The sequence below is a fragment of the Rosa rugosa genome, chromosome 2, assembly GCF_958449725.1.
Source record: "Rosa rugosa chromosome 2, drRosRugo1.1, whole genome shotgun sequence".
Lineage (NCBI taxonomy): Eukaryota > Viridiplantae > Streptophyta > Magnoliopsida > Rosales > Rosaceae > Rosa > Rosa rugosa.
The window spans coordinates 10510585-10565325 of NC_084821.1; the positions used below are offsets into that span (position 1 = coordinate 10510585).

At 41.0% G+C, this 54741-nt stretch overlaps 2 protein-coding genes and 3 long non-coding RNA genes across 6 annotated transcripts in view; 1 reads left to right on the top strand and 4 right to left on the bottom strand.

Annotated features, from left to right (window-relative positions):
- Nucleotides 1-11345: 11345 nt before the first annotated feature.
- LOC133727822 (phytyl ester synthase 1, chloroplastic-like) lies at nucleotides 11346-19354 on the top strand. The gene is made up of 14 exons (XM_062155223.1): nucleotides 11346-11682; nucleotides 11797-11848; nucleotides 12042-12097; nucleotides 12287-12445; nucleotides 12560-12667; nucleotides 15203-15282; nucleotides 17174-17295; nucleotides 17470-17578; nucleotides 17769-17899; nucleotides 17998-18367; nucleotides 18498-18611; nucleotides 18842-18927; nucleotides 19041-19150; nucleotides 19274-19354. Exons 1-14 carry the CDS (start codon nucleotides 11367-11369, stop codon nucleotides 19333-19335), a joined length of 1875 nt encoding a protein of 624 aa, XP_062011207.1. The 5' UTR covers nucleotides 11346-11366; the 3' UTR covers nucleotides 19336-19354.
- Nucleotides 19355-19373: 19 nt separating this feature from the next.
- Nucleotides 19374-21871, bottom strand: LOC133727824 (uncharacterized). Its single transcript, XR_009855372.1, has 3 exons — nucleotides 21288-21871; nucleotides 20537-20612; nucleotides 19374-19602 (listed from the first exon to the last, which is right to left on the bottom strand). It is a non-coding gene; the product is annotated as an uncharacterized LOC133727824 (long non-coding RNA).
- Nucleotides 21872-26563: 4692 nt separating this feature from the next.
- LOC133727823 (uncharacterized) lies at nucleotides 26564-29061 on the bottom strand. The gene is made up of 3 exons (XR_009855371.1): nucleotides 28478-29061; nucleotides 27727-27802; nucleotides 26564-26792 (listed from the first exon to the last, which is right to left on the bottom strand). It is a non-coding gene; the product is annotated as an uncharacterized LOC133727823 (long non-coding RNA).
- Nucleotides 29062-32117: 3056 nt separating this feature from the next.
- Nucleotides 32118-54741, bottom strand: part of LOC133730324 (uncharacterized) — a 35163-nt gene continuing 12539 nt past the window's right edge. Inside the window, exons 3-4 of the mRNA XM_062157940.1 lie at nucleotides 41514-41528; nucleotides 32118-32302 (exon numbers count right to left, since the gene is read on the bottom strand). Coding sequence (XP_062013924.1) covers nucleotides 32118-32302; nucleotides 41514-41528 — 200 coding nt within the window. The remainder of the gene's footprint in view (nucleotides 32303-41513; nucleotides 41529-54741) is intronic.
- On the bottom strand, nucleotides 45339-48262 carry LOC133729646 (uncharacterized). Of its 2 annotated transcripts, none has more exons than XR_009856442.1 (6): nucleotides 47948-48262; nucleotides 47370-47432; nucleotides 46652-46727; nucleotides 46522-46553; nucleotides 46040-46082; nucleotides 45339-45689 (listed from the first exon to the last, which is right to left on the bottom strand). It is a non-coding gene; the product is annotated as an uncharacterized LOC133729646 (long non-coding RNA). The 2 variants fall into 2 exon arrangements; XR_009856441.1 differs by having other exon boundaries at nucleotides 45990-46082.

The window sequence follows — 54741 nt, forward strand, 5'->3', positions numbered from 1 at the left end:
GTGGCAAACCTCCGCATCATATTCGCCATTCTCTTGACCTACGGTATGCGCCTTAACCCAGAAAAGTGTTTTTTTGGCGTCACCGCTAGCAAATTTCTAGGCTACATCGTCAGTGAGCGAGGCATAGAGGCTAACCCTGACAAAGTGCAAGTCATCCTTAACATGAAGTCTCCGGTGTGGAAGGTCCACATTCAAAGCCCTTTCTCAGTTCATCTCCAGGCTCACCGACAGATGCCTCCCATTTTTCAAGGTTCTGAAGATGACCCACAAGAAAGTAATTGACTGGACCCCAGACTGTGAAGCGGCGTTCCAGAGCTTGAAGGAATACTTGGCGGCAGTCCCACTTCTCTCTATTCCTGTACAGGGTGAGATACTTTATATCTACCTAGCGATATCCCCATCAGCGGTAAGCTACGCCATTGTACGGCAAGAAGGATAGGACGAGCTCCCAGTATTCTACGCCGGCAGAGGCATGAACGGGGCGGAGACAAGGTATACCCCCTTGGAGCAGCTCGCTCTCGCACTAATTGTCGCAGCTGGACGCCTCCGCCAGTACTTCCAGGCCCACACAATTCATGTCTTGACAAATCAACCGCTGAAGCAGGTAATGCAGAACCCTGAGCACTCCGGGCGCCTCAGCAAATGGGCCATCAAGCTCAGCGAGTTCGACATTGACTACAAGCCACGAACCGCTATGAAGGGCCAGGATGTGGCCAACTTCATTGCTGAGCTCACGGGGCAACAAGATGGGCCCATCCCAGAGCCAGCGGAGGGCGACACGGCCATGACAACCGCTAAGGAACCAGCACCCAAGCAACAGTCGGACTGGAACCTACATGTGGATGGCTCCGCCTGCGCCAAGGCATGTGGCGTCGGCGTTATTTTGACAGGACCTGGGGGACTGAACGTGGAATACGCATTGAAGTTCAATTTCACGGCCTCAAATAACATGGCGGAGTATGAAGCGCTCATTACGGGCTTACTCCTCGCCATCGACTCTGGTGCTGACAGCGTCAACATATTCAGTGATTCCCAGCTAGTCGTCAACCAAGTCAACGACAGTTTCCAAGCCAAAGACAAATAGTTAGCGGCATACTTGGGATACGTCAAGACACTCCTCAAAAAATTCAAGTTCCACACCATCACACAGATCCCCAAAGAAAAAAATGCCAAGGCTGATTCATTGGCAAGATTAGCATCCGCCCAACCACACCAGAGTCCAGCGAACACAAGGGTAGAATGCCTTGACAAACCAAGCATCACCAAAACCCTAGCGGAGATTTTCAACATTGAAGTCAATCCCAGTTGGATAGGTGAGATCATCGAATATAAGCTCAATGGAACGCTGCCAACAGACAAGGTCGAAGCGCGGCAACTCAAGCGGAGAGCAACCCGCTATAATATCCAGAATGGCAAACTTTACCGCCAAGGGTTCACCCATCCCAACCTCCGGTGTCTGACCCCAGAGGAGGGACAGGTCGTTCTAGCAATGATACACGCCGGGGAATGCGGAAACCACTCCGGCGCCAGATCTCTGGCCAATATCACAATGCGATAAGACTACTTCTGGCCCACGCTCGGCGACGACGCCATGAAGGTTTCCAGATCTTGCCACAAATGTCAGCAATACGCTGACCTCCCCCATGCCCCGGTGGAACCCCTGTCAATCATCATTGACCCATGGATTCACTCCACTTGGGGCCTGGATTGGGGCCTAGACCTACTTGGCAGGTTCCCAAACGCTAGGGGTCAGTTCAAATACATCGTTGTCGCCATCGACTATAACAGAAAATGGATAGAGGCGGAGCCGCTGCAGCAATAACTACAGCCAAGGTAACTCACTTCCTCTGGAAGAACATCTATTGCCGTTACGGTGTTCCCATACCATCATCACAGACAACGGAACATAGTTCAACAACAAAGAGCTCATATCTTTCACCGCTAACCTGGGCACCAGGATGAGCTTCGCATCTGTCGCTCACCCCCAAACCAACGGCCAGGTCGAAGCGGCAAACAAGATAATCAAGAAGCTGCTAAAAAAGAAGCTCGATGCAGCCAAGGGCTTGTGGGCGGAGAAGCTTCCGGAAGTTCTTTGGGCCATCCGGACAACCCCAACATCCGCTACAGGAGAAACACAGTTTTGCATGATGTTTGGGACTGAGGCCGTATTGCCCATTAATGTCACCCAACCTACCGCTAGGGTCGAGGGCTACTGCTCCGAGACCAACGGCGAGGGCATCAACCTCGACAAGGATCTCCTCGAGGAAAAACGCCACAAGGCTCATTTGCACAACTTGCAAAACAAACAACGGGTATCGCGTTTCTACAACGCTAGAGTAAAAGCCCGAAACCTCCAACTGGGGGACTGGGTCATGAAGGAAGTCATTCCACCGCCAACGGCACTCCGTCCCACTTGGGAAGGACCATACAAAATAGTGGAGGTCATCAGCCCCGGTACCTTCTACTTAATGGATGAGGATGGCGTCACAATGACCCACCCTTGGAATCCCGAACACCTTCGGTATTATTACAAATAGTTATGCCGCTACCCAAGAGCATCTTGACTTAGCTAAATTTTTGTTCAATATTTAGCTAAGGGAAGCTACCCAACGGGTACAACCCCTCTTTTGTAAACGCTGATCTCCCAGCTATCAATGAAACGAGGAATTATTCAAACCATTGTTCTCCATAGCACAAGTTAACTGGCAACGCCAACAACAGTCAGCGGACAACGTCCGCCACATCGTGCACAGAACAATTTTAATTCCTTTAATGTGTCATTGATTAACAAAAGCCTAAGTCAAAGTGCTAGCGGTATACAAACATCCAAACAACGCCAAAGTCTCATCAGCGACAATCCAACACTTAGGCAAAATGCCAGAAGGAAATAGAGTCATTTCATTCAAGGCTAATAATTATGTTACAACTTATAAAAACGCCTCAGCGGCCATACAAGATCAAAAGCCGAAGTCTCCTGAGACTCTCCTTGCGGGGCGGCAACGCTGTCGCCGTCCACCTGCGTTGGTTGCGCAATAGAGCGGCTCGTCTGATCAGATCCACGAGCGGTAGGACTTGGCGTAATTATCGTCTCGTCATCACGGGTATTGGCTGCCATGAATTGGACATGAGAGGCATCAGAGGCCGTTGGCATTGGTGTTTGCTGGGGTTCTTCGCTTGACCGATGGAAGGACTCGCCACTCCCAGACCGCGCGCCTTCAGGCCGCGACGACTCAGGACCACCTTCAGCGCCCCGCGGCTAACTCTCCTCCCCTTGCATCTGGGCAGCCTTCTCCCAGTCAATCACCCCTTTGGCATTAAGCTTCTCGAAGTTGGCGATGGCACCCGCTATGCCAGCTTGCGTCAGCGCATCCTTGTACTCATTCGACCGCTTGAAAGCCTTGACAGTGACAACAGCCAACTCCCCCTTCTCCGCCTCCCAGCCCTCAGCCCGGCGTTGTAGGCGCTTTACCTCTTCCGAGCGAGCGGCGGACTCCCGCTGAACGTTGTCCAGCCTCTTCGTCTTGGCCGACAACTACTCCTGGACGCGAGAAATCTCTTCCTGCAGCTTCGCCACCTCAGTATTGTGCTGAACTTCCTAGCTAACGACAACATCCAGCTTCTACCGGGCATCCACCAAATCCACCTCCGCTTTCGAGAGTTGTTGCTCGCATTCTTGAAGTCGCTTCTTCACAGTCTCCAACTCCTACTTCAAACTGTCAACCTCGGTGCGGAGCTCTTGCTCAACGGTGGATGGTTTGGAGACCGCCAGGAATAGCTCATTCCGTCCAACAGCAAGATGGCCAAAGGCCGAGCTGAACGGTGACCGTTGCAGTGGAGTGTCCCTCACGGTGCCATCCATGCCACCGAATCCTAACCGCTCGCATATGCCGAAGAGCAGTTTTCGCTCATTGCTGGTAAGGAATTCCGCGTACGAGGAGAAGGAGTCCAGATCATCGGTTGGCACCTCCCCGCCGGCATTGGCACCCACACCCTTCCCGTCTTTCCGCGCCCTCTTTTGCTGTTAGCGCTGGGTAAGCGGCATGTTGTCCACTGCCTCCTCTTCCTCCTCAGCGTCATGATACGCCCAAATTAGACGCTCAACTTAACCCTGCAAGAATGTCAATTGTCAGTATAGAATAAGTAGGGATCGTTCTAGCCGGGGATTGAGAGTAACTTTATAATTCACACAAAAGAAAACAAAACTAAACTAACTAAAGCACAAAACAAATAACAAAACTAAGAAAAAGAAAAATGTCAAAGAGGAAAAAGAAAAGATGGCAGGACAAGATGGGGATAGAAGGGTGCGTACGTTGCAATCCTAAATTAAACAGATTTGGGGTTTTTAAGTTTCTACGAAAATAAAAGGAAAATAAGAAAGCAAAAACAATTTTAGAGTTTGAAAAAAAATATGGAGAAGACGTTAGAGACTCGAAAATCCACCACCAATTACTTTCGAACAATGTTAAGTTAACCTAGTTTCAATTACTAAGGTGTGAACAGAAACCAACCAAGAAACAAGTCGGAGCAGATCATGTCCCTTATTAATGTTTCCCTAATTACTTAGTCTACGTGAACGCACAATAGCTAAGCCTATCAAACATGCAATCAAGGTATAGAACGCTATCCTATCAACAACACATATAGTGTCAACATATTTGAAGCATTAAGATCTCATGGAAACTATTGGTTATAGAGTTGCATCCTAGTGTGGAACGCCTACCTAGCACGCTCTTCTAGTTGTTTAAAACATCAGCTTTTGTCCAAAGCCTTGCATACTTGTGGATTAGAAAACAAGACGATTAGGTGAATTATTTTCTAAACCTAGCTCCAATTACATGCATAAATCCTATGTTCGCGACCATAAAACATACACATGCAAAAGTTTTCAATCAAGCAGAAATAAACAACCAATTCACACCAAAGAACAAGGAACTAGACTAAACAAAAGATATGTTCTACATAATTGGGGCTTCAAACCTTGCCCCTAACAAAAAGAATGTTAGTTACACATTGTTTTGAAAACCAAAATAAAACAAATAGAGAAAAAGAAGAAAAAGATGATGGCGGATGAATAAGAAAGAGAGATAGAAGAGAAGGTGAAAGGCATGGTTCTTTTTCACGTTTGCAGAAGCTTTATATTTATGAGGAGCACAGCCCAAGTTTCCTTCTCCAACTCTGCTTTGAAAGCCTCCCCTAGTTGCTTGAGGATTCCTTTAATTGGTGCACAATTAAATGATTTTCAAGCCTTGGTAATCTTGCCATAATCTTATGGAATTTTTCTAGGACTCTCCTTGATACTTGAAGCATCAATAACCTTCCAAAAATGCACCCAAAATCCGTCCATAGAAGATTTCTGTCAAACTGTCCTCTTTTGACTAGGATTCAAATTCTGTCTCTGAAGCTTATTTAGGAACGACTTCGTCTTGACACGTTTCTGGATGGTTCTTGACTCCCACGTGCTCAATGACATCATATCTTCTAGAATGATCAATAATCTTCTGGAAAAAACTCCAAGAAAGTCACCGAAAAAGATCTTCCAAAAAGCTTCGTGAAAAGCTGACAGTTTCTGCCTTATTGGGAAGCCTTCTTTGAGCTTGATTTCCTACTGCCTCGTTGACGATTTTTACCAGTTCTTTGGCTCTTGTTGAAGTATAACATCATTTGTTCAAGGATATCTGACCCTTTCTGCAAAGGTGCAGCTGGAAGAACGCAATAATTGCTCCTCAAAACCGTTCCCAGAAAGCTGATTCTGAAACTGCAGTTTTCTGCTTTGCAGCAACTGTTTTGCACAACTTTTTCTGTGGACTTCCCTTGTAGTTTCTAGCCAAAAGGTTGATCAATCTTGTACTACTTCACAAACTACCTAAAAATAAAAAAAAGTTAAAACTGACTTTTTAAATGAAATAGCTAAGAAAAGTGTAAAGTATTGCACATTATATTTGTCGCATTTTATGCTCCTATCACGTCATTCTGCCGCCTCTTCTTCTGCAGAGGGGCAGTTGGGACGGCGACGGCGACGGTCGCTCCCTCCAATAAATGTGGCTCCTGGCCTGCTATAGTCACGGCCTCACCACCACCAGGACCCTTCCGCGGCGCAACCTTTTCCTTCTGCGCCACACGACGCGATCCAGTAGGCCTCTCCACGGCCTTCTCGTGGCGCCAACCCTCGGCCACGGGGTGCTCGGTTTGAGCGACGGTCGGTCATGCAACTGTCTCCCCGGCAGGAGGAAGATGAGAATGGTGAGGCATCTCAAGAACGACCTCTTGGTCGGATGGCCGGACCTCCTTTGTCTTCGGGTCAACAGTGGTCATTTTCGCCTTCAACGCCGCCGCAAACATACCCTCCACATAGTTGTTCAGTCCGGCGTTGTCCATAGATTTATTGAACGCCGCTCGACTCAATTTATTTCCAGGTACCGGATCTACAAAGTCCGCATCAAGTCAATCCAACATGAAAAATAGAAAGACAGCAAAGAGTGCTCAACGATAACTACCTGGAATGCGAGTTAAGTTCAACTCCGCTAACAATTCCTAACCAGTTAGCAGTCGCAGGTCGAGAAGGTTCCAATTTTCCTAGCAACCCTTGATCCTCGCCATGCGGCACTCCTCCTCCGGCGTTAACACAAAACGCAACCCCGCTACCCACACCAAAAAGAAAAGCGTTAGGTTCAAAAAAAAAAAAAAGGGGGGGGGAGAGAAAGGCAAGGCTAACAACGTCAACCTCGGATAGGTTGAAACTTTGACTTAATCCTATGTGTCGGTCCCTCTGGGTTCAAACCCGCGTCGTTTTCCCATCCATCGTTTGCGACGCAATAGGTTGCCCGCCAGATCTGGCGGATTCTCAACCAACTGAGGAGCCCCGGTGCGCCGACTCAGGTTCACTTGACCGCTGCACCCTTTTCTTCTTACGTACGTTAACTCGTAGAAGTGCAACACCTCGGCCACGGTCGGACCTTCACAGCCAAACATCCTCCATAGCGCGTTCGACGCCATTAGCAACTTCCACATATTGGGACAGATTTGCCCAAAGGCAAGGTCGAACTCACAAAGTAGTATTTGGAAATTTGGCAACAACAGAAACCGAACCCCCTGACGGAACATGGCCTCGTGAATAGCCGCTTATCCCACTGGCAACGATGACGTGGGCTCGTTCTTTAGCGATGCCCTTAGCTTCGCTACCCCTGGAAGTTTAAATACCCGCTTTATCTTGTTGATAGTCACTTGGGACATCCGCCCAACGGCTTCGTCCACTGGAGTTCCGTCCGACAGCTTCCATGTCGACACGACGGCGTTTTCATCAGCAGCGTTGTCACCCTCCTAGTGAGAACCGATGGCCACGCCGTGACTGGCCAACCGCTCTTCCCTCCGTTGGCTAGCCGCCGTATCTTCCCCGACCGACGCAGCGGACTCCGGTCGTCCCCTAGGCATTGTCAGATATATCGTTTGTAGCGGTTCGATATCTAGCGGATCGGACAGTGAAGTTCCTGCAAGGGCAGACGGACGCAACGAGTCAATAAAAACCCTATCTGAACCGCTGAAAGACACGTAAGACACGTCAGACCCGGAATTCCCACTACTCGAGATCTCTACGACGTTAGCCATCACAAACACCCTAAAACCCAAAGCAGTTAGTCCCAAATGGATCTAGACTACACCTATGTTAGATTCTATCCAAGAACACCACTAACAAAACTTCAAAGAGAACCCAGAAAGTGCCACAATAAGAAACCACAGATACCTAACAAAACCCAGATTCGACCATCTAGAAAAATCAAAACCATCAACACTCTGCCAACAAGGCCAACACCTACCCACAAGCCTTTCTAGACCCTCAAACACGTCAGTACAACAAAGAGCAGGAACAAATTCAAATGCAAACACATCCAGAAGCCAAAAAACGGCAAACAAAGGTAAGAATCGGAACACCAACCTGAGGTATATGTCAGATGCCTGCACTCGAAGGACGCCTGCTTCTGACTCTAAGATGGAATTCTCTTTCAAAAAATCAACGCCCCAATACTGAGCAACAACACCCACTCCTTCATACTCTTACAGGCAGAGGCTCGAAGACGACTACTCAAAGTTTGAAGTTCTTGCAAAAGTGTCAAATCTCTCTAAGTTCCCCCTCTTTTATGTCAACATCAGCTAGATCCAGGCCATCCATCCGCTAAAAAACGACATCACACGACAGCTGTACACGTGCCCCACGATCGTACTTACTCTCCGGATTAACCGAGGCGTCGCCTCAGTTACAAAAACGATAATTACTCGCATTAATGACGAAGAGACGGCTATGCTAGGAAGCGTACACCCGCACGCCAACCCAATACACAATAGCCATGTGTCGAGAACTATCAGACGAAGCGTCTATCCGAAGTAACCGTCAACAAGCAGGCATACCAATCGTCGAGATAATCTCCGCTAAGCGCATCACCGCTAGCGGAACTTCTCTCTTTTCATCTTGCAAGCAAGACAGTTCCAGCTAAGCACAACACCACTAGCGGGACGATTCCCTCACCTTGTAAGCGACAGTCCCCGCTAAGCGTAACACCGCTAGTGGGACGACTCCCTCACCTTGCAAGCGAGACAATCTCTGCTAAGTGATACACTGCTAGCGGAACTTCTCTCTTTTCATCTTGCAAGCGAGACAGTCTCCGATAAACGCATCACCGCTAGCAGAACTTCTCTCTTTTCATCTTGCAAGCGAGACAGTCCCCGCTAAGCGTAACACCCCTAGCGGGACGACTCCCTCACCTTGCAAGCGAGACAGTCTCCGCTAAGTGCAACACCGCTAGCGAACCGCTCCCCCCTTCATCTTGCAAGTGAGTCCCCGCAACGCAGCATACCGCTGACCTCCAGCGGAGGGACTTCCGCCAACGGCGACTCCCGAGACAACTCCTCATAATGACAACGACCGCCACGCGAAGTTGCAGTCAAGCCATGCTCCTCCAGGGCAATTAAGGGGCACGTCAACAGTCTTCGACGGCCCTAATCAGGCACGTTGACCCCCGCCACTCAGGTATCAAAGATTGGGCTCGCTACCCAACATCCTCTGCTCTGCGCAGCTCCCCTCAACAAACAATATACCTGCCAAACGACGGTCAATCTTAGCCGAGGAGTGGGGGACTCCCTGGAGGGCCTAGCAGCGGCCCACCCGAAAGGGTATAAAGCGTTCGCTTAGAACAAATCTATGGCTGAAAACGCACTGACGCTAATGTTGACTGTGCAAGACTAGCAGAAGTAACGCTTCAATACCGCTAGGCAACTCCCCAACCAAGATTGCCCTCCTTGACTGGGGACTTGGGGGACTTGTACTTACATAAGCATTTGCCAAGCATAATTAGCTGTAATAAGCCACGCTCATGCTACCGCCAGCAGTACCAACAACCACCAACGGTGTGACCTACGGAAACACAGCCAAGCAGGCTATCCCCGGCTCATCCCCAGATCTCCGCGCCAAGATCACCTCGCTGAAGCATCAGAAGCTGGGAACTGAAGCATATCAGTCCCACATCGAAAACAAGGGAGAGGTCAGCCTCTTCCCCGACCACCTACAAAAGGTTCACTCCTCTCTTCATTAATTACGCATTTACTACTTACCTACTGTTATTCTGTCAACACAAATACATTGACTAACTTAGGCATCGGAGAAGAGAAGACCGTCAACCGCAATCTCCCTCTGACCCCCATTGTATTTCATTTGACAGATAGCGGGAGTCACAAAGAATTACAAGTAGCGGTCCGCCCATCGGACCAGCGTTAACCGAGATTTAGCTACCGCTGAATCTTAGACATTAACAGGTAGGAAAAGGGAGGTTGAAAATCCTCGAGAAAATAAAAGAATTAAATGTACTGAAAGCGGGAATTTTTATAAAAAATTTACCTTGTTTTGGGGTCGCCGGAAAATTGGCATGAAAAAGGGTCGCCAGAGGTGGTAGGAAAAATCGTCGGTGGTGTCTGATGCTTGCTAATAGAAAGGCTCACCGAGGGGTCAGTGGAGGGCTAGCGAGGGGTTGGCGAGGCTGTTGTGCGAGGGCGCTAGGGTTGGCGAGGCTAACCTGCAGGCAGATGGCGCTGGGATGTGCGAGTACGTGCGGGGGCTGTCGTTGGCAAGGCTAACTGAGGGGTCAGCGAGGGGTTTGCAGGCGAGGGCGCTCGGTGCTTGTGCGCTGGCCAGGCTAACCGAGGGTCGGGTCAGTAAGGGGTCTGCAGGCGAGGGCATGCGTGGGGTTGTGCGAGGCTGTGCAGAGGCGAGGCTAACTGAGGAGTCTGCAAAAGAGGGAGCGCGCTGGGTTGTGCGAGGCTGTGCGGGGGCGAGGCTAACATAGGGGTCAGCGAGGGACGCAGAGGAACGCGGGGAGGCAAGCACAGGGGTGTACTGGCAAGGCTATCCAAGCGAGGCTAACAGAACTAGTTCAGGTTTTCCGATGGCAAATTCGGGGTTTTTCCGGCTGGTTCCGGTGGTTCCGCCGCCGGTTCTAGACTCCTGGAATTGAGGGCTTCAAGGTGTACGGCGAAGGTAGCTAACGTTTGAAGGTTACGATTTTAGGGTTTTAGAGTTAGGGTTTTGTGCTGATAGCGTGTTTTAGGAAATCAGAAATTAAGAGAGAATAAGCTGTCTTTCATTGAGAATAGGGGTCTCTTTATATAGAGGATTACAACCAGAGAATATGAGTCTTAAATGGAAACTGAATCATACATTGAATAAGATATCTCCGAGAATATCTGTAAGACTAACTTTATTACAACTTGGACAATTAAGTAATCAGAGTTTGAGCCAAACACACAAACTAGGTGTCCTTAAACATATTTAAAGTTTTCAAACCGTCTATTTATGTTAGTGTAAGTGTACGTCGGTGTTCTAAATTCTAGATATGCCACTGATTAGAGAATAAATGACAGCTCTATGCGAGTTTTGGGCAACCTAGCTAGATACTGCAAGGAGCCGAGATGATTTGGGCAACCCCAAATAACTTGCATAGCTCGACTCCAACAAAGGGGGGCTAACTTTTTCAATTGCAAGTTCAAGGTACAATTGGATAACTAAATAGGTGGTAAACCATGTTTTAAAATTAATTATAGACAAACAGGCCCCAAGAGAGCGGCAACACGCTTTCATTACCTTGATCAAACTACTCCGCATTTCCGGAACCACCTTCCCTCTCCTCTCCTCTCCTCACTACTCATTACCAGTCGTGTTGTCGAAGTCTCCGTGTCTGAGTGACTATATTAACTTGTTCAAACTACTCTTGCTTTCTCGATCACCACCGGCAAATTAATATATATATATATATAGCTACTTTGCCTCTCACTAATTACACACCAAAAACGAAGCCAGACAAGGAGAGAGCCCAGAACACTAGTTCATGGCCTCCAACGCCCTTCCTCTCTTCCCCTGCCGCTTTCCGTCCATTCTCCGACGTAATTTGACTTCGTGTTTCTCCATTATTCCATCTAGGATGACTAGAAGGTTAGCCGTCTCCACACGCCACACCATGTCTGGCATGACCGGAACCGGGGAGAACCAGAGCCAGCCTTTGGAGGAAGAGCGTGTGAGCTTAAAGCATTTTTTTCAGCAAGCCAAGGATCTCGTCTCATCGGACATCGGACCACCTCACTGGTTCTCGCCTTTAGACTCCGGTCACCCCTTACATGATTCCCCCCTGCTTCTCTTTTTGCCGGGTACGTAACTAATAATAACTCAAACTCAATGTACTCCGCTTTTTTCTCTTCAAGTGCTGTTTGCGAAAGCTTTCAATTTTATGTAATTGTTTTATTCAACTCTAAGTTCTGCAGGAATTGATGGCACTGGACTTGGGCTTATAATGCATCATAAGAAACTTGGAAAGTACGTTTTAATTAACGTCGACTGTTCTTTACAGAATGTCTATTACATATAGTCTCTGTTTTAATTATTTTATTTTATTTTGGTCCCAGCTAACTTCTCAAGGAAATAGTTTATTGCCTCTTTCTATTATTAAGTGCTGATTGAACTACATTCTAATTAGTTGCCCAGCCTAATTTATACTTGCTGTTTGAAGGATTTTTGAGGTCTTGTGCTTGCATATTCCTCCCAAGGATCGAACACCATTTACAGGTTCTAGCTTCCTTGAGTTCCTTCTTTTTCTATGATATATGTAGCATTGGCACTCTATGTGGTGTGTTGCAATTTGGATTTGCTTCACTCGGTCATCCCATATATGTGACTGTGCTGCATGCAATGAAAATCACAATAGGAGATCAAATTATTTTGTAATTTCTCTTTTTCAAATTTCTAATGTGACAGACCTAGTGAAGCTGGTTGAGAGAAAAATTCGGTCAGAGCATCATTTCTCACCTAATAGACCAATATATCTTGTTGGAGAATCTGTTGGAGCATGCCTTGCACTATCTGTGGCATCCCTTAACCCTGATATCGACCTTGTTCTACTTTTAGCAAATCCTGGTAACATATATTTGTTCCTTCATATTAAGCCTTTTTAATGCAAGTATATAAAAAGAGGATATTAAATTGATGCAATTTCTCACTAAATTTAACACCTACGATAAACATTTGCAGCAACGTCCTTCGGCAGGTCACCACTTCAACCCATATTACCTTTACTGCAGTTCATGTCCGAGTTATTATCCAATCTTAGTCTTCCTCATGTACTGAGTTCAATGGCAGGTGTGCTGTCCTTGTTCCATAATTCCATTTACTTTTTACTTGTGTCCGGAAAGATGGGCGGAGCTAGGAATTCGTTCATACTTGTTGGTTCATTTGTGTTTGTAGACAACCGATCTAGGATGTCAATCTAGTTTATTTCCTTTATTTATTTATTTTATTTTATTTAATCATGAACTGATATGTGATTTGTGTAATCTACACTTGTTGCACTTAGTTCAAGTGAATTAATGGCTCAAAATTTCTGTGCATGTAACAGAAAGTACCTATATGTTTATTGGAAAATGATTTGTGGCCTCAATGAGGCCTAAGATTTGTGGCCTCAATCTTAGGTGCCATGTCATGTCACCTACACACATCAACTATTTGTCAAATCATGCTATGTAACTTTTGAGAAAAATACTATTTTATCCTTCCAAAATCTAATGACTATGTTATTTTGGCTTTCTAAAAAATATTTTAGTTTTTTTTTTTTTGTTGTATTTTTTCTTTTCATTACACTCATGCTTAGATTTCAATAACAATTTTTTTCTCCAATCAAGAATAGAAAATTTTCATGTAATTCAGTCAATGGATTTGCACATACATTCGATCACAATAGATTTGCTTAACACATGTATATGAATTCAACCTTTGTTGGATTCTTATAAATTTTGAAAATATATATAGTGTGAAAAATACATATTCATACGATTATATATACATTCTTTTGTTCATTTTTTCTCTTTATGTAGCTAGGGTTTAAATGTTATATTTGAGTTCCCCCCCCCCCCCCCCCCCCCATATATTTAGATTGTAGATGATAATTAATGGCTGCTACTAATATGAAATTTTTTCTTACCTCTTAATTTAGACATGTGTATTTTCCAAAATCAATTTATTAATGCTAGTTTTTTGGATGAAATTAATCAATGTTTGGAAAGAAAAGTTAATGCCTATTTCTTGACACCTAATTCAATATATTAATACTATTTGGAAAGAAAACTTATAGGAAAGAATTTAATTAAATTAAGAAAAATATTGGTCAAATAATTTGTAGACATATCTCTTAAATTAATACATAATGGGAAAAAAATACAAACAGTACCCAACCTAAGGCCCACTCCGAATTTCTATACCCAAGGTTTCGAAACTATCACAATGGTACCCCAAATACCTTGCCCGACCCAATTTTAGTACCTAAAACACTGTTGGCCGTTACAGCGTTAGTCAACTGTCAAACTTTGAGGGGTATTCTCGTCCTTTCACTAGATTTCTTCTTCTTCCTCAAGCTCTTTTCGTTTTCTTCTTCCTCCCAACTCTCCCATCATCTTCTCCAGACCATTGCCAAAAGAATGAAACCCAGAATTGGGGCAAATTAATTTCATTTCTTGGATGCGGCCTTGTTGCATCACCCATGTACGTGATCGAGGGTGGGCGCGTGTGGGAAGGTTGCAGGCTTGCTGCGCTGGGTGGGCTACGCAGGCTAGGGACGGGGGGGCTGCTGATGCGGGGGCAGCAACGCGGAGGGGTATGTGCGCGCAGAGGGGGGGGGGGGGCTTCGAATTGTTCAGGTTTAGGGTGGGGCTTCAAATTGTTCAGGTTTAAGCTTTCTTTGACCTTTGATTCAAAAACCCCATTTTTGAGGTGGGTGAAGCTTCATGGGGTCGAACCCATCTCAGTCTCTTTCTTCATCAATCCAATGGTCCATTTCGCTCACTTCGTTCCACGTCACCACTGGTTCGATCAATGGATCATCATCATCACTGTCTATAATGCAATAGAGAAAGCTCGCAGCTCTGTGAAGAAGAGAAGAGAAGGGACTCAATTGAGATTTGAGGATGGCTTCGTTCATCGAAGCCTCGTCGACGTCGTAGAGTTCAAGTCCTTGAACAATTCGAATAGAGGAGGAGGCCGGCTGTGGGGCTTCAAGGCAGGGGCTGCTGCAAGGTCGTTGATAATGGTTAAGGGAAGAGAGAGAGAGAGAGAGAGAGAGAGAGAGAGAGAGAGAGAACAGAGGTAATATATATATATATATATATATATATATATATATATATATATATATATATATATATATATATAAAATAATGAATTAAATATGAAAGGACGAAATTGTCATTCAATATATGTCACCTGTCAAACACCGTTACTGAGATAACGGCTCCAGGTACTAAAGTTGGGTCGGGGTCCGAACTTCAGGTACCAAAGTGATAGTTTCGAAACCTTGGGTATAGAAATTCGGAGTGGGCCTTAGGTTGGGTACTGTTTGTATTTTTTTCCCATACATAATTAATAGCTTATCTTTTTTTTTCGTCACCTAATTAAATTTATTATTGTAATTAATTCACCCCCTAACATCTAAAATGAAGTATAAAAGGGTAGAGTTGGTGTTGCAATAGTATGATGTGGCAAGATAGATTATGTGGAATTAAAAATAAAATTTATATTTGCTTACATGACATGACACCTAGGATTTGAGGCCACAAATCTTAGGCCTTATTGAGGCCCTATATCATTGCCCGTATATTAATCTGCACTTGTTTTGCATGCATATAGGTGCGATGATGGCTGATTTAGAGAAGGGCGTTGAAAGGCTATCGCGGGATCTTGTTGCACCATCAATAACTTACCTCTCTGTAAGACACAGCTTCGAAACATTACTCTCACCCATAAGACCACTTTATATATACTAGCCTTCTTGCACGCGCATACGCGCGTGCAGAAGGGCCGCGCTCACGCGTGCGAATTATGTTTTTAACCGTGGTATGGTTCGCATGTGCATCACATCATTCATTTCTAATAAAAGCCAAGTGCCTAGAATTGACAAAATATTCTAGCAACCTTACAATTAATCAAGATTTGATAACTTGGCCTCTTTACATTCTCTTTGGTTTTTTTCCTTCCTTTTCATGCTTCTTCAACCGTTTCTTCTCGGCTTCATTTGTTTTCTCTTCTCATCTCTTTGGTTTTCTCCTCCCCCTCTTCTTTTGTTTTTTGTTTTTTTTTTTTTTCTCTCTATTTTCTGCAATGACCCAAATGATCTCACTATGAGAGGGATTTTTTCTAAAGGAGGATCAGAACAAATGTGTGTTCAAATCAGCATTAGTTACTTAGGTAGTGTATAATCATATTAAAACAAAAGTGAAAAGACATTACAGACCTGGTTAAGTCGAAAGATTATTTGTCCAAAGAAAAAAAGTCCAGGCAGGCCATGATTATTATATATGCAGTTCATCATTATACCAATGAAGGGGCTACCAAGGCAGCAACTCCAAACCTCATAAGGCAATAACATAATTAAGGCAGAAACATAATACCTCTAACCCCTTCCCACTACATTTAATTAAGGCTTATGAACTGAAATTTCGCCATGATCTGAAAGCAGGGACACATCGCCTGGCAATCAACTTTTTTCACTTGTGGATTGCCTAGAACTATTCTGGAAATAATAAGAAGCATAATTAGGCCAAACAACATATATAAGATAAAAGAACGGAAAAAGATATGCCAAGAAGTACCTATAGGCTAACAAAGAAGAACCCATACCCTAAAATATACAGAAATACATACAAAGAAGAACCCATCAACCAATATATACACCATCTACCATTCACAGAATCAAAATCATTCAAAAACACAAAAAAAAAACCATTCATAATATCATCGGTACTTCTGAGCAAAGTAATTGCCCTCCCCTCTTGATCAAAGTATACTACCAGTCCACTCTAATTTCTCCAAAATCACAGGCTTTTGTTTATCCACATAGCATCCTTGATCCTCTTCCTAGTGGATCATTCTTGTGGACATAGCCTCCTTTATCCACGATAGCCTCCTAATTGATCCTCTCTTGCAATACAAAATTGGTTGGCAAAGATTGACGCACCTAGAGGCTAATTGCCAACCCTTTCGATACATAAAGCAAAGGCATACCTTATTGGTTGAAGTAAGGACTTCATGTGGATTGAATCGTAGAGTAACAATTATCAAACTGTCAGCCAATTTGATAATAATTTTCTCCTTTTTTTTGGGTTTGATTATGCTTTGCTCTCCTTTCTGTGTTTGTTTTTTACTTTTGCAAGAACTGTAAATTGGGAGATGGGTGAGAACTGATGTAGCCATATGTACTCCGATAAACTCCCACGTCATTTTGAGTCTTCGCCTGCGTTGAGATCGTGCCCTGGCAGTTCCCCTGAAGTCTGGAGATCGTGTGAGATTGCGGCATTTTTTATTATTTTTTTCTCTTCTCTGCCGCAGCATTCTCTTCCCGTGGTTTTTGTTTTGCCTTTGATTTTCAAAATTACCATCATATCCTTCATACAATATTTACATGTATGTGGAGTTTTAATAAACTGTGGACATTATAGGTACTTCAAAAATTTAACCATTCTGTCAGGAATTGGCTTAATTAATAAATATATATATATATATATATATATATATATATATATATATATATATATATTATGTGATTTTATTTTTCAAAAACCGAGGTAAATCTTGTGAAATAGAATTAATGGTTATTTCCAGGTTGTTGCTGATATCTTACCCATAGAAACACTTCTGTGGAAGCTACAAATAATTAATTCAGCTTCTTCGTATGCCAATTCACGCCTCCATGCTGTAAAAGCTCAAACCCTGATACTTGCCAGGTTTTCCTTAAACTTCCGTAACCACTTCTGGCAATATTTTCATGTGAGATACTGGATAATCATGCATCATTCCATTTTTATTACATGTGACAACTAACAAGAAAAATTTGCTGCATTACCCTATCATCTTTTTAGAATGATAGTGCTGATTTCACTTTTTTATCTGTTTATTAGTGGAAGAGATCCATTGCTACCTAATCAAGAAGAAGGTCTGAGACTCCAACGGCTGCTTGCAAATTGTGAGATCCGTACATTTGAAGACTCTGGCCATTTCCTCTTCTTGGTAGGATAATCTAATCATGTGCTAGTAGAAATCTGATCCTGTTCTCGAATGTGCATTAGTTTCTCCTCTACTATTAAGTTGTGACGTTTTATACAACCAGATGTTTCTGAGCATAAATTACATGTACTCACACTTGAATATTTTGTAAGTTTCACATCTATACATATATTTTTCATTGAATTTTTTGCAGGAAGATGCTTTTGATTTGGTAACTGTCATCAAGCAGGTTGGTGTCTATCGTCGTTTAAAAGAACGAGATTTTGTTCTAGATTACATACCACCATCACCTTCTGAATTAAAAGATGTACTGGACAGATACAAGTGGGTGATACTTTCCTGGCCTATATGGTATTTATGCATCCTAGCTAGGCTTTATTTTTGTTTTTCTTTTCCAATATTGATATTTAATGAATGTGTAGATGGATTAGCATAATTATGAGCCCAGTGATGCTCTCAACTTTAGCAGATGGGAAGATAGTGAGGGGCTTTGCTGGGATTCCTTCAGAGGGTCCTGTAGTGTATGTCGGTTATCACATGTTACTGGGATTTGATACCTTTCCACTGGTAAAAGGGTTGTTGGAACTAAAAGACATCCATCTGCGAGGGATAGCACATCCAATGATGTTTATGAAATTGAAACAAGAAAATTTAATTGAGTTGCCATTTTCCGATGATTTCAGACTTATGGGTGCTGTTCCTGTCTCGGGAAAATGCTTTTTCAAGCTACTCTCTGCAAAGTCTCATATCCTACTCTATCCTGGTGGAGTGCGTGTGGCTCTTCACAGGAAGGTACTGAATTCACTCTCCCTTATTGTTTCTTTAATTTGTTTTTTAACAATGCCAAGGACATAACTGGATTAAATTTCCGTGCACTTGAAAATTTAAGTCACTAATCAGTATTGTAACTTGCACTTTTCAGGGGGAAGCATATAAGCTATTTTGGCCTGAACAGTCAGAGTTTGTGAGGATGGCAGCTAGATTTGGAGCCAAAATCATACCCTTTGGTGCTGTTGGAGAAGATGACTGTGGTGACGTAAGGACACAAACCTTATTTTATCTTTTCTTTAATCTTGGGGGTTACTGTTTTATCAAAACTACACTTACTGAATTGGAGTTGTCTAAGTCTACTCTTAAATACATGTGAACTCTGCATGCCCTGCTTATGTTTCACTTACCAGTTCAAAGTTATATCTATTCTCGATTGCTTGTTAGTTGTTACCCATTATGGTCAGATAACAGTTGTGTTTGGTTTCTTCTCGTAAGGTATTATTTGATTATGAAGATCAGATGAAAGTTCCTTTCCTCAGGAAATATATAGAAGAAATATCGGATGAAGATGGAAAACTGAGGTACTAGATCTGTCAAGATATCGTTCCATTATTGATTTCCTTAGACCTTCCATAGGCATGCATTTTCTTAGAATGTATTCTCCTTGGATGTTGATGTGATATTGTGACCATAGGGCTACCATTGATGGGGAAGTAGGAAACCAAGCTGTACACTACCCAGGAATTCTACCGAAATTTCCTGGCCGGTTTTATTATTGTTTTGGGAAACCAATTGAAACAGAAGGTAAGCGTTTCAAACTATAATCAACGACGGACTTTTGGGAGAGGACTTGTTTGACACATTAATTGTATTGATACTCTAGGGTGATTATGTACATTGTCATGTCACTCATGTGAATACATGCAGGGAGGAACCAGGAATTACGAGACAGGGAGAAGGCTCAGGAATTGTCACGCCCCGAATTTTAAATACAATTAAAATCCGAAACATGAATTATACAACTTAATAGAATAAACGTCCTGAATTTTTTTCTCACAAACAACCACACTTCACACCTCTCAATATTACAATAAATCAAATCCTCAAGTTAATTATTACAACACACTCTCACCAAATCAAATTGTAAGGCTCAATGAGCTTAACTCACCTCACTATTACAAATGCTGTAAAACTATAACAAATACTCTAACCCGCTCGATCACCGCCCTGATTCTCCTGACCTGCAGGATTACCCGCTACACCGTTTGAATAGTGTACCGGGATTGCAACAATACAAACCCGGTAAGCTTTTTGCAAAGCTCGTATGAGTAAATGAAAGGATTGCACGATTTAAAGTAACCAAATCAACTCATGCATAAATTTAACTCAAGTATTTTCTTTGCATAATAATTGAAGTGTACAATGTCACTTCAAGCATCAATCAACTCACATCTCAACATGACTACTCAAAAACAAACAACTGTTTACTCAATATATACTCACAGGCTTATGATTTATTTATATAAATCATCCCATGCAGTATATTATACTTACAGGCTTATGATTAATTAGATTAATCACCCCATTCAGTATATCATACTTACAGGCTTATGATTAATTATATTAATCACCCCATTCAGTATGTCATGTCATACCCAAGGGCATATGATAACTCGTTTATCCCCCAAGCAGTATGATGGCAGACAGACTAGAGCTCTAACTGTATCGTAAAGTGTCACCTGGGCCAAGGTTCACCTTACGAATGACTGCTTTTCTCAATTCACTCGACTCCTCATTTAATTCATCTCAACGACTCAACTATCGCACTTTACTCAATTACCCATTATCATAGACAACACAACATCTAAGATAAATCACATATTCCAAAGGGTAATGCTCAAAATATAACTCAGTAAATTACACCATCCAATATATATTCCACGTAAATATATATATACGTAGTCACCCACACAAGAGTGACCACTAATACCAACTATAGTTTACATGCAATAAAATCTAGAAATTCATTTTTATAGTTTAAATACATTTTACTTACCTATGGACCGTAGTCGATCAAGTCCATATAATTTAAAACAAATATTTATTTTCATAAAACAATTTCCACAATTTCTCAATTAAATAAAATCACCGAGTTTCGGTTCGTGAATGAACCATGTGCGATTTACTCACCTCGATATTCCCGCTGCGTCTTCAATTCAACACAATACACACCGAAATCGTTCACCCAAGGGAGACCGTCAATCACCTAATCACACATGACCTTAACTTAGCCAATAGCTCAAAAACATACTCAAACGACAATCCAACGGTCGGATCGAAATTAAATGATGATCCAACGGTCGGATCCTCACGGATCGCCTTTAGGATCACCCCCCAAAAATCATCACGAAGATCCAACGGTCAGATCTTCCTGAATCGTCCTTACTAACATCTTCACAAATTTATACAAAAATCCGACGGACGGATTCTCACGAATCGCCTCCCTAATCACCGTTTTGCATTTATACGAAGATCCAACGGTCGGATCTTCGCCCATGACCACACAAAGCCACTGGGACAGTCATAAGATCATCGTATCAAAACTACAAGTCCATCTGACGGTCCTAACTTCACATATCACAAATCTAACGATCGAAATCGATCGAAACTTAAAAATTCATAACTTCATCATACGATATCCAAAAATTATGAATTATATATGCAAACGATCGTATCGACACGTAGAACACAAAAATGGACAGAAACTGTCCTTGGGGTGTCCGGAGGTCGCCGGAAACCACCATCACAGTGGCGGCACAGCCACCCATCCGAAGTCAAAATTAGACAAAACTCCCAACATCAAAGTCCTTCAACTCAACTCCAATTTCACTTTTCATAACTACACCAAAGTCAGATTATAAGCCAAAAAGTAGAATTTTACCTCGCAAGTTTTGAAACCCGAAGAACCCTAGTTTCCCAATCTTCAAAATTCGATCACCCCGGATCAAATCGCTGCAAGCCTTCTTGGGGATAGCTTCTACTTCCTCTGGGCTAGAAAAGCCCTCAAAGAACTCGAGCTATAGTGGCCGGAGCTGGGAGAACCAAGGTGGCGAAGGAAGACGATTTCCAGCTCGGCTGTGCGGCTTCTCGGTCTTCTAGCGGCCACCACGATGGTTATCTCAAGTCGATGTCTTCTGGAAAGTTGTAGAAAACTTCACGGTGAGAAAAATTGCTTTTGGAATCAGGTCGATCGGAGGCCTGTAGAGGAAGATATGGCCAGACAAAGTAGAGCCCAGAAAAAGTGGGGAAGAGCGATTTCGTCTCCGACGAGGCTCTCTTCTCGACCTTGTAGAGCCTCAAACAGCTCGTATTTCACTTCGATTTCTTCTACAAACTCGTAAAGGGGGTCGAGACCAGAAAAACCCACTTTGTTTCACATCAATCGGTGGCCGGATGAGGAAGAACGAAGGTGACGAAGGGAGGGGGTCGCGGCTGGGCTCGGGAGAGAAATGGGGAGAAATTTCTGGAGTTCCAGAAATTCTGTCCTCATTTGCAATATTCGGATTTTTTTTCATATTTATAGAAAATCCCAAATTTCAAATATTTGTAACTTATTCATACGAACTCCGAATATTACGTTCCATATGTCCACGAACTCGTATCGACGCGCTCTACAACTTTCATGAAGGAAGTTTTCCCAATTTCCCAATGTATAAAAAGTCAACTCCTTTGACCCCCCTAAAACGTTCAGTTTTCAAAATAAAATCGCTCGAACTAATTCCACACTCCTCTAAGCTTCGTACTCGTGTCCACGACCACGAAATCATTTCCAAAACGTCATCGGAAATTAACTTGAATTTTTCGGGTATTACAATCCACCCTCCTTAAAGAAATTTCGTCCCGAAATTTAAGCGCAAGTTAATTGCTCTCGATTACGGTTAACCTAACCATCGAATCTCCATCCTTTCCAAAGCTGTAGTAATCTACAAAGCCACAGCCCTTTGTATAAAAATACATTCCTAAGGCCACAAATTCTTTCATCACAAAAGTAAACTCACACAAAATCACCACATGGATCCTCACATAGATCTTCACATAGATCATCTCATAGATCATCACATAGATCTTCACATAGATCATCATCCTGTACTGGCATACAAGCACAGTAAACATTCTCACAAAGCGTTTCGCTACTCAATTAGCATCACGGTAAATCTCTATAGTAAAACTTAAACATGCACTATTCTACACAACAATAGAGATGCATCACTCAAAACAAATCATCCCCAAAAGCATGCCAATAAAATCTGACACCCAGTGATGATGACTTGGGCTTGCTCAATCCTTGGGCTAAGCATTAGGGCTGGCCAATTGGGCCGAAGAAACCGAACCATCCACATTTCGAACCGGCCCGAACCAATTTGGGTTTAACATTTGGGCCTACCATTTGGGCCGAACAATTGGGCTTAACATTTGGGCCTACCATTCGGGCCGAACAATTGGGCTTACTATTTGTGCCTACCAATCGGCCGAACAATTGGGCTTACTATTTGGGCCTACAAATCGGCCGAACAATTGGGCTTACTATTTGGGCCTACCAATCGGCCGAACCAAACGCATTTTGAATAGGCCCAACCAAATTTGGGCTTACTATTCGGGCCTACTATTCGGCCCACAACTTTTTAGCTCGGCTACGGTATGAAATTGTACATACCGTATATACGTATACATACCGTACAGACCGTATATACGTATGCATACCATACAACTGTATATACTTATGCATACCGTACAGACCGTATATACGTATGTATACCGTACATACCGTATATACGTCCGTATATCAAGCATATACGAGATCCAAAAATATTTGTAAGAGGTAAGGTTCGAACTCCCGACCTCGAACACGAAGGTTTTGCTCCCAACCACTGAAGCAAGAGCTGCCTTCATTAATATATGCTCACGTGTTATATTTATTATGTCATAAGCGAACATAATAAAAATAAACGAGAGGCAAGGTTCGAACCTCTGACCTCTTGTACAAGAGCCTTGCTCTTCAACCACTAGAGCACCAGCTGCTCTCGTTACTATCCATGCAACTTCTTTCATTTATTCTATCATAAGCGATAGAATAACAACAAACTGTCGGTACACTCCACGTGCCACGACACGTCTCTTCCGTGATTTACGGAAAGCAAATCACTTTCTGCTAAAGCTGTCTGCCACAGCGTCTCGAGGTTCGGCCTGTCCCCTTACACGCTCAACACGCGCCAACAGCTTTTCCGGGTTTCGGGGCGACTTTAATCCAACGCGTGGATTCAAATTCTGAGATCGTTCATCCAACGGTGGAGATCTGCTCACCTTGTTCTATAAATAGGTGCATTCTGGAGACGCGACTGTTCACTCCAAAGGAAAAGAAATTTTCTTCCGAGCTCAAGCCTTTCTCTCTCAACTCTTCAGCCTTTCTCTTCTCAAATCCCCAGTTTTTCACTCTCAGATCTTCAATCACCAGTTCAACAACTCCAATCCTTCTAGCAAAATCTCCCTCAAACACTAAACCATGTATTCCTCGATTTTCACATCCTCTCACTCCATGACCCAAGAGCCACGAACTCTGCAACTAATGGAGCTCCAAACCCCGCAACAAATGGAACCACAACAACAGCAACCAACAGAGGAGGGAGGAAACACCCAAGCAGCTGGAAGTAGTGCCAACATGGATTTCTGGCGAAGCCGTACCAGGTGGATTCCTACTCCAGAACAAATAAGAATCCTCAAGGATCTTTACTACGTCAAGGGATTTAAGTGCCCAACTTCAGAGCACATTCACGAGATCTGCCTCCAGCTGAACCAGTATGGACATGTTGAGGGTAAGAACATTTACTTTTGGTTCCAGAACGTCAGGGCTCGAGAGAAGCAGATGAATAGGTGTAATCAGGCTGCTCCAGTGCCCATGGGAACTAGTTCTCTTGGTACTGGTAGATCCATTGATCTCAATTTTGGGTCCACTGGTGCTGGTGGATCCATCGACATCAATTTTGGGCCAGCTGGTGGATCCATTGACATCAATTTTGGGTCCACTAGTTCTACTGATGATGGTAGATCCATTGATCTCAACTTTGGTTCCACCTATTCTACTGGTAATGAAGGATTTCTTGATTTAAATTTTGTTTCATATTCTTCCTCACACTTCAACACTAATACCAGTACAACTCTTTTGGCACAACAGGAGGACAAACATCCCTGCAACAACGAGGAGGAGATCACCAGGAGGTTCAAACTCTTCCTCTGTTCCCCGTGCACGGCGAGGACGTCTTTGGTAACCTGAAGGCTACTTCCGAGGAAGGTAGCGCTTTTGGTTACTATTCTGGTGGCTCAGGCGGTTACCACAGTGGCTCAAACGTTTCTCTTGAGCTCAGCCTCAACCCATCCGGAGCTGCTGACTAGGCTTAGTATAGCATAGTCCTCGTTTCCCTTTTTGTAATATAAAATCAATAAGATTGTGTGCATGTTTTCTTTTTCTTTTTGTTTAACCACAACAACACCAAGGATCGAACCTTGGTCACTTAATACTCTTTTCAAAACCATCGAGACTCTGCTGCACACATCTTTCAAAATGATTTATCACAAACAATCAATTAAGTTGCACAGAGGTCTAGCTAGCATCCTCTGAGTCAAACCAAACACAAACAATTTCGTCGCTAGAATTCAGGGATTAATAAAGCTAAACACTTCCCATTCAGAAACACCTATAGAGCACCAAACTTAACACCTCTTACGCTCGTGATCTTTAGAACTAGAACACTAACATATCCTTCACTGGGCAGGAAAGTACATGTCTCAAAAGAATGCTACAAATTCGCTCCAAGTCATTATCGATAATTCATATCCTTAGTACCAAATCTAATCATGGTCATGTTTCACCTTAAAGAAGGAACATAGCCACATTCTTCTTCTTTCTCAATACAGTACCCTCATGGAAAAATACTAGCTCTAATGAATCTCTACTCAAGTAAACTCTCACCTTGAACTTTCAACTCCTTAAGTTCAGTTTCATCCAATAAGGCGACATTAATATAGGTATCTAACCTGGTATCACCTCGATAACAAACTCCACCACCCTCCTTATAGATAACCTAAGTATCTCCAAATTACCTCACTACACTCAAAAATTTATATCAATCTCTTCCCAAACCACAGAGTCAAGAATCCTGTTCAATGGCTAACACCTTAACCAAGGTGAGTTCTATCAAATGGTTACATCACACAACTACCACTAAAGCACTACAAGCACTGCCATAAAAACTGTTATAAAATAAACACTACTGGCACCACCACAAGGCTGCCATATGCACAAGTCTGCTATAGACATCAGGGAAAAAACCCATACTTTTACTCATAACTTTTCCTTCTAAAAGTTCATCACGTAGTGTATATAAAATCACCACACAACCTTCTCAGTCTACACTAAGAATTCAATCTCACACAAGGTCAGCATAATTGCCTCAGAGTCACTTTAATCACGTATCACATGTCAATTACCAAAACTCCACTAAGACGTCTCTTTATAAAACAAGATATCTAATCCTTGATACGTACACCTCATCTAAACATCTGTACGTCCAACTTAAGAAGACAAAATTTATAACAATTCATACTCGTATCCACACTAGGTACGTGCATAGGTCCACACCATGTCCTCAACCAAACACTTCAACAATCAAAAGAACCTCATTTCCATAAAACAATCCTCGTTGACTTAACAGAGTTGAATCAAGAGGTTCCTATTCCTCAAGGATTGTAACTTGCGGCCACTGAACTTATTCCCATACGAACCTACAAGACAACTGTAAGGTTCTAAGTACAACCCCTTCGAATATCCATCACCTAAGGAGTATAGTATGCTTGGCTAATACTTGTATGACACTTAAAACACAGTATAAGTCAAATACAAATTCATATTAACCAAGTCAATACTATAGGGAAGGTATTCACGTTCCTAAAACGACCTAGCGGCCTAAACAACTCCCAACACTCACGCATACCCAATGACTTAGCCAATACCGAAGAGCACACGATGGGGATCCGCTGCAGCCGGGCCATCACTCGGAAGGTATTGACACATCACCAAATATGCACCTTACGCTCTGATACCAAACTGTCACGCCCCGAATTTTAAATACAATTAAAATCCGAAACATGAATTATACAACTTAATAGAATAAACGTCCTGAATTTTTTTCTCACAAACAACCACACTTCACACCTCTCAATATTACAATAAATCAAATCCTCAAGTTAATTATTACAACACACTCTCACCAAATCAAATTGTAAGGCTCAATGAGCTTAACTCACCTCACTATTACAAATGCTGTAAAACTATAACAAATACTCTAACCCGCTCGATCACCGCCCTGATTCTCCTGACCTGCAGGATTACCCGCTACACCGTTTGAATAGTGTACCGGGATTGCAACAATACAAACCCGGTAAGCTTTTTGCAAAGCTCGTATGAGTAAATGAAAGGATTGCACGATTTAAAGTAACCAAATCAACTCATGCATAAATTTAACTCAAGTATTTTCTTTGCATAATAATTGAAGTGTACAATGTCACTTCAAGCATCAATCAACTCACATCTCAACATGACTACTCAAAAACAAACAACTGTTTACTCAATATATACTCACAGGCTTATGATTTATTTATATAAATCATCCCATGCAGTATATTATACTTACAGGCTTATGATTAATTAGATTAATCACCCCATTCAGTATATCATACTTACAGGCTTATGATTAATTATATTAATCACCCCATTCAGTATGTCATGTCATACCCAAGGGCATATGATAACTCGTTTATCCCCCAAGCAGTATGATGGCAGACAGACTAGAGCTCTAACTGTATCGTAAAGTGTCACCTGGGCCAAGGTTCACCTTACGAATGACTGCTTTTCTCAATTCACTCGACTCCTCATTTAATTCATCTCAACGACTCAACTATCGCACTTTACTCAATTACCCATTATCATAGACAACACAACATCTAAGATAAATCACATATTCCAAAGGGTAATGCTCAAAATATAACTCAGTAAATTACACCATCCAATATATATTCCACGTAAATATATATATACGTAGTCACCCACACAAGAGTGACCACTAATACCAACTATAGTTTACATGCAATAAAATCTAGAAATTCATTTTTATAGTTTAAATACATTTTACTTACCTATGGACCGTAGTCGATCAAGTCCATATAATTTAAAACAAATATTTATTTTCATAAAACAATTTCCACAATTTCTCAATTAAATAAAATCACCGAGTTTCGGTTCGTGAATGAACCATGTGCGATTTACTCACCTCGATATTCCCGCTGCGTCTTCAATTCAACACAATACACACCGAAATCGTTCACCCAAGGGAGACCGTCAATCACCTAATCACACATGACCTTAACTTAGCCAATAGCTCAAAAACATACTCAAACGACAATCCAACGGTCGGATCGAAATTAAATGATGATCCAACGGTCGGATCCTCACGGATCGCCTTTAGGATCACCCCCCAAAAATCATCACGAAGATCCAACGGTCAGATCTTCCTGAATCGTCCTTACTAACATCTTCACAAATTTATACAAAAATCCGACGGACGGATTCTCACGAATCGCCTCCCTAATCACCGTTTTGCATTTATACGAAGATCCAACGGTCGGATCTTCGCCCATGACCACACAAAGCCACTGGGACAGTCATAAGATCATCGTATCAAAACTACAAGTCCATCTGACGGTCCTAACTTCACATATCACAAATCTAACGATCGAAATCGATCGAAACTTAAAAATTCATAACTTCATCATACGATATCCAAAAATTATGAATTATATATGCAAACGATCGTATCGACACGTAGAACACAAAAATGGACAGAAACTGTCCTTGGGGTGTCCGGAGGTCGCCGGAAACCACCATCACAGTGGCGGCACAGCCACCCATCCGAAGTCAAAATTAGACAAAACTCCCAACATCAAAGTCCTTCAACTCAACTCCAATTTCACTTTTCATAACTACACCAAAGTCAGATTATAAGCCAAAAAGTAGAATTTTACCTCGCAAGTTTTGAAACCCGAAGAACCCTAGTTTCCCAATCTTCAAAATTCGATCACCCCGGATCAAATCGCTGCAAGCCTTCTTGGGGATAGCTTCTACTTCCTCTGGGCTAGAAAAGCCCTCAAAGAACTCGAGCTATAGTGGCCGGAGCTGGGAGAACCAAGGTGGCGAAGGAAGACGATTTCCAGCTCGGCTGTGCGGCTTCTCGGTCTTCTAGCGGCCACCACGATGGTTATCTCAAGTCGATGTCTTCTGGAAAGTTGTAGAAAACTTCACGGTGAGAAAAATTGCTTTTGGAATCAGGTCGATCGGAGGCCTGTAGAGGAAGATATGGCCAGACAAAGTAGAGCCCAGAAAAAGTGGGGAAGAGCGATTTCGTCTCCGACGAGGCTCTCTTCTCGACCTTGTAGAGCCTCAAACAGCTCGTATTTCACTTCGATTTCTTCTACAAACTCGTAAAGGGGGTCGAGACCAGAAAAACCCACTTTGTTTCACATCAATCGGTGGCCGGATGAGGAAGAACGAAGGTGACGAAGGGAGGGGGTCGCGGCTGGGCTCGGGAGAGAAATGGGGAGAAATTTCTGGAGTTCCAGAAATTCTGTCCTCATTTGCAATATTCGGATTTTTTTTCATATTTATAGAAAATCCCAAATTTCAAATATTCGTAACTTATTCATACGAACTCCGAATATTACGTTCCATATGTCCACGAACTCGTATCGACGCGCTCTACAACTTTCATGAAGGAAGTTTTCCCAATTTCCCAATGTATAAAAAGTCAACTCCTTTGACCCCCCTAAAACGTTCAGTTTTCAAAATAAAATCGCTCGAACTAATTCCACACTCCTCTAAGCTTCGTACTCGTGTCCACGACCACGAAATCATTTCCAAAACGTCATCGGAAATTAACTTGAATTTTTCGGGTATTACAGGAATTGTATTCACAAGTGAAATCAGAGGTTGAGAACTGCATTGCTTATTTGCAGAAAAAAAGAGAGAGTGATCCTTACAGAAGCCTTGCATCTCGGCTACTCTTCCAGGCAAGACATGGCTTTACAGCTCAAGTTCCTGCATTTGACATCGATTAATGCTGTGCTCAGATACAAGGATCATGAACAAAATTGGTTTAATTTCCTTAGACATTTAAAACATGTAATACCTGCAACAAGTTAACAACTATATATACCATTTTATTTCACCAGCAAATATAATTGTTGAATGTCGGTGGACACCTAACCAACCTACCAGTAATCTGAAGGTCCACAGCCATCATCAGAGGTAAAGCTTGAGGCAATCCAAAACTACATCCTTAAAATAAAACCACCAAAACTCATTCATTCAAGCGAATCAAGCGTCAAACTGCTTGAACCTCCAAAAGCTTGAGAATGGTGGCTGCCATTAATGTATAGTGTGTGTGTGACCAGTGCAGAGACTACTTTCATTCTCTTAATCTCTCATATTCGCATTCTATGGCAGGTTAATGAGATTAGGGACCTCCGCCTATGTGCTCTGAACTCTGATGTGACCCTACACATTGTGGATTATAGTATATGACATTGCATTTATCCTTTTCTTCCCAAAGTAAAAACTTTAAGACATGAGTAAGTGATGCTGTTTCTTTCTCTCTTTAAAAGAGACTTAACAGGATACATTACTAGAAAATCCAACTTAACAACCTCAATCAGAAGAGAAAACACTAACTTAACAACCTCAAACAGAAAAGTGTAAGAAGCTCAAACGGTTATATGTGCCAATAGAAACTAGAAAGAGCTAGAGGAGATTTTATTCAACAAATTACACAGATTTTACTTATATATATGCATAATGAGGATTGAGGATTATTGTCATTGGACCTCTTTATTCAATTTCTTTTCAGAATACCTGTTTATGCAGTCTGTGGAAGTAGAAGCTCTAAGGTAAATCGCCACTGAATTTTCCCTGCCTCGGGCAATTTCAATCATGTTCAACATAGCGAAACAACCCTTTCCAAAACCCATACTTCATCTGCTCTCCTATTCAGATATCATCATCTTCTGGGAAAAGGCAACAAAGCAATAAGCATGACCTGGTATCCTCCCCTTTCAGGAAAGCATAACTTAACTCTATGCAATTGAAATCATCTCCCTCGTCACCAAGGTTGGCAGTTTGAGACATCTCTAGTGATCGAGCTGCCTCTTTCCTTTTGTCAAAATCTTTATCTCCAAGGGTTAGTGCAACTGGTAGACCAGCACATTCTATCTAGCTTATCTGCCTTGCTGATTTCTTCACTGACTTGTCTTCTTGTAACTGTACTCCAAAATAAGCATCAAATGTACTCAATTTGTTGGTTACTTTGAGGCCACATCAGAAGTAGAGATGCCGAAGTAGGTATATTGTATCAGCAATTACTGTTGTTTACATTGAACTTTTTTTTTTTTTTTTTATCTATGGAAGTGATTCTGCATGTTACCCTTTTTTTCGGAGGAGGGTGGGGTTGGTTCAATTCAACATGTAAAGAATTTCACCCTCTGCCCAAACACCTACTACCAATATTTTTTTCCCCACTGCTTAATTCACAAGTAGTCACTAGTCTTATTATTCTGCCCACTTCTTGTTGCTCAATTTAACTTTTCTGAAAGCTAACTCTTCAAGATGCCCACAAAGATCAAAATGATAAATTATGTGATGAACATCTCAAGAAAAAGATCACATGTATATAACACATACAAAAGCATCCTAACACCATGACTTAGAGCAACTTCAATAACTTCCACATAGTTGAAAGTACCACACTTAATAGCCAATTGAGGTATCTTCTTCCGGGCCATAGAAACTCTCTTTCTGTTTCTTATAAGCACATCAGTTGTCATAAAGTAGCCTCATGCATGCCTTCCCACCATGTAACACATTATCAATTTGAAGAAAACAAGTCAACAATTTAATTAGTTTCTCAGCAATGTTGACATTACCACACTCATTGATATAATTGGAAAAATTCAGCTAGCATGCAGCAGAATTGAAAAGCAGAAGCTAAACTGCAATGTGAGATCAGAGTAATAAATCATCAAGATAACATGAAAATGATCAAATAAATGATGAGTAAAGGACCCTGTTTTCAAATTCTCTTTCAAATTTACATTTTTTTTTTAGCAAATTATATATGTTATGTGCCTACTAGCACAGTAATGAACAAAAAAATCATCATGGACATTAAGGGGGGTGTATTGTATTTGGATTTATGTGGACTTTTTTTAAATGATAAATTTTTTCAAAAGTCCATGGACTCTATAAAAAGTTCATAGACTTCTATTGATTTCTTAAAACCATTGACTTTTTAGCATAGACTTTTTACTGATTTATAAAAATCTACAGACTTTATATGAATGACTTCTATAGACTTCACAATATTTACAAAAAAAAAAAAAAAAAAAGCTAGTTTATGAGTACTCAGAGAATAGAATACAATGCAGTAGCTATGTTAACTAATGTCCATTAGCGTAGAAATCAGAGAAACTCAAATAATGTTATGAAACAAATGTATAAGAAAATAAAGGAAAAACCTCCAAATGTAATCAACCAAAAGGTACCAAAAATAAGAGACGGGGGAAAAAAAAAAGTTTCATGCTAAAGAAGCAGACGTCTCTGAAACAATGATATGATTTATCCTTCTCCTTCATTTTCACTTTCTTCATTGTTATTGTTTTCATTGTTGGCATTTGGTTGGCCATCTGTCCACATATGAGTAGCAATACTCATTCTCCATTCATTAGCATTTTCTCTCTGCTGATCTTGGGTTTGAAAATCATCCCATTCAAAATTATCTTCGTGATTGTCTATCGGATCTTCTTCTGGTTAGGGAGGAAATTCATCTGAACGGCATTCCTGTCGAAGAAAATTGTGCAGTCCTGCACAAGCCAAAACTAGCTCTGCTTGTGTCTTATATGAAATGGTGGTGCTGATTTGAAGATTGTGAAACGCGACTTAAATATTCCAAATATTCTCTCAATTACATTCCTCAAGGAAGCATGACGAAGATTGAATAACTCAATTGCATTGACAGGATGGTTTCCTTCACCACCAAAATCTTTGAGATGATATCGAGTACCTCGAAATGGAGCTAAAAACCAGCGTCGATTTTGATGCAGAACAGATGGCAGCCCATTTTGAAGAACAATTGGATCGTGCTAAATGAGGAAAACGAAAAGTGACTAGTAGACGCGAAACAGCTCCTCGGAGTCCGTTTGGGACGCACCTTACCTTTCCGGAAAGGGAATCGCGCTAGAAATCAAACTCGTCGCCATGCCACGACCTGTGGCATTTTTCGGGCTTTCGGGGTCGTTTAGGGCCTCAAAACTACATTTTTCTATTTTCCGGTGTTTTGGTTTTCCTAGTTATTTTCGGGTTGTTTTTTTTTTTACCTATGGGCTTTAGGGTTTCATTGTTAGTCGCCCTAGGGTTTATTTTCTTATAAATAAGCCGCCTTAAGGCTGCAGAACGCATCTTTTATCTTATTATCAATAAAATTGAGATTATTCTCTTTTTATCTCTGGTGGACTCCAGAACCCTTTTGCTTAGGTTTATTGCTGGTAAACCTAGTTATCAATCCGTCTGCGTCAGGTGGTATCAGAGCAGGTCTTCCCTTTCTCTCCTATTTACCTTGGTAGCAATGGGTGAAGTTACAAAATCAGATATCGAAGCTCTCACAGCAGCGTTTACCGCTGCCATCAACACCATGAACAATCGGATGGACCAGCAGACCAATCGGATGGACCAGCAGATTGGAGAAATTCGTGGGTTGTTGGGAGAGAGAAACAACCACAACAACAACGGTCAGAATAGAGGCAAGGAAGGAGGCCAGCGAGTTAGGGCTCCACGTAGAGAGGTTGTTGTTCATACTTCAGAATCTGAGTCTGAAGAAGAGGTTGTGCAATATGAACCACAAGGACAAGCTGACCAAGATTACAAAGTCAAGGCCGAAATTCCTTTCTTTTCGGGCAACTTGGGTGTAGAAGATTATCTAGATTGGCAGCTTCAGGTGGACAGGTTCTTTGAGATTATGGAAGTTCCTGAACACAAGCAGGTTAAGCATGTTGCATGGAGATTGAAGAGTACTGCTGCAGTTTGGTGGGATAAATTGCAGAACACTCGAAAGAAGCAGAGGAAGCAGGGTGTTAAGACATGGCAAAGAATGAAGCAGCTGATGATGGAGAGGTTCTTGCCGGACGATTATGAGCAGATTCTGTACAGGTTGTATATTGAATGTGTCCAGGGAACTAGGACAGTGGCTGATTACACCGCTGAGTTCTTACGCTACTCAGAGCATAATGAACTAGGAGAAACTGAAGGCCAGAAGGTGGCTCACTATGTCAGTGGGCTGAAGCCTTCCATTCAGGACAAAATTGGGTTACAAACTGTTCATACTATGGCAGAAGCTTCAAACTTAGCATTGAAGGCAGAGTTGTTAGAGAAGCCTTCACGAGCTTCTTCTTTCCAGAGATATAACTACCAAAGGAGCACAGATTTAGCAAACGCCTCGACTGACAAGGGTAAAACCACACTGCAGAAAACATAAGGTGCTTTTAGGGCTTCCAATCCTCCTTTTAAAGGGGCTGGCAGTTCTAGTGGTGCTCAAAACAGGGCCCCGAACCAGAGGCTTAATAATCCTTATGCTAGGCCTACAACAGAAATTTGTTATCGATGCAACAAGCCTGGTCATAGATCTAATGTATGCCCTGAGAGGAGAACTGCCCTTATAGATGATTATGATGAGGATGAAGAAGAAGTCGGAAGAGATGGCGATTATGATGGGGCTGAGTTTGCGGAGGAGAAGTCCCCTGAAAAGGTTAATATTGTGTTGCAGCGGGTACTATTATGTCCTAAAGAGGAGGGGCATCGACGCAATATTTTCAGGTCCCTTTGTTCCATTAATAACAAAGTGTGCAATTTAATTGTGGATAATGGAAGCTGCGAAAATTTTGTAGCCAAGAAACTGGTGGAGTATTTGCAGTTACCTACGCAGCCTCATGATGCACCTTATTCCCTCGGGTGGGTCAAGAAAGGTCCACAAGTTCGAGTTGTTGAATCCTGCAAAGTACCGGTATCCATTGGTAAGCATTATAAAGATGAAGTTATGTGCGACATTATTGATATGGATGCTTGTCATATTTTGTTTGGACGACCTTGGCAATATGATGTGGATGTGACGTATAAAGGCAGGGATAATGTGATGTTGTTTATGTGGAAAAACCATAAAATTGCTATGGCTCCTGTGTGTCAATTTGAGAAATCTGGTGGAAAGAAAGGGGAGAGTTTTCTGACCTTGTCTAGCAGTGAATTTGAGATGGAGGAGGCCTTTAAAGAATCTGAGGTTTTCTGTCCAGTGGTGATTAAGGGGTTGTTGGCTGCAGAAAAGGAAAGGTGGTGATTCCTAAGGAAGTGCAGAATATGTTGGGAGAGTTTGAAGAGTTTATCTCGGATGAGTTGCCCAACGAGTTACCACCTATGAGAGACATTCAGCATCAGATTGATTTGGTGCCTGGAGCTAGCTTGCCCAATCTGCCACATTATCGAATGAGTCCCAAGGAGAATGAGATTCTGAGAGAACAGATTGAAGACTTGTTGAAGAAAGGGTTCATTCGAGAGAGTATGAGTCCTTGTGCAGTTCCAGTCCTCCTTGTTCCTAAGAAGGGCAATCAATGGCGGATGTGTGTTGATAGCAGGGTCATTAATAAGATAACTGTGAAGTACAGGTTTCCTATTCCTCGTTTGGAAGACATGCTTGATGAGCTAGAGGGTTCCAAAGTGTTTACCAAGATAGACCTTCATAGTGGATACCACCAGATTTGAATCAAGCCAGGAGATGAATGGAAGACAGCTTTTAAGAGCAAGGATGGCTTGTACGAGTGGATGGTTATGCCATTCGGGTTGTCTAATGCACCCAACACCTTTATGAGGCTTATGAACCAGGTTCTTCGTCCTTTTATTGGTTCCTTTGTAGTGGTGTATTTTGATGATATACTGATATATAGCAGGACCAAAGAAGAACATCTGGTACACTTGAAGCAGGTTTTGGGAGCTTTACAGGAGAATAAACTGTACATCAACCTGAAAAAGTGTACATTCTGCACCAGCAAGTTATTATTTCTGGGATTTGTGGTTGGAGAAGAAGGCATTCAGGTTGATGAAGAGAAGGTACGAGCTATAAGAGAATGGCCAGCTCCAAAAACAGCTTCTGAGGTGCGGAGCTTTCATGATTTAGCTACCTTCTACAGGAGGTTTGTGAAGAATTTCAGTACCATTACTGCCCCTATTACTGAATGTTTAAAGAAAGGCAAATTCCAGTGGGGAGAGGAACAAGAGAAGAGTTTTGCCTTGATCAAGGAGAAACTTTGTACTGCACCAGTTCTCGCTCTTCCTAATTTTGATAAGGTTTTTGAGGTTGAATGTGATGCTAGTGGCGTGGGAGTAGGTGCTGTATTGTCACAAGAGAAGAAACCAGTAGCATTCTTTAGTGAAAAGCTGAGTGAAGCTCGTCAGAAGTGGAGTACTTATGATCAAGAATTTTATGCAGTGTTCCGAGCATTGAGGCAATGGGAGCACTACCTGATTCAGAGAGAGTTTTTACTGTTCACGGATCATCAAGCCTTGAAGTACCTTAACAGTCAGAAAACTGTGAATAAGATGCATGCAAGGTGGGTGAGTTTTCTGCAGAAATTCCCTTTTGTGATTCAACATAAATCTGGTACTCTTAATAGGGTGGCAGATGCTTTGAGTAGGAGGGCTTCCTTGCTGGTCACTTTAGCCCAGGAGATTGTGGGGTTTGAGCTCTTGAAAGAGTTGTATGAGGAAGATACTGATTTTAAGGAGATCTGGACCAAGTGCAGTAGCAATAATGCAGTTGCAGATTTTTATGTGAATGAAGGATATTTATTCAAAGGCAATCGGCTATGTATCCCTAGTTCTTCGTTGAGAGAGAAACTTATTAGAGATCTGCATGGAGGGGGTTTGAGTGGACACTTAGGCCGAGACAAAACTATTGCTAGCCTTGAGGAGAGGTATTTCTGGCCATAGTTGAAAAAGGATGCAGGAACTATCGTGAGGAAGTGCTACACCTGCCAGGTTTCTAAGGGTCAGTCCCAAAACACAGGACTTTATCTTCCTTTACCTGTTCCTGATGATATTTGGCAGGATCTTGCTATGGATTTTGTGCTGGGATTACCCCGTACCCAAAGAGGTGTGGATTCTGTGTTTGTGGTAGTTGACAGGTTCTCTAAGATGGCGCACTTTATAGCTTGTAAGAAGACTGCTGATGCGTCCAATATAGCCAAACTGTTTTTCAGGGAGGTGGTTCGTTTGCATGGAGTGCCCAAGTCCATCACCTCTGATAGAGACACGAAATTCCTTAGTCACTTTTGGCTTACGTTGTGGAGAATGTTTGGAACAGCCTTGAACCGTAGCAGCACAGCTCATCCTCAAACGGATGGACAGACAGAGGTTACTAATCGAACTTTGGGTAACATGGTTCGGAGTGTTTGTGGAGATAGGCCCAAACAGTGGGATTATGCTTTGCCACAGGTGGAGTTTGCATATAACAGCATTGTACATAGTGCAACAGGGAAGTCCCCATTCTCATTAGTTTATACTGCTGTTCCTCGACATGTGGTGGATTTGGTAAAGCTTCCTAAAGTTCCTGGTGTTAGTGTTGCTGCTGAAAGTATGGCCAAGGATGTGCAGTTTGTTCGAGAATCAGTTAAGGCCAAGCTGGAACAAACTAATGCAAAGTATAAAGCTGCAGCTGACAAGCATCGGCGAGTTAAAGTGTTCCAGGAAGGTGATGACGTGATGGTGTTCCTGAGGAATGAGAGATTTCCTGTTGGTACCTATAACAAGCTGAAGCCCAGAAAATATGGTCCTTTTAAAGTGGTGAAGAAGATCAATGATAATGCTTATGTTGTTGCACTTCCAGATTCGATGGGCATTTCTAACACTTTCAATGTTGCTGATCTGCATGAGTTTCGTGAAGATGAGGCTCTTTATCCTGAAGAGAACTCGGGGTCGAGTTCTTCGGAGGTGGAAGAGACTGATGCAGAACAGATGGCAGCCCAATTTGAAGAACAGTTGGATCGTGCTAAAGGAGGAAAACGAAAAGTGATTAGTAGACGCGAAACAGCTCCTCGGAGTCCGTTTGGGACGCACCTTACCTTTTCGAAAGGGAATTGCGCCAGAAATCAAACTCGTCGCTATGCCATGACCTATGGCCTTTTTCGGGCTTTCGGGGTCGTTTAGGGCCTCAAAACTACATTTTTCTATTTTCCGGTGTTTTGGTTTTCCTAGTTATTTCGGGTTGTTTTTGTTTTTACCCATGGGCTTTAGGGTTTCATTGTTAGTCGCCCTAGGGTTTATTTTCTTATAAATAAACCGCCTTAAGGCTGCAGAACGCATCTTTTATCTTATTATCAATAAAATTTAGATTATTCTCTTTTTATCTCTGGTGGACTCCAGAACCCTTTTGCTTAGGTTTATTACTGGTAAACCTAGTTATCAATCCGTCTGCGTCAGATTTGGAAATCTGCAGTCCCCTAAGTAATATTTACCTAATGGTTGTAAAACAGAAAAGTTTTTGAGAGAGAGAGAGAGTTTGGACACAGAGAATAGAATGTGTGTCATATTCATCTCACCATGAGGAGCCTTATATAGGACTACATGGTGTACACAAAAGGGTAATGCTTAATTACAATCCAATCACTCCTACAATTACAACCTATCAATCACCAATCTATAGGGATAGGCACCTATTACTCAACATCTATTTACATGATTATCCACAAATATTTACAACACTCCCCCTTGGATATTCCATGTCAATAGTGTTGCATAGGCTGAGCGCTTCTACGTTGCCTCGTCAAAAACCTTGCCAAGTAATAAAAACCCTGTGGGAAAAAAACAACCTTGGTCGAAGGAGAAAAAGAGCACAACGCGCTTGAGTGTGGAGTAGCAGTATCACAGCTTTAGAGATAGGTGAAGTCTTCTTATCCGCACCATAAGTAGGTAGTATGTCTACGAGAGGGATGCATTAAAGTTGCTACACCAAAACCTTGCCCAGTAAACCCAGTGGGAGAAACCCGTGGTCGAAGGGAAAAGATGAGCAAATGCATGTATATGTCGAATCAAAGCATCTTCAGGATGTAGTATAAGTGGGGTGACCATGCTAAAGATGTGCCTCATTAAAACCTTGCCAGGTAACAAAACCCAGTAGGACAAAATAACCCTGGACGAAGGACAAAAAGAGTACACGATGGTCAAGTGGGTATGCTTCATGATACTCCCCCTGAAAATTACATTTCAGGTAATTCAGATAGTTTATGTAGACCAATACCTTGGACATGCTTCTAGAATGTAGACTTTGGTACTGACTTGGTGAAAAGGTCTGCACGATTGTCTTCAGATCAAATCTGCTTAACTTCAATCTTCTGATGCTCCTGTTGTTGCTAATTGAAGGAGAACTTCGGTACAATATGTTTGGTGTTGTCTCCTTTGATGAAACTCATATTTATCTGCTCTATGTAAGCAGCATTATCCTCGTAGATAATGGTTGGTTCATCAGTGGTGGAATGCAGTCCACATGTGCTTCGAACATGCTTTGTAACGGCTCTTAGCCATGTACATTCACATACTGCTTCTTGAAGAGCTAGTATCTCAGCATGATTCGAAGAGGTAGCAACAAGTGTCTGTTTCGTAGACCTCCAAGAAATTGCAGTATTCCCAATGGTAAAGACATAACCAGTTTGGGAACGTGCCTTGTGCGGGTCTGATAGATAGTCTATATCAGCATATCCAACAAGGCAAGCATCATTCTGAGGATCAAGGGGGTTTGATCCATTCCTTGATGCGTAGGGATAGAATAAGCCCATATCCGCCATATCTCTAAGGTAGCGAAAAATGTCTTTTATGCCATTCTAGTGGCGGCGTGTTGGCGCAGAGATATATCTAGCTAACAAGTTCACATCAAATGAGATGTCCTGTCTAGGGCATTAAGCCAAGTACAATAATGCGCCTATTGCACTTAGATATGGGACTTCTGGCACCAATATCTCTTCGTTATCATCTGCAGGACGATACGGTTCTTTCTAGACTTCGGACGACTATGGGTGTGCGCTTTTATCCTCATTAAAGCGTCTTAACATCTTCTAGATGTAATTTGGTTGATGGACTAAAACTTCATCTGCACTGTCCTCGGACTTCAGGTCGAGACAATAATTTGTTTCCCAAGGCCTTTCATCTCAAATTCCGACTTCAGGTGTTTTGCGGTTTCCTTGATTTCTTCAGGAGTATCAGTCAAATTTATGTCATTGACATAGACCATCATAATTGCAAACTCGGAACTTGTTTCCTTAATAAACACGCATGGGCATAGTTTATTATTCACATATCCCATCCCGATCAAATATTCACTTAGACGGTTATACCACCTCCGTCTAGATTGTTTCAATCCATAAAGTGAACGCCTCAAAACTAATGGAGAGCGTGTTTCGTGGTCTAGAACTATTTGCATCGGGTATATTAAGTCCTTCAGGAACTTTTATGTATATCTCTGTATCGTGATCTCCATAGAGATAAGCTGTGACCATATTCATAAGCTGCATATTCAGTTTTTCGGAAACTACCAAACTGATAAGGTAGCGGAACGTTAAGACGTCCATTACGGGAGAATACGCCTCCTCGAATCAATCACAGGGAGTTGAGAAAATTCTTGCGCCACTAGACGAGCCTTGTGTATCACAATCTCGTTTTTCTCATTACACTTCCTTACAAATACCCATTTAAATCCTACATGTTTAACATGGGGAGATGTGGGAACGACAGGCCTAAACACCTTTCTCTTTGTCAAGGAATCTAATTCGACCTGGATTGCTTCTTTCCATTTTGGCCAGTCGTCTCTACGTTGACATTCATCAACGGAGCGAGGTTCGATGTCATTGCTATTTATAATTTTGGTAGCTACTGCGAATACAAATATATCATCGATGATAATCTCATTCCGATTCCAAATCTCACTTAAGCATGCATAATTTACCTAGATTTCTCTATTCTCGGGAGTGGGTTCAGACGTTGGAGCGTCCCCCAACGTCGTCTCTTCTAGGACAGACCCATAATCCGGAATTGTCTCGTGTGATGGATCAGTTGAGATCGCGATGTTTAGTTGATTCGTTGGTGCCAGTTTTACCCTCTTCCGGGGATAAGAATCCTTCGAACCTAGTGGTCTACCTCGCTTCTGGGCAGGGACATGTGACTGGTTAGCCGCCATGGTCGTACCTCGTCCATCTGGGGCGACGCGTCCTACAGGGACATCTATCCTTGCAGGCACATTTGCAGCAGGTATATGTGATCTCGTCACTTTAGCTAGATCAGAGAAAGTGTCTCTATAGATCTAGAATTGTCCACACTTCAGTATTTTCAAGCAGTTTGGGGATCAAGATGATACATTGTGGGGACATTCCATGTTAATTCACGCCGTTCATCAGGAATGGTGACGTTCTTATCTCCCCCTAACGGCGGGAAGACTGTCTCATCAAAGTGACAATCCGCAAATCTAGCGGTAAAGAGATCGTCTGTCAAGGGCTCTAAACACTACTAGAATTATGTCATCAGACATCACCACTATTAAATCGGTCGGAATTGCACGCGATGTAAAAAATACATCCTAACATCGGTTTATGAAATATCGATTTCTATTGTGATTATAAACATCGGTCGTCAAATTAACCGATATGTAAAGTCTCGTTCAAAATTTTTTCAAAAATGCGGAGGGACTAAGTTAAAAATTTTAGAAACGCGGGAGGACTAAACTTTCATTCCCTCCAACACTTAACTTTTTTCGCTTTGTCTAAAACTTTCGAACCCTAATTACTATCTCTCACTTTGACTCCAGAGCGCGCCTCCTCCTTCGCGTCGACCTCATTGTCACTTCCACTTCAGCGCGCGCCTCCTTCTGCAGCAGCTCGTTGTCTGACCTGAGCTGGTTCTCCGACCTGAGCCGCCTCGAGCCTGTTCTCGGACGTGCATCCTCTCTCTCTCTTCTCGCTTCGAGTTGATTTTGCTTCCGCCAAAACCCTATTCAACTCTTCACAGTTCACCTCCAAAGCGTTTCGCCGAGTTCGTTGAAGGACAAGGGTTACAGGATCTTCTGCAGGGAAAAGCGTAAGCTCGCCGGTGGAAAGTGTAAGCTTCGTGATCCTTCACTTTTCTTCTAAGCTCTATCGTGAACTGGATTTTTCGATTTCCGATTTCGGATTTGTTTGGAATCGTTCGGTTGTAGAGAAACTGTATTAGAGGGATAGGTTTCGCTAAGTTTCTTATCTGTGGATCGTACTTGGAGATTTTAGTAGCTGAATTGGTACGCATTCACATTCTTTGTTCCGATGGATCTAGATCTGGTGAATGAAGCTTGGGCTTTGAGTTGTCAGTTCTAATTTCTAAGAAAAGAATAAAATTTACTAAAGCTTTGATTTGGTACTGGAAAAAGGTTGGATTGTTTTTTCATTTTTAATGATCCCTCGAAATTTCACCAATAGGTACTAGCCCGAACCAACAAATTTCAGCTTCAATCTCTGTGTTCGACCAAATCCATATCTCAATTTCGAGACTTGAGACGATGTAGCAGCAAGAAGACCAACATTTGGGTTTTGAAGAACCACCAAGTAGCAGTAGGGCGAGTCTATTGATTCGTCACCTTCCAGAAGGCATTCCTGAAGAGACCCTGTTCCAGTTACTGTCCCACTATGGTGCTTCTTCTGTTCGCTCGTGCTCTCCTACCAGCAGGTCCATACTACTCCCTTATCTTCTTTTTCAATTGTTTTTGTTTCTCTCTTTTACCGTTTTTGTTGTTGTTGTAATGTTTGAATATAACTACAGGATGAGAAATTGTGCCTTCGTGGATTTCCAAAATGAAGGCTTGGCTTACCAAGCACAGTGTCAGTTGAATGGGTATGACAAACTATTTCGTGATTGATACAAAGTAAATGTGTTATGTATTGATAATGTAATGTAATGTTGCTAATTGGGTTGGTGGAATTTTGTTTGGGTAGGCTAAGGTTTCTTGGGAAGGTGTTAAAAGTGGAGAGGTCTACTAGCAATAGTGGTAAGCCATTGCAGGATGGCAAGAAGGATTCGGTTTCTGTGCCTCCCACTTCCACATCATCTTCGGGGTACAATCCTTACATCAAAAGGGAGACTCAAGAAATTGAAGTTTTAAAATTAGAGCCTTTTGCCCTGAGGCTTGGTGTAGATCACTCCTTTCCTCCTCACGTTGAGTATGTATGTATATAGCTTATGATGGTGTCCTATATATGAATCATGTTTTCCTGTTGTGATTGTCTGCTATTTTTAAGTATGTTCTGATTTCATATTACATACAGTTCTGATGATCGTATTTGGTTATGGCTGCCTGGCAGGGTCTTGCTATTTCAACCTATTTGTAACTAAGTTTATGTTCTTGAGTAGTTTAGTGAAAAACGTAAACTTGAATCAGCATATGGTTGTAAAGTGTTGGATTGAGATTGGCCTGAGGAATCGTTGCATAAGATTAAATGAGTTTTGGGCATTGTCTGTGGTGGGAAAGAAAAGGTGATGGTTTTACACACTACTACAATAAGTTAATCAGACGACGGGTATTTGTAGTTGTGTGATGACCAGCCTCACTGTGGTCTAAACGAGTGTTGTGTGATTGAAAAATCAGACAACGGTGATTTCACCGTTGTGTGACAATACTTTGCTCAACAGAATATCTGTTTTCGTTTTGTGAATTATGCACAGGCATGTGCCTAGCATGGCATGCACGGGGATGTGTCGGTACATTCAGACAACAGAAGAAGGAATTCACCGTTGTGTGAGATTCATAACACACAACAGATATAACTCATTCTTTGTTGTCTGAGGTTCATAACACACAACAGATATTACTCATTCTTTGTTGTCGGAGATATGTAACACACAACAGATATTACTCATCCTTTGTTGTCTGAAATTAATAACACACAACTGAAGTGAAATTATCTCCCTTGTCTGTTGATTACTCAGACAACAGATATGATTTCATTTCTGTTGTGTGTTATGAATCTCACACAGCAGAACTTTGTTTTCTTTTGTTGTTGGTTGTTAGTTCACACAACTACTCTATTTGGTTAGCTGTGGTGTGAATATTGTAATCAAATTAGGTAGTAATTACCACAAAAACAATACTCTAATTCATATCATTCCATTACCATTTTTCAAACATCCATACATTCAAGTAACTAGATAATGTACCAAACAAGAAATCATTCTTAGCTGCGTACACTTGAATCAAAAGCTGATATAAAATTATTCCTAGATATCATTCCAACTGCTGTTCCACTGACAACTACTTGGCGACCTGATCTGCAACTGCTTTGATGAGCCCCTCAATATCAGCATCTTCATTTTTTGCATCATTTTCTGCTATAAGATGCCAAAATGACATGGAATAAGCCATTTTGATACATCAAACAAACTTCAATTGATTCACCATATACAATTTTATAAGCATTGCAATAAATTTCAATTGATTCACTATATTCTTGTTACAAAATTGAAATCACGAATCAAGACATGAACAAAAGTGAGGAAACCAGGAAGCAATTTTGGGTACCTAGCTTCCATCCATGCCAATGATCATGATGGTATTCTTCCGCTTGCCAAAGGCAACAATATGCTGCAGACCTTCCTGCAAGTGAAATTTGGCCACTGACCATTCTGAGCTGAAATACTTTGGCAGCACACTTGCAAAAGATGAAACCCAGAAAATGGCAGATCAATAAAACATGTAATGAGGTCTTGAGAGTTGGTATAAGAGGCAGACTAGATAACTATCAGATTAACCAAAAACTTAGAATTGCAATCAGTCAATTTGTCAACTATACCCTAACCAATTAGAAAAGTGGGAAATATTAACGTAAAGCAATGTAAAGGGAAAGTGCCATCATGAGATTGTTTATTGATATACAAGAACAATAAAGATTATGTAAATTTGGCAACATAATCTGCTGCTAAACATTTAAAGATTAATGACGCATGTAAAAACGTGACATTAACTGCAGCTTATTAACAAAATGCCAAAAATCCACTAGCTATAAGCTCCAAGGAGTAATTTTACATAAGAGTATTTATAAGAGTTCCTATCACATACATAGGCCAATAGACTCCAACAAGTTTCATTCATTCTGTCACTAAGGAAATGACAATCATATGCATATACTAATGAGCCTTTAATATTTTAAACAGACCATTAGTGACTCCATCAACCATAAGCTAGCTGTAAAACTATAACACCTAGTGAGGGGAGATCAATAATATATCTTTATCCAGAACTTAACATAGATTATTTACCAAACATCAGTTTAATTTACATGTCGAAGACAACATCACTTGTAAATGTTGTCTAGTTTGATATCCCTGCAACAAGCCAAGATTCAAATAGTTATTTCAATAATTTGAGATTCAAACTCTAGAGTCCAAGGAATTAAAAAAAAAAAAAAAAACATGTGAAATACACTGATAAATAGAAATCAAATACAAAATTTTAAGGGCCACAAAAGAAAGGAGAAGAGGGGAGGGGGGTTAGTTGACAGCTTTATGAAAGGTCAAACTAACTCTCCTATAAGAGCTGTTGCTGCTCCTCAAAGTGAATGCATCACTATGTATCTAGTTGCTTAAAATTAAATATATTTGGCTAGTAAATATATTGCTTAACAGTAAAAACATGTGAGCATGGAGACTTTGGCTAGTAATCTCAGGTTTAACTACTCATACCAATCCAGTAGGACAACAACACAAGCGCATCAATTAAACTCATAGTTTTACCCAACATTAGCAACTAGAACAATTTCACTACCCAACTAATAGACTAAACTACTAAACTTCAAGAGAATAAGAGCCTGATATTTAGCAGTCTTTCATATATATCACACATCCAATACCAGAAGGGAAGGCACACAACAACAAAAAAAACAATCTATAACCCTATTTCAAAAGCATGTCTAGGTCCATGTTTCATGACAAAAGAAGCACAACAGAATCATATACACATGAAGAGACAAAAATACATACCGAAGTAGATATTGTCTTGATCCCTTAAGTTGCATGGATAAGACATCTGTATATCACTATCTTGACCAACAGTTTTCATTTTATTCCTCTGCACCTTGGACTTCAAGGATGCTGAAATAACAAGATTGAAAAGTAATTAGCCATTTGAAATAATACTACTAAGACAATTCTCGACAGCATTCTGAGGAGCTACTAAGACAAACAGGTCATTAGTCTCATCTACATATTTGGCACCTGCACTTGCAAAAAAAGAAGCTAAGGCCATGGCATACAATCATTTATTAGAGAGCTGAATGATGAACTCAACAGGAACACAAGCACAAACACAACACTAAAAGAATGAAATCCTTGAAATCAAATAGGAACACAAAATGTCTATATACCACCTCACGAGATGCCACAATCCATTACCTAAAGAAATTTCTCTGAGTTGAAAAGGAACATCTCCAACAGAAAATTACCATTTGATATACCAGTTGCATAGCTTCTTGACCTAGGAGATATCTGCACATATAGCAACAGGTCAGGAATTGACACAAGCTGGACATGCACTTCCAACAAAACAGAGGAAGGAAAACAAACGAGCTCATGCATTAAGATATTATCTTACGTGTAGTTTCTATGCACATATATTGTAATGGACAAAGAAGAAGCTTGATGTAAACCCAATAGAAAAAACATACCACTTTAATCCTTGAGCTACAAATTCAAACTTATTTAAGATCCAAATAAGCCTATAGAAGCCCATATAAGTTTTAAATGGCAGCACAAGTAGGCCTTAAGACTTATTTCAGATTCAAAGAAGCTCAGACCAAGCAAAAAAAAAAAACTAAGGAGTTGCTTCTTCAGTCCAGACCATACTCGAGAGACAAGAACAACAAATAAAAGTACTTGAAATTTAAAAAGCATCTCAGAAGTTGATTACTAGGTTGTCCGGACTCACATTCTTTATCCCATATCTGCAAAGGTTTGCTCCTAATTATCCAGAAAAATGCACAGCTTAAGCATCAAAATTACAATAAGTATGATAAACGAAAACTAAAAACACAAGAGCGAAAGACGATGAGGCATACCCAAGGCTGCATAGAATGGAGAGAAACCCAGATTGGAATGTGTTCTTGAACATATTTAACTTGCTTCTAAGTCAAGCTGCAATCAAAGCTATTTACACAATGAGCCATTTGAATGATAGAAAAAGGGTAAATAAAACTACAGTGACAAGGTAATAGTTGGATCTAATATCCAGTCCATCTCATTAGAAACAAAAAAAGAAAAGAAAACAAACAAACAAAGCCACAAAAGGTGTCAAGAAACTGCCTTTGGGGTAAACTTCTGCCAAACTAGTCAACTATGGACAACGAAAAGCACTAGACTCCTTTTGCTAGATAGCACATTCTATGTAAATTCATGTAAAACTATAATATAGTTTAAAGATAGAACTCTCACACAAATTTTAATGGCCCATATCATTAATACTCTTATATAGTTATGTGGCAAAATCATACAGCTTTCATTTGTGTTTTCTGCAATGTAAAGTATCAAATTATCACTGCAACCTAAGGGCCTGAATGGAAATGAGGTAATATAGTTTGAAACAAACCCTAAAAGCTTAAAAACTAGATTGAATGCAATTCCTAAGTAAAGCTCCAACAATTCAAATTTATGCAATTGATTAAACAATTCCAATCTACCTCTCCTACAATGGCAGAACGATCAAACACGAGTTATTTGACACAAAAAACTACAATTGACCCTCATAAAAAGTAAAACAAAAAAGAAAAAGAGAGGTACCATCATCCGAATAACCATTGCAAGGAGAAGAGCCCTGTGATTTCGTTGAGTTTTCAACATGTCCTTGACCAATAGAACAAAAGCTCATTAAGTATTCAGATACAATCTCAATTCAAGTAACTGCAATGAGTTCTGATAATGCATATATGATCAGCTTTTTGGTTAATGAAACTACGACTGCTCTAGATATTCATATATAAACTAAACAGAGGACAAAAATGAAGAGACAACACCATCTATTGAATGCTTTCCAGGCATCAAGCTCTGCTTCTCTATAGCAACACTAAAATCAAATCAAAATTTTAAGTCTAGACTTTTTTCTTTTCCTGCAATTATTGGCAATTAAACACGACATTAAAGAAAAAGAGTGAGTGCCCAGAAGAGGAAGAGTGACGAAGCTTGATGAGGGAAGCGCAAGACTAAAGGTGAATTCTAGTTTAACTAAAACACATCTTCAGTATCATTTCCTCTCAATTCCATTAATCACAACACAAAATCCAAAATGAACACATCAATTAAAACTTGACCAAAAAAGCACCATACTTCGAAAAAGAAGGAAGAGATAAGCTAGTACATACCTTCTAGAGGTGGCCTTGCTGATCCAGATTCGGCATCAAAATGCTCTCGTAGGCCTCGTTCCCGCTGTCCTTCACCGATGACGCCTTGTCGTTCAGCCCAAACTGGTGGAGCCTGGACGACGACCGACACGGAATGAATTTGTTGCTGCACATCGAGGTCTTCGACGAAGAAGACCAGAGGCTCGAGATTCCCCAAATGAGTCGAGTTGCTGATGGCTAGACTCAACCCGTCTCAACGCCAGAAGAATCGAAAATTTAAACTCTCCGGGTTGTTGCTCATCTCACTGCTGCTCGATTACTTGGAACCCTAGAATGTTCAATTCGCAATCCGATTTTTTCAATTGAGGAAAAATTTGGTATGGATTTCGAAAAATTGAGAGGAAAATGGGGAAAATTGAGGGATTGAATTAGTGCTTTGGATTAGAAGTGAGGAGGGCACAGGAATTTCATTTTGTATAAGAAGCAGAAGAGAAAGTGGTGAAGAAGATGACTGAGAGGGTTGAGAGCTGGTCGAGAGAGGTTTTGTTTTCTTTCTTTCTATAGAATCGGAGAAACTGAAGAGTCTTCTGCATCTCTTTGGATTTAGAGGCGAGGAGGAGAGAGAAAGTGGATCTAGGGCACTCTATCTCCTCCATCGCTAAAGAGGATTTGGATTTCAGGAGATAAAGAACAGAAGCAAGGAAGTTGGGGTAGGCGGACCTAGGAGTGGAGGAGGCGGTGAGAGAACGCTTGGCTAGCGACGACATCTTCCTGGAGAGGAAGGTGGCGAAGGTGTGAGGGAAAGGATAGAGTGAGATATAAGGGAGTATTGAGAGAGAGGGCAAGAGAGAGAGAGTCGGGGAAGACAGAGAAGTTTATTGAAACGTGGTCGCGGACTCGCGGGTAAGTTAGTGAATTTTTTTTTTTTTTTTTTTAAGTCTGTCAGACAACGTATGGTTAAGAATCTGTTGTGTGAATGTATATAGGTAAAAATTTAGTCAAACAAGGGGAGGGAAAATTGCCGCCTATGCCTACATATGTTTGATTTGAGTGAAACTTTGCCGCGCTCTGCAACCAAGTTCCATGATCAGACAACAGATCTTTAACAATCTATTGTACAAATTTGTGTATCTTGCACAAGGTACACCTAGTAGGATTTTTTGAACTTCATACAACATTCAATCACACAACGAATAAGAAAAAACTGTTGTGTGTAGGGTTCAAATTCCATGTTGGTGAGCTTGTTCTGAGAGGGAATTATGAGCTCAGAATGGAGGGAAATCAGTTTCCCATTTACACAACAGAAACGTCTTAACTCAGTTGTGTGATATATTCCTAATTTTTTTTTTTTCAATTTGCTTACATTCACACAACAGAAACAGAATTGTACCGTTGTCTGACAGAGTTTGTGTTAACACACAACAGCGGATTTCTGTTCCGTTGTGTGATGAGTGTTGTGTGTTTCGATTTTTGTAGTAGTGACATGAAACCCAAGTCCTTATTTATATTTTTGAAAGAATTTTCGACTGGTTCAATAGTTTCAGAACAACTCAAAAGCTTTCGGTTGTTGAAGCTTTGTGCTTTATTTGAAATTCATGTAAAAGATTCTGGCTTGAACTCTTAAAACTTGTTGTTGACTGCTATAAATTACAGAGGTCATCAACAGTACCTGGTTTCAGTTTATTGTGTGCTTGCATCAACTATTTTAAGTTGAATAAAATTAAGTAATGATAATTACTAAAGTATGGTTCAAGTTGGCAGAATGTCTGGTCTTTGAATCTTCCTGTCTAATCTCTATTATGGATACCATGTATAACTGTTGGGCTGGTAGTTCAATCAATGTGAAACGTGTTTTCATAACCAATTAATGCCTGGACTAATCTATTCTCCTTACAGTTGTCCGGCGCTTCTCCAGAGCATATCAACGAGTTGATTCCTGATCATGTGAAATGCCAAATAGGTTTCACTTTCTTGCATGCGACTGGCACATAAATGTGAAAAGATCATATGCAGTTGCTATCTTCTAGTTGAACTGTGACACAAAGCTTTCCTATCTATTTTGGGAGCAAGGGCTGAGTTGTGTAGTTTCTTCTACCTATTTTTTGTTTAAGTTTCTTTTTCATGTTGAGTTGTGTAATTTCCTCTGGGGACTAGCAATTTTGTTTACGCACATATTGCAATTGTCCAACTCATCCAGTCCTGATCTTCTTAGCCCTTTTTTCTTTTCTGTGTCTTATTAGTAAAGTCCTTACATATATATACCATTTGTTTTATAGCCTAGTTGCCATTGGGATTCATGACTTGGACACAATACAAGCTCCTTTCTCATATGATGTGGACTTTTGTAATACTTGTTCTATTTGCTATTATATGTATTATGCATTTTCTTATAGTATTTTGGATCATGTGGTAAATTTATTTCAGTTGTTGGGACCCTATGCTAAATTTATTTCAGTTCTTCATATCTTCTATTGAAACTCTCGTCATTAGGAATGAAAAAGTGAAAATTTTCACCAATCTTGAAACCATTTGCTTACCATATCAGTTTAGTGTCTCGTGATGGTTTTATACGCATTTGCAGAAAACCAATTTTGAAGGTTTTCTATAGTAATGCATGTTCACCTAAGTAGTTGCTTCTCAAGAACTCGATACACATTGTTTGCACCGAAATATTTTGAATGCTAAGTTCTTTTTCAAGTATAGTGTCAATACTACTGGTTACTTATATCTTCCCATTTTCAGGCTTTGCCACCCTCAAGCATAAGTTTTGTGCCACTGAAACAGGTAATTTGAATTTGACCCTATCTGTTTAGTGATGAAAGTGTTTAATTTATGGTTCCACTTGGATGGGTCCTTTAACAAGGAATTTAGATTTCAAGATGTGAGTCACTCTTTGGTTTGTTTGAAGATATGAGTCTTTATGTTGCTAAATTTAAATAATCTGCAAACTACTCAAAGTAGTGTCGAGTTTTCAAGCAACTGAGGTGTATCTGTTAGATTTGGTTGCTTTTAATATTTGGTTCATCTACTTGTTTATATTGTAAACCAGTGAAGCATCTGCTGTTTCACTAGGGCATCTGCTGTAAACCAGTAGTTTATGTGAATATATTTTTGCAAAATCTCTTTCTCAATTTATAGATATCACTAATTTCATGTTATTTTGATATCTTTATTAGGTGAAGAACTTAAGAGCTGATGAACTCATAGAATTTTACAAAGTGAGTTCGTTATAGTTTTTCTTTTCTTTTTCCGTTTCCCTTTCTGAGGAAAGGTTCAGACCAATCAAAATTTAGCATTTATTAGACCATCAAATTGTTTACTAGTACCCTGTTTTAATGAGCTAGTAATTATGCAGCGTGAAGACATGTGGTAAATATAGTAACTTGATCCCTTTTTCTCTTTTGCATCTTTCAGTCATATTTGAAGTTGAAGAAGTTCTTGCATATAATAGAGAACTCCAAGGTTTTTCCTGTTATATATGATAACAACATGTACAATACTTTTGTTTTCTTGTACATCGATTACTATGGTCATTTCTAATTGACTTTCATACAAAGGAGTGCATGTATAATTGCATGTCCATGTAATAACTTGATGTGGTGAAGGTTTCTTATGCTTTCGTGTTTGATTATGTTTCAAGTCAATGAAGCATCCAACTATACCCAAAGACCCAAAGTTCCATATCCCCTAACATAAAAAGGTCAAGTGCTGCTTGCCATGGAATTGTGATGAGCTCCTACTCTTGTCAAAGTGAAGCTTGAAGAAGACAAGAAAGAAGCTTGTCTTATTTGTTTCTCACAGCTATGTTTATTCTCTCGTTATGAACAAAAATGAATACTAATTGCTAGGCTAGCCTTGTAGTAGGTGAATTGGAGTTTTATTTTGCCCATTTTGTAAACTGTTAAGGATGATGATTTCAGATAAAATAGCTCTTGTCAACTGTCGAAATTGCAATTTATAGCAGCAGCTACATATTTTGTGGACATCATCCTCTCTATAGAATCTGATGACTAGATATAAAGTTGAAATCAGTTTTAACCATAAAAACTGATGTCCAGTAATAGAGATACATCAATTCCAAAATGAAAATCGACGTTACTAAAATATACAGACATCAATTTTTTGTCAAAAACGATATATTACTGAGTACCAGACATCAATTACAAAATGAAAATCGATGTTACTAAAATATACAGACATCGATTTTTTGTCAAAAACGATATATTATTGAGTACCAGACATCGTTTTTTCCTTACACACTGATGTTAATCTAAGTAAATATATCGGTTCATACAATACTAGACTTTGTATATTGAATCTAAAATCGTGGTATATGTGGCAAATTACGCTTCAAAATCATGAACAATAAGAAATGTTTATGGGAACCGATGTCTGTAACAGTATTAGTCATCGTTTCTTAATCAATAACGATGTTAAAATGCAAAGTTGTGTTGTATGATCTATATTTCTTTAAGCATTAAATACAATAAAATGAGGGTTTAACAATAGTAAAACATGCAAGTTTGTTATCATTTAAACCTATTTACATCGTTTTATAATGAGCAACTGATGTCCAAACTAATACTAGACATCGGCTAAAAACCGATGTCTGGATTTTCTGGATCTTTCTCATCACCCACTAAGACATCGGTCGGGATTCTTTTTCTCATCGGTTTTTGGCCGATGTCTGAGGGCATTTTTCTAGTAGTGAAAGAGCACATAATGAACGGGACTCATAATTGACATGTATGCCCATCCTTTGTTGAGGACCCAACTTTGTACGTTGTGACGGCACAATTGGCACTTGAACTGCATACTCAAATGCGCGTAAGTGCGAAACATCAGGTTCGTACCCAGTCACCAGCTGTAACGCGGAGTAAGGTTGGTAGCAGTGGGCCTCAACGGGACCAATATAGGTGCATGCAAGATTGCATAGCCCCACGCAAAAACTAGAAGCTTGGTGCGCATTACCAAGATTCTATTTACGAAACCATCTTAGGTGTGAACGTAGGGAACTATATGTTCGGCATCAATCCCAAGGGATATGCAATAATCATCGAAAGACTTCGATGTAAACTCTCCGATATTATCAAGTCTTATAGACTTTATGGGATAATCCGAGTGGTGAACCCTCAATTTCATGATCTGGGTGAGAGTTTAGCAAAAGCAGCGTTTTCTTGTGGACAATAGTGTAACATGTGATCACTTTGTCGATACATCAACCAAAACCATTAATATTCAACTGGTCCACATGGTGGTTGGATATATATGTCCACAAATTTTCCTTGCATTCTGTGCAAAAAAATGGTGGTGTATGTACTAGTCTTTGCATATGATGGTCTAGTATTAACTATTCTTAACGAGTATGGCATAGTATGTCATTATATACAAGACCCTTATTCAGAAGGGGATGCACCTGCGATGAATTGAGGATACGGAGCATCATACTTTGACCTGGGTGTCCCAAACGGTCATGCCATAGCAAGTAGTTGCTTGAATTAGTTAGCTTCTAGCTAACAGATTCCAATTTCTCCAATGTATGCTTCTGGCCACACACTTTGGAGATTATGCAAAGATATTACACTCATTTTTCTCAGTGGTTTCAACGTGATAACCGTTGATTCGAATATCCTTAATACTCAATAACATTCTTCTGGAACGTAGAGATTATAAGGCCTCATTAATGGTAGGTTCAGTACCATCGGACAATATACAGTGGGTTTTGCCATAACCCTCTATCAGGTTGGATTGGCCTGATACGGTTGTCACAGAGGTATGAATAGACAATAAGTTTGAAATGTATCTCCGATCTGGGAGTATGGTGAGCGTAATAGCACTTTTAACCAGACAACAAACTTCCCCACAAAATATGTCTATTCATAAATTTAATTCAATGGATCACATGTATAAATGAGTTTATTGAATTAAATATATTCGAACATAACCACATTTCTATAATCCAAAATAATTGAAAACATAAATCACCAAAATCTGAAGATGTTTCATTCATTAAGATGAAATAGATATGGCACAAGGGGCCAATTATACCCATGTCTTCGAGTTCTAATCCTCGGTATGTTCAGAAACTACCTGAAAATCCATGATCTCTAGTGTAGAATCGATAAAAAATTACTCTTCAATAAAGTTGGTATTTCAAGTTCCGTGACCGGCGTAATACTCATCTACTGCTTCGGTTATCGCACAACATGTGCGGGACCAGCAGTCAATTCCTCCACATCGATAACAAAGATCATGTTGATTCTGGTGGCGACAGGCCTGACCAGTGTTCCTTTCAACTCGGGCTTGCTGAGTTATGGCATCATGGTTCCTACCACGTGGGCCTTGGCCACGTGGAGCCTGATTACGTGGCCTCTTGGGCTTTGGCCAAGTGGCAGACGATCATATGGGCTAATTTTGTTCTGTCAATCATGTCTTGCTTCAAGCAAGAAAATGGTCATATGATGGTGAAAGTGCTTTTCCAGAGCAACCCAAAGAGTCTGTGTATCCTCTTCATCGGATACTTAACTTGGAGTGTTTTCTCCATATGTTTCCTTTTTGAAAATTATGGCACTCATATTAAAAGTCTCAATGACGACATTGTTAGCATTGATTGTTGATCTCATCTTCTTTGCAGTCAGATGAATTTTCACATCTTGAGTCCACTTTAGATAGTTTCTTCTGGAAACCTCCAAGCAACAAAGTCAAACATGTTGAGATTTGACATTTCTTACAGGAAAGGAACAAATAATATTAGTGTTTTGGGTAATATCATCCATAAGCAAGTAATGAGAACTTCAGGTTCTATAACATGGTAT

Coding starts and splice junctions, on each gene's coding strand:
- LOC133727822 (XM_062155223.1), top strand. CDS start 11,367: ATGGCCTCCAACGCCCTTCCTCTCTTCCCCTGCCGCTTTCCGTCCATT. Junction 11,849..12,041: donor CATCATAAGAAACTTGGAAA/GTACGTTTTAAT, acceptor TGCTGTTTGAAG/GATTTTTGAGGTCTTGTGCT. Junction 17,900..17,997: donor GATGTACTGGACAGATACAA/GTGGGTGATACT, acceptor ATGAATGTGTAG/ATGGATTAGCATAATTATGA.